This window comes from Sorghum bicolor, chromosome 2, assembly GCF_000003195.3.
Source record: "Sorghum bicolor cultivar BTx623 chromosome 2, Sorghum_bicolor_NCBIv3, whole genome shotgun sequence".
Lineage (NCBI taxonomy): Eukaryota > Viridiplantae > Streptophyta > Magnoliopsida > Poales > Poaceae > Sorghum > Sorghum bicolor.
Window position 1 is genome coordinate 62,055,835 of NC_012871.2, and position 71,283 is coordinate 62,127,117.

Below are 71,283 nucleotides of genomic sequence, written 5' to 3' on the forward strand. Positions count from 1 at the left end.
TCTCTATGAGTTACGAATTAAAAAGTATATAAAAAGGATAGTAGCAGTGTTTGAACAGTTGCAGCAACAGTTTTGAACAGTATCTAAAAAGCACCATAAATATTCGCAAAGAAGAAAATAAACAAGACCATAAATAGTAGCAGTGTCTCAGAGTCGTGGAATCTTTCAAATCTTATTATTCATATATCTAGTAAGACTGGAATTCTCCTTGATTGTAGATGGACTTGAGTAGTTCCTCGGTCTCACGGACGCCACAATGAAACCGCAGGTGGAAGCACGCCTTTGAGGAAGGAGTAGAAGAGAACCAGTGATCTCTTAGGCTGAAAACTTGGCACCAGGTGACCAGATCCCCTCACGGAGGCAAACGTGAATCCTCCCTCGTATTGTTGAATGTAGCCTCCAACCTGTGTATACAAACCATCAAAGTTTAGCACATATAAATAATCCTATCGCATCTTCTTCTTCGAAGCTGAGTTCGTCCGTGTATTACCTCATTGGCAGGAGTGTACCACGGGCGCCATGGCTTTGTGACGGCAAGATCGAGGTCCTTGATGGAGTACCTCGTTGCAGTAATTGGGCACTTGTCATCCATATCGCCACTGCCAACGAGTTATCCATGATGATTATTAACAGTAAAAAAATTACCAGTTGATTCTTAATTGAGTAAAGTCCACTACTGGTCCCTAAACTTGTGCTGTCGTGTCATCCCGGTTCCTAAACTCACAAATCGATTGTTTAGGTCCTCAAACTTGTTCATCTGTATCATCTCGCTCCCTAAACTTGTTCAATTGTGTCATCCCGGTCCCTAAACTTAGAAATCATCCGTTTAGATCCTCAAAGTTGTTTAGTTGTGTCATCTCGGTCCCTAAGCTTGGTTTTGAATCTCATCTGAGTCAAAACAAAGCGATCTAACAACTCTATATCAAAAAATAATTCATAACTTTTTCGTATGAACTCAAATGAAGACAAATTTTATACCAAAGTTATAGTCCTCAGCACAATCTACAACTTCGTAGTTGAAAAGTTTTTTATTTGAAGTCGTTTAGTGTTATAAAATTTAATTTTAAATTTTAAAATCTATAAACTTATAAAAAATATTTTGGGAACCTAAACGATTTTAATTTAAAAACTTTTCAACTGCAAAGTTGTAGATCATGTTGCTGCCTACAATTTTGATATAAAGTTTATCTTCATTTGAGTTCATATGAAAAAGTTATGAATTATTTTTCAATATAGAGTTTTTAGATTCATCCTGTTTTGACCCAGATAAGACTTAAAAATAAGTTTAGGGACCGGGATGACACAACTGAACAAGTTTGAGGATCTATATGGGAGATTTTTAAGTTTAGGGACCAGGATGACACAACCGAACAAGTTTAGATACCTAAACGGTCATTTTGCGAGTTTAAGGACCGGGATGACACATCCGAACAAGTTTAGGGACCGCTGATGGACTTTACTCTTCTTAATTTGTTCTTTCCTTTGTTGGAGTTTGTATTGTTGGCACAAGTACGGAAGATCAATGGGGATGGTAATTACCTGTACACCCAAACTCTTAATCCGGTGTCGATAAGCCATGAGAGCGTTGGCACCATTGTTAACGGGGCGTCATTCCAAGGTAATCCCCTGAACCAATGACAAAAAAAAGGATTTCAGGTCAGAATAACCAAATGGATTTGCCAAGAGCAAACAGTATGTCAGGGCATGCAGTTGCCACTACTTACGCACAGATTGACCAGTCGGTATTGAGCCGAGCATGGATTGCCTTCTGCACCTCAGGGGAATTCAAGTAGACCTCGACGTAGTTGCCTATGCACGGATCGTAGCCAGATAACTGTCATAATTATACACATCGGTATAATTCATCAATCAGAAGTGCCTGCTGGATTCTGCTCCTTTTATTAAGGAACTTTTCTTCGAACAATAAGGATCAAAGAATTTGATAGAATAATAACCCATGTGTTTAGATGCACGTACATGTATCCACCTCTCAATGCACACTAACCCACACCAACACAGATTGAGGTAGATACATGTGCATCCAAATAAGTCTTTAACAAACTTTTCTTCGAACAATAAGGATTAAATCATTTGATATGAATAATAAATACTTACATAGCTACTGGAGTAGCTCGTCCCGTTGGGCGCCTGGATGCAAATTGGAGCATAAATGTTGTACTGGTCGATGTTACCGGCGGTATTTATGAAGTTCTTCCCGAAGTTGAACGGTGACCTGGCCTCCTCGCAACAAGTGCCATCGGACGGTCCGAAGCTGCAGTGCTCGGTAATGTTGGCCCACATCTCGTCGGACATCACCCCATGGTTCCACAAGAACTCGAGAGAGCCCTTGTCGTTCTTGTAATAATCAAGATACGGGTTGCCAACCTGAAACCGACCGAGGAGAAACCAACACGACTACCTACTAGTTAGCCATATCGTGCTTATTAGCCGTGCGTAACTGCAAGTGAAGTTATTAACTGCCATGGCGCCGCTCGACTTACGAAGATCCCCTTGAGGTTCGTCGGGTTCTTTCCGGTGAGTTCGCGGACGGCCACGATGACGGCGGCCAGCTCCGGGATGTAGTGGCCGGCGTAGCTCTCACCGGCGATGTAGAAGTCCCGGCCCTTGTACTCGGGGAACCGCTCGAGCCAGTTGAGTATGAAGTTGTACGAGTCCATTGCCGTCCTCTTGTCACCACTCTTGTCGTAGTCCGACGACGTGTTGGAGTAGGAGAACCCGACTCCGGCCGGCGACTCAAGGAAGATGACGTTGGCCACTGCACGATGTCGTCCACACAGAAGAACGTCGTCAGAATTCAGAAAGATGACACCGGCCGGGTCTCTCGTCGTCGTCTCGCAGGCGCACCTCGTTTTCTTTTGCAATAACAACAAAGCCGTCACCAACTAGTACATGATGGCTACACGTACCGTTGTTCCACGAATGCCTGTTCCTGCTCAGGGTCTTGCCGTCGGGGTTGACACGGAACGGACCGAGCTCCGCCATCGCGCCGGCTCCCAGCGACGAGCACCCTGGCCCTGCGCGCGTGCAACGAACACGTACGTACTACTCATCAAATTGCATCTTGCCGGCGAACGCCAAAAGGAAAATGCATGCATGCATGCATACCTCCGTTGAGCCAGAGGACGAGGGGTTTGGAGGCGGCGTCGTAGGGGGACTCGACGAAGTAGTAGAAGAGCGCGCGGCCGTGCTCTTCGTCCACCGTCACATAGCCGGAGAACTGCTCGAAGTTGACGCGCGGCGGCTGCCCCGGCAGGGACTTGATCCTGTCGGCCTCCTTGCTGCCCTTGGGCGACTTGCAGTACGTGGGCAGGTGACCGAAGCTTCCCACGGGGTCAGCCCATGTGTCGTCGTCGGTTTCGGCAGACCCGGCTGCGGTTGCCGATTTTGCTTGGGCCTGCCGGGACTCGATGAACTGCCTCAGCAGCGCGGCTTGGTCCAGGGCGGCGTTCGCCGGCGGTAGGGCGAGTAGGATCGCCGCGAGGAGAATGCAGATCTGATTCCTCGCCATTTTAGCCTTAGTTCCTCTGCGAGCTCGTTGCTTCGATCATCAGAATGCAAAGATCATCTCGTGTTTATATATAGAGAGAGACTGAGAGAGAGTTGACTGTATTTCAGGAGTTTGGTTTCTCCGAACGAATTACGAACGCCATGAGCTAGCTGCCTAGCTGTAATAGTTTGGCAACACTTGCACGACGAAATCGCCAGTAGTTTATTTCTTACAGATTTTTCCTAGCGTCTTCGCTTCGCATCGCACCCCCGTTGTCTGGCGCTGTCGGCGTCCAACGTTGGAGTTTTGGATCTTGACGGAAGTTTGTCTGTTTCTCCCGGCGACGCCATCGATGCCGAGGTGACACCTCTCCAAGGACCCAAACGATCGGATCGATAACGTAGAGACCAAGGTGACATTTCTATCAACGCGTGTGCAGACCGAATATACTCTAAGTCGTTGCTAATATTGCTAGATGCCCTTTGGAGACGCATGCATGGTCGTCGATCTTGTACTAGCATCAGCTCGGCACTGGTATAAGCAGATGTTCTATTTTGAAAAATTTTACGAATTTTAGAGGACGTAGAAATGTTGAAAATGAACCTAGCGGCCCATTGTTAGTTAAGGAAGAAACCAATTGAACATGGTTTCCAAACCGGGCCAAATTTATAGTCGGTCTTTTTACCAATTGATGCGAGCTGCCCTTTATATTCTAAGTCGTTGCTAATGCTAGCTGCTCTTTATAGTCCCTTGGCATGTGGTGCGACCTAAGACTGTCTCCAACGACATTACCTAAATGCAAAATGCATCTTTCACAGTGCAATAGGTCTCAAAAACATTCTCCAACAAAAGACACAAACAGAGCATGCATTTTAGGGAAGGAACGAACCGCGGCGCATATTTGCGTCGTCTCTATCCAAAGACCCAAAATCTTCGTCGCTCGTAGTGGTGGGCCCGTAGCGCTGCGGCGTGGACGGCTCGACGAGGCGAGCTCGCCGTCGCTGGAGCTTGCCGGAGGGAGGGAAGTTGGCTACCTCGCAGGGAGGGGACGCCGGAGTGAGGTAACAAAGGAAGATGCACAGGGGATGGGGCTCGCTCGAGGGAGGGAAGCCTCATAGCGGAGGAGCTCGCCGTCCGTCCGGCGAGGCAGGCTTGATGATGACGATGAGGCGCAGAGGGAGGCTGGTGGCGCTGTCAGATCTACCCACGGATAGGGGCGCTCGGCACCGCGGGTCTGTAGACGGAGTCGCCGGTGACCTTGGCGCTTGGTGGCTCGACTGGGAGGGAGATGGGGAGGGAGGGAGACGGGCCTGCTCAGGGGTTCGGCGGGGAGGAAGGGAAGAGGCGGCGGTGCTTGCGAGAGGAGAAAACGAAGACGACGGTCTCTTGCGTCGGCGGTTGGAGAAGTGATATTATGGGGTCACAGGCTTTTTTGTTGTGCGCAATGCAAATTGGTAAATGGGTCATATATTTGGGTTGGATCCGTTGGAGATAGCCTAACGACCTGGTTGACCTGAGGCCCATTAGCCCTAGGAATGCTGTGATCGTCGAGCTTGTTGTGGACTAGTGGGAATGTGGGATGGTGGTGGATGCCGCTATCGTCGTTGTGAAGAATTTTTTTTTCTTTTTTCAGTTTCAAATTTTGTTTCATTTCTGTTTTTTTTTAATTTTTTTCAGTTTTATGAGGTTTTTTAAAAAAATTATTTTCATTTTCAGTTATTTTAAGTTTCATTTTAGTCAATTTTTTATTTTTAAAATTTCATATTTAAGTCACTCTTTTAGGTCCGAATGTCTCCTAAATCCAACATATTAGTTGCTTCACCTACAATTATAAATTGTTACAAAAGAGTAGCCATTTCACACATAAGTTGCCATGAAAAGATTTGCCCCCAGTTTTAGATTTCATTCATTTTTTTAGTTTTTTTTGTTTTAGTTTCCAATCATGTTTTTTTAATACTTTTTAGTTTCACCTCTCAGTTACCTTTTAGGTTCGAATGCATTCCTATGTCTATATATTAGTTGTATAATAACTTACCCTCTAAGTTGACACCATATGCAATGTTTTTTATAACAATCTGCCCTTGAGAGTGCAGCTTGTCTTATTTTGGGTTGCTACTCTTGTTTTTTAATAAATTAGGAGAATACCCCGCGCGTTGCCGCGGAAATACAGATTAGTGGATTACATGGCATGATGACGCAGACAAACAAAAATTGTATGGTTAGTGGATTTTAGTTATGTGTGATAATACATTGCTTAGTTGGACAACTACATGTTGAGAGAAATATAGTGACTTACTGATGTGGACACTACAATTGCATAGGCAGTGGATTTTTAATTGTATTTGATAGTGGGTTGCTTAGTTGGACAACTCAACTTGTATGTTGAGAAATAAGTAGTAGGGTTTAACTTTATAGGAGTACTAGGAGAATACCCCGCGCGTTGCTGCAGAAATTTCAGATAATTTAAAAAGAAATTAGACTACTTATATTATAGTTATATGAATAAAACTATCTTGAATTTAATTTTGTTGAATGGTTTGACACATCAATATGAACATAGCTAAATATATGTTAGTAGATGAAGAGATGACTATCACAATTATACGTACTATTTGACTATAGTTACAAGTTTTAGTGGATTGTTGATGTGGATAGCTTGCATGTTGAGAGAAATCTCTAGTGAAATTTACCTTATAAGAGTATAAGATGTCCCTCCAATTTGTAGTTAGTCATGTTTCCTAGCTTATATAGTGGGCTTTATAATAATTTGACCCTCTAGTTGGCACTATACCTAAAAAGATGAAAGTGGAGACGTCAACGGTCTTCAACGTGCCTCCTCTGACTCCCCATGCCTCCCCACCCAACTCCCTCAGCCAGTCAGCCTCTTGAAAAAAAAACAGAGGCTTGTGCTGCGGTCTACTCCCGACAGCTCCTCCACTGCCCCACCCGTCCCCAGCCGACTGGCGGCGAACCATCTCCTCCAATAGGGCGCTGCCCTTGGCTATGATGCTGCTAGGCTAGCGCGCAAGATGACCTTAGGCGGCAATGCCCCCTCCCCTTCCTCCCTGATGGCTGCGATGGCCATGACAACAGTGTGACCGACCCATGGCCATGGTGGCTCTTGGTGGCGGCGCTGCCAACTCATGGGCATGGCGGCCCCTGGGCGGCTGGCACGCTCGATCGACGGGCACAGTGGCCCCTGGCGTTGCATGGCTTCCTCTCCCCAAGTGACTGAATGGCGCCCAGGGTATGCCCATCCCTAGACTTCCCACATCGTCAATAATAGGTAAGAAAATTTAGGTATGGTATTTTGCAAAAAATCCAAAAACCCAAAACCTTGAGCAGCTCACCAAAATTCTAAGGCCCTGTTTAGTTTGCCCCCCAAAATTTTTTCGTCCATCCCATCGAATCTTTGGACACATGCATGAAACATTAAATGTACATAAAAAATAAACTAATTACACAGTTTGGCTGAAAATCGCGAGACGAATGTTTTAAGCCTAGTTACTCCATGATTAGCTTTAAGTGCTACAGTAACCCACATGTGCTAATGATAGATTAATTATGCTTAATAGATTTGTCTTGCAGTTTCCTGACGAGCTATGTAATTTATTTTTTTATTCGTTTCTAAAAACCCCTCCCGACATCCTTCCGACACATTCGATGTGACATCCAAAAAATTTTTATCAGCAATCTAAACGGGGCCTAACACCAAAATTTTTTAGTTTTGGTGTTTACTTCCCAAAAAATATTGCAACATTTTCTGTCATATTGAATCTTGCGGCACATGTATAGAGCATTAAATATAGATAAAAAAGTAACTAATTTCACAGTTTATATGTAATTTGCGAGACAAATCTTTTGAGCCTAATCATTTTGGTGGATTTTCGACAAGGTGCATTTAACATTTCATTTCCACTTATACCAGTGATGCAAATCAATACATCATGTGTTTCTTTAACTTCATTATTGGTGCTAATATTGTTTCAAAAACCATTCTTATGGGAGCAACAAATTAGATTAACATACTTTTATCATCCGTAGAAACGCACGGGCATTGGCTAGTATTCTAATAATTTGTACCTAGTTTGCAACTTGTCTTGATGATGTATCATTACCCTCGTTTTTTAAAATGCCCCCGTCGGCAGCAAGTCATATTTCCTGCCTTTTGTAGTTTGTTGTGTAAAATAACTTACTCCCTAATTGGCGGCTTATGAAACATGTTTTTTAATAATTTGGCCCTCTAGATTGTAACTTGTGTTGTTTTGGTTCGTTACTCTCTCTAGGGAGTTAGTACCTTTATGTAAATACTATATAACAAATTTATTATATTTTTATGGTAACAGTCGATGTCCATACCATGTAAGACTTATGTTTTTGAAGTAGCCAGTTTATATTACATGGTACCAACTTCTTTTATAAATCTCCAACATATTTTTACACATAAATTGCTATTAAAATAAAATTATTCAAAATATAAGTAAGTGGAATCTATTTTTGTTCGTCTTGTCACATAGAACATGTCGATGCAAATAAAGTTAAAAACAGATACACCGTTCAAATGTCATAGCTTTTGTGGGAAAAAATGTTAGAATTTTTGAAAAACGTGCGAGTGCTTGAGCATCAGCTGCAATCACTATTGTCCAAACGCTGGATGCGGTCCGGTGGCCGAAGCAAAATAGGGTCGCGCTCTTGATGTTTGTGCAACCCGTCGCGGCTTATCGCAATCCTTCTCCAAAAACAGTGAAGGCAGGAGAAACCATATTTTGGTGGATTCAGCTTCCTTCTAAAAACAACTTTGACTTTTTCATTTTTACTTTGGGTCTTGTTTAGTTCACCCCAAAAACCAAAATCTTTTCAAGATTCCCTGTCACATCGAATCTTGCGGCACATACATGGAGCATTAAATATAGACGAAAATAAAAACTAATTGCACAGTTTACCTGTAAATCACGAGATGAATCTTTTAAGTCTAGTTACTCCATGATCGGATAATGTTTGTCAAATAAAAACGAAGGTGCTACAGTTCCGAAAACCGAAAAGTTTTCGGAACTAAACAAGGCCTTGGTTTTGGTTTCAGAAGCTATTTTCGAATGTGCTTGTTTGGTAAGACTTTTGATTAAGCAAGTGAAAAATTCACAACAAAAGCCATGCCAGAAAAGTCCAAATCTTAAATATTTCTTGAGGTAAAATCTACTTCTCTTATTTTCCAATATGAATTATATTTTTTAAAATTTTATTGAAATGAATAAAGCATCGCAAACATCTCATTGTCGATAGACATGATGCCTACCTCCACTAATTCCTAAATTAAATTGAAAAATTATAAGTACATATGTCAAGTTGAGAAATTAAACTCCGATAGATAGATTCCACCATTACACCGTAAAGAACCTAAAAGCATCTCCAATATTTTCTAAAAGGAGTAATTGATAAAAGCAATGAATTTTCCAAGTGGCTAAAAAAAGTTATCAGCTTATTTGTTGGGTTCTCACAACCATATCATAAATTTCATTTCTAACAGATAAAAGACAATTTTGCATAAGAAATTCTAAATTATTTTCAAATCATCCGAATTATTTTTATACTTTTTTTCTCTCTTGTACGTCTGTCTTCTCCTCCTCCGTTGTTCTTCTCTACATCCTTTCACCTTTATATTGGTACAAACACTTATATTTCCACCCAATTGTACCATTCTCCCAAAACACGGAAAGATTGGGTTGAGATAAGGGCTCGTTGAAGAATGTTTTTTTAATCTTGCCAAAAGAAGACTAGAAATGGTTTTTGAAAACTCTTAGAGATACTCTAATTTTCTATTTTCTAAAGATAATAACGAAATTCTGGCTTTAGCCATCAATCCACAATTATAAATAGAAAAACCTAAAAGATAGTAGTCCTAGAAGGCTACAAGCAATGTCAAGAGCGAATCACGTAATTCACAATGGAAGTGTCATTGAGCAGTTGCACAGGATATGCCGCGTCGCGGGGGGCTGGTAGGGGCGAAGCTGTAGTATCATTAGGGTGCGCCTATGCATCTCCCAAAATTTTAAAAATCAGTTATAGTGATCAATTTTTCATCATATATGTATCTCCTTATTATAAATCTATGCATCCACAAGACAAATGTATCCTCTTTGAATTTTGTCTAGCTTGTCCACTTGGGGCTGGTAGTATCTCCCATCGGACCGAAACATTGGTTTGACAGACATCTTGCTGAACACACCGGGCTTTGTTTAGTTCGCAAAAATTTTCAAGATTTTCCGTCACATCGAATCTTTGTTCACATTCATGGAGCATTAAATAAAGATAAAAATAAAAACTAATTACACAGTTTATCTGAAATTTATGAGATAAATCTTTTGAGCCTAGTTACTCTATGATTGAACAATGTTTGTCAAATAAAAACGAAAGTGCTACAGTAGCCAAAAAAACTAAAATTTTACCAACTAAACAAGGCATAAATAATTCTGCAGAGGCTAGAAGAAGCGCGAGCGGATGCTGTCAGCCTGCCATGCTAGCCCACGCCCATCTCACCCACATCGGCTATGAGATAACACATGCAAATGACTTTTAACCAACTAAAAAAAGTACTAGTATAATGCCCGTGCTAACGCCACGGTTTTTTTTTAAGAAATGCTATATTAATTTTTTTAGAGTTTTAATTTTGGTTAATTGTTTTAAGTCTATATATATTTTATGAATCATCAGTACATAAAGACATCTTTACATTTTCTCTAACTTTTTAATCAAATATTGGATATCTTCAGGGATGTTGTCGTAGCACTCGTTTGCACGACTCGCCAAAATTTCAGCCAAGAACTCCGTCCTTAGTGATCTTGATAGCTGTGAATGACAGATAATATTTTATCAATATTTAATCGTTTATTGATGCAAATATAGTTGGAGACTGTATGTGCTTACATTATTTATCGGCGGCAATCTTACACCATCCCAAAGCTTCATGAAATTGTATACAAGAAAGCCTCCCAAGTTCCTGTACAAGATCAGTTGTTTATTTGGCGTACAAATCTGAAATATTTATTACAACTACAACAAACTTGAACCAAATGACAAGTCATTACCAGTCTTTATGGTTTGATGTAACCTTTGTTACACATGAAGGGTATTCTCGCCGCCATGAAGATATACGGTGGTTCCTCCTTGATTTTGATAGTCCCATGGCGAGCATGAACATTCTAGCAATAGCTTGGAATGTAGTTGTATATGCCATATCTTGACTAAAACCAGGCAAAGAAGTTTGTTCTTGTAGTGGATCCATAATACGAACAATTTTGTTTTGCATGTCTATTATGAATAAAATGTACAGTCCGTCCTGATAATATGGTAGTAGAATCTAAGACACATGAAGAGAATATTTGATTGGTAAGTACAAAAAAATAATTAAACAAAGTATATATAGTAAATAAAACATAACTTACATTGGTACAGTCATTTATGTGATATTGCATGTCAGGCCAACACTCAAGTACTTTTTTCAATTTTTCTTGATATACTTTATTAACAGGTCCACAGCATCGTGGATCTCGTCCAAACCTAGTTATTTCCTGTTGAATTTGTAGTAATTAGCAATCTTTGATGAATTATACTATTTTATAATTATAATTATTTATAAATTTAAACTTACAGCAAATTTAAGATCCATGAGGTGGTATTTTTGTTTCCTCAGCTTCATGCCTTGGTTCTTCACGAGCATCCGAATACTCATATTAAATGATTCATGATCCAACTCTTTTCACTCTTGTAAAATATTAATAATATTTCTATGACTCAAAGAAATTGGATGTGGTTCTGTACTTCGTACCCACTCTTTGCTGAGAACACGAAAAAGGACAAAATTATTTATCGTATCAATGACACAGGTAAAACTTCGAAAGACTTACTCTAAGGTTTTATCGTTGGCAAAAAACTGGATGATTGTGGAAATGGCCTGCAATAGTTCTTCTTTGCTTGCCCACCTCAGTGTACTTATCATCTTGGGATCTCCCGAGTATAAAATTTGTGCTTCATCGAGCTCTTCCACATCATCAAATTGTTGATTTGGGGTTTCATATTGTAGGTCATTATCTATTTTCCCTCTTTTCTCATTTATCGGGGAGTTGTATAATATTGCAGGTAGCTTGAACCTAAAGTTATCTATGTCAGCCTGAAAACATGAGTAAGTCATTGTATATTAGTCTACGATATTAATCTACTTATTACATATTATCAAATTAGTCATGTAGGAATTACCTGTGTGACATGATCAGATAAAGTTGTCCCAGTCCAATACTCCATAAAATTAAGCATCCATAATCCACAACTACATCTGTAAATGGTAAAAAAAATATGAGGTTATATATATATATATATATATATATATATATGGTGTTAATACAATGACATGTAGATGGGAAGTAATTACGAATCCTTTTGCATTCTTCGGGCAATCATATGGTTAGTTTCCCAGGACGACACTTCAATACTATGCTCCCATCTGCTTGTGTCGAGTTTTTTGTTCTCTACTACATGTTTAATTATTCTTTCCATTCCTAATAACTGTTAAAACCGAGAGACCGGGTTAATTTTGATTTGTTTAGTTCAATAATTTAAAAAAGTATGTGTACATCAAAAAGATATTATGTTGTACCGTGTTTCGAACATCTACACATTCTATCATTTGCATTCCAATAGAGTCCATCATCTCCATTCCAAAAGAGTCCAATACTTGTATCTTCCGTTTTAAAGTATTCACGACTGCGAGGTACCAGTGACACAGTGGAATATTGATGGGTAGGAACACCTGCAGACATAGAAATTTATGCTCATTATATACTCTTATTCGGACGGTATAAAATTTATCATATGACAAATGTTATGTTTAAGCTTACCATATCAGCTTTTAAATAATCCTTTACCCTTGATTCAACCGCGGCTTGTCTTTTAATCCCTAAATCTTCAGGGTCTTGCTCTCCATTAGCTTTTAGAATTTGAGACCACCATGAGTTCTCCAAATATACATTTCGACCTTCTCTATGTTTGCCATATTCTTCGTGCCGCATTAATTCGATGTACAGACTTATGACCTGGAAGGTAATAGTTTGTCATTAAACTATTGTCAAATATTCGATACTGATAATAGTTAATGTAGAAAACATGTTAGTTAGACTTACAGAACCATTGACGTGCTCGCCCTCAACAAAAAGGCAATCCATGTCTTGTCGCTCCCCATAACACTCCTCGATTTGGACGGCTACATGTTTATCACTTTTTGTTTTCATGTATCTTATTACCTCTTCGTCTTCTTTCGTACAGATAATCTATAGAGGTTTTATTTATATATTATTACATATATATAAACCTTAGGGAGATAAGAAATTAATTGCCAAAATACGTACTATTAAGTACCAAAACTGTCGAGTACTCACCATGCGGCATTATCTGAACATTATTATTTTTTTTTTGGTTTATTATATTTAGGCAACACCATCACATTAGCATTGGCGCACATCGGATGCAAGTCATTTACTTGTTGTGGAGTCTGTACGTCATCATCTTTGACGTTCTTCTTTGTTCCATATTCTACTATAATGATCTGCATGGGCAATATGCAATATTATTAGTCTAAGATTGGATATTCGGACAATTTGTATGCAATGGTTCATACTGGAAAATATGAAAGGTTATTATGAAGGATGTTGAGTTGATTGAAAGATAGTGGTGTACGTCATCCTCCTGGTTAGCACGCTTCCGCTTCTTGTCTACGTCTATTTCTTGATTCTTTACTATTTCGGCAGCATCATTGATTTGAACCTCTAGGTCAATATTGCCCCGTTCTGGTAGGTGTGCATCTGCAAATATCTCTGAGTTAAGTAGAAAAGCATAAATCTAAATGGTTGTTTGTTTATAAAAAATTGCATAAGGTTATTGTGCTAACCGGAGTCACTGGAAATTGGCAGTGGATCATTAAGGACCGGACGTGGGCCTCTACGCTCTGGAACATAGCTATCATTTCTACGTAGCCAGCCCATCTCCTCATCAGTTTCCAGTTTAGACGGTAAATCATCTTCCAAGTTAGCATGTTGACATATGGAAATGTTTTTAGGTTCACGATATATTATGCAATTGTTGGTTTAATAAAAGATTAAAGAATGGGATATTGGTCACCTGAGGGCAAGGATGCCGGTAGTAATATTTCGGCATTGTCTTCGTTATGTATTTCTTGGTCAAAGGATTCCAATTTTGCCTCACTCTCTATATTCTTCTTGCTTTCTTTATCTAGATGAACAAAGCATTAATAAATAGTAGTAATAATAATAATAATAATAAATAATAATAATAAATAATAAATAAATAAATAAATAGACATAGTTGAAATTTAATCTCTACTATAATTGAAAACTTCTTAGGCCGTTAGACCAGACAAACTCACGCCCCAAGAAACTCATCGCAGCCCACTAATTCGGCCCACTAATCTCCACCATAACCAGGTCAAAACACGCATCTGGCTCCAGGGAGTGAATTTTGCATGCATGCATGCAGGAGACAGTTTATGTCGCAAAAATATTCTACTATTGGAGTAATAAATCTTTTTTAAAAAAAGGATACACCAAAATCTCAGCAAAAAGATTTATTACTCCAGTAGTAGAATATTTTTGCGACAGAAACTGTCTCCTGCATGCATGCATGCAAAATTCACTCCCTGGAGCCAGATGCGTGTTTTGACCTGGTTATGGTGGAGATTAGTGGGCCGAATTAGTGGGCTGCGATGAGTTTGTTGGGGCGTGAGTTTGTCTGGTCTAACGGTCCAAGAAGTTTTCAATTATAGTAGAGATAATAAATAATAAATAGCTGCAGTAGCCAGTAGATGTTGTATATGGTCCCTACTGGAGTACATACAGGAGAAAACGTTTTTCCTCCAAAGGCCAGTCTGGTTACGGCACGTGACATGTATCGTGATCATAGATCGATCTTAGTATATCCATATTCAAGTACTACTATAGGTTACACGTATACGTACCAGATCGGATCCGGGCGACGCGGTGTGGAAGACGTCGTGGCAGCCGGCGACGGCCGACGACAGCGCGTCGTAGTCGAGCAGGTCGGCCTTGCACAGCGCCAGCCTCTCCACCGCGCCGGGGAGCGCCCTCAGGTGCGCGTTCTTCACCTAGACATACACGCGATGTGCTAAGCGACATCACCAACGTCACAGGTATGCTTTTAATAATTAGGTATTTTTCTAATTTTGTAATCGAATCCAAATTTGTCAAAATTCTTGTTAAAGATGAGGCCTCGTCGAGGTGGGCCCAAACATCGCAAGGTCGCAATCGTCGTGCTGAGATTACCGATGAACGAATGGAGGAGATAAATAGGAGACAACGTGAGTATCAGCGTGATCGTCGAGCGAGGATGACTGAAGAAGAAAGGAAAGAGAGCAAGAGCAAACAACGTGATTACCAACGTGAATATCGAGCACGGCAGAAGGCTGCATCACAAAATAATTGCACTTCCACCGTTTTGACTCAAACATTGAAAAAAGTTGAATGTAGCAATGTGAGTTAAGTTTTATTTACTATATACTTTGTTTAATTAACTTTTTGTACTTACCAATCACATATTCTCTTTATGTGTCTTAGATTCTACTACCCTATTATCAGGACGGACTGTATATTTTATTCATAATAGACATGTAAAATAAAATTGTTCGTATTATGGATCCACTACAAGAACAAACTTCTTTGCCTGGTTTTAGTCAAGATATGGCATATACAACTACATTCTAAGCTATTGCTAGAATGTTCATACTCGCCATGGGACTATCAAAAACAAGGAAGAACCACCGTATATCTTCATGACGGCGAGAATACCCTTTATGTGTAACAAAGGTTACATCAAACCATAAAGACTGGTAATCACTTGTCATTTGGTTTAAGTTTGTTGTAGTTGTAACAAATATTTCAGATTTGTACGGCAAATAAACAACTGATCTTATACAGGAACTTGGGAGGCTTTCTTGTATATAATTTCATGAAGCTGTGGATGGTGTAAGATTGCCGCGGATAAATAATGTAAGCACATGCAGTCTCTAACTATATTTGCGTCAATGAACGATTAAATATTGACAAAATATGATCTGTCATTCACAGCTATCAAGATCACTAAGGATGAAGTTCTTGGCTGAAATTTTCAAGATTTTCCGTCACATCGAATCTTTGTTCACATTCATGGAGCATTAAATAAAGATAAAAATAAAAACTAATTACACAGTTTATCTGGAATTTATGAGATGAATCTTTTGAGCCTAGTTACTCTATGATTGAACAATGTTTGTCAAATAAAAACGAAAGTGCTACAGTAGCAAAAAAAAAAAAACCAAAATTTTACCAACTAAACAAGGCATAAATAATTCCGCAGAGGCTAGAAGAAGCGCGAGCGGATGCTGTCAGCCTGCCATGCTAGCCCACGCCCATCTCACCCACATCGGCTATGAGATAACACATGCAAATGACTTTTAACCAACTAAAAAAAGTATAATAACGCCCATCTCACCCTTGGGCGACTTGCAGTACGTGGGCAGATTGCCAAAGCTGATGACGGGGTCGGCCTTGTAAAAGGCCCAATTCCACGCGCCTGGTTTCCCGCCCACTCTCAGCCTGGTTTCCCGCGCCTGGTTTTACGTGAAAGTTCACAGACTCCCGCGTGCGTCTCATTAACGCCCACCCGTGAGTCTACCGCCCAAGAAGAAGTCTCTATTAATTGATTTGCGTGCATAACGTTTTTTACAAATTAGAAAAAGTTATAACTACTAATCCAAGTATCTAAATTAGATTCTGATTATACCATTAAATTTCTTATAATAAATGCTTCAAAACAAGACCCCACATGAATATATTTAGATAAAATTTTATTAATAAATATTTATTCTATAAAGATAGCTTTTAGTATTGAATAGATGTGATGCTCTAGGTTAAAAAATAATGTTCTTTCTTTACAATAAATTTTTTCAGGATTATAATTTTAGTTTCATGGAATTATTATTATAATATATATATATAATAAATATATAACATAAATGAAAATAATTAAATCTGGAGCAAAGCATAAGAAAAAAATTAAAACGTGTAATAGAGAAAAAATTCAAAGAACATCATAAAATATACCTAGAACATCACATTTATACTACGTGAACATATCTAAATACACCATAGAACATCACTAAATACATTATAGAACATTGTGTGTGTGTGTCTATATATATACACACACACAGAACATCACTAAATTCATCATAAAACATCACATGTGTGCTAAGTGAACATCACTAAATACACAATAGAACATTGCTAAATATATTACAGAACATCGTATATATATATATATATATATATATATATATATATATATATATATATATATATATATATATATATATATATATCTTTTCTATATATCACCCTGGGTACCGAATAATATTTGGTACCCGAGCTCGCCCGATGCCTCGCATCCTCCCGACGCTGCCCTGTTCCCGATCCCACAAATTCTCCCGATGTCGCCACGGTCCGCACAAATTCTCCCGATGTCGCCCCATACCTGACGCCCGACCCTCGCTCGCACCTCCCCACGATCCGAGCTCACTCCAGACGGTTTTGCGGCTTCCCAACATCGCCTCCGTCCTCTCCCCGTCCGTCGTCCAGGCCTCAGGGCGCCCTCACAGGCTCCAGCAGACGGTTTTCGCTGCGTCCTCCTCGCGCGAGTCCGTCGGCGGAAGGTGCCTCCGAGCGTCGCGAGTCCGGGGCGTCCTCCGAGCGTCGGCGGAAGGTGCCTCCGAGCGTCGCGAGTCTGTCGGCGGAAGGTGCCTCCGAGCATCGCTGCGTCATCCTTTCGTCCGTCGGCGGAAGGTCGTCGCGAGTCCGGGGCGTCCTCCTCGCGCGTCCGGGGCGGGACCGTGCCTCCGAGCGTCGCGAGTCCTGGGCGGTCTCCTCGCGCGTCCGGGCGGGACCGGCGGACCGCGCCTCCGAGCGTCGCGAGTCCGCGGCGAGCGGCCGGTCTCCGCGCGCGTCCGCGGCGAGCGGCCGGTCTCCGCGTGCGTCCGGGCGGGTACGTGCCTCCGCGCGTCGCGCGTCCGGGCAGGTCCGCTGCTTCGAGCGTCGCGCGTCCGAGCGTAGCTCGTCCGAGCCGTCGGTCTCAGGTCGTCCTCTCCCCGTTCATCGTCCAGGGCGTCTTCACAGGCCGCGCCGTCCTCTCCCCCTCAGATCCCGTCGGTAGCAGGTAGGAGGCCGAGCCACCATGCCCTCTTCGACCTTTGAGCGGGATGAGGAGCGAGCAGATCGACAAGGCGCGCCCTTTCCTCCTCCCTAGCTCGATCCCATCCTACTCTGTCCAGATCCAAGTGATTTTAACATTTATTTATACCCTAGGTACGCCCCCACATCGCTTGCTCAATCAAATGTCTGCGTGCTCATGGCTATTCGTCTTGATGTCATTGCCATCTTTAGAATGTCCTGAACCTGTTTGCGTTTGCATTTGCATTGGATGCAGGTGTGTCGAAAGCAGGGGAATTCATTGCAGATGCCATATCTAGAGTAGGGAACGGGATTTGAAAAACAGAAGATGTTTTGATCTAATTGGGATCCGCTGCCTCTTGGAGTCTGAAGTGGCAGGGCACTGCGTTGGGAGTGCTGGTGTCCAAGGCAGCACTAGCATAAGCAGGAGAATGCATTAATGAAATGAGTAATCCAGGTATAATAGAGAGAAACCCGTCCTACTATTTTGATTTTGTGATGTATTAGTTCATTCTCAAGTGTAATTTTCTAGATTGTAGACCTTGGAACTACTGCTGTGTTCTTGCTTGACGAGGTGCAGCAATTTTGGTTGCACGCTAGGTGCTCGAAATTTTTATCATTCAAATTATTTATTTATGGGATTTATTTTTCGAGTTGCAGGCTTGATTTGTGTTGGTATTTGACTCTTTGTTTGATAGTTTCATCCCATTTTGTTAGATATTCCCTGGGATTGATGATCATAATGTCTAAAACTCTTTTTCAATTACACATTTCATTCTTTTAGCTACATATATATCTTATAATGCTTAGCTCTATTGTAGATTGCAAAATACATCTTGGTCGATTGCATTCGGAACATGACACCCCCCATGTTATTTAAATAAAATAATTTTGATTTCAACTATCTTGAAATCATTCTAAGCTTAGCAATGGGACATAAATAGCCTTTTTGAATAATAACAATAGTTTTTTGCTAGTCTAAACTTGTGTGTTTCAATTAATTTATTTTTTATTTTCTTTCAATTACAGGCTTTGCGCTATCTTAGGCAGGTTGCTCATGAAGATACCCATTCTGTAATAATTGGATGCACACAGTAGCATGCTGCTTTACACGATATTAGGTAAAAGCTGACCAGGTTGAGTTCTTGAATAGCACAGACATATTTCTGACTGTTCTTATCATGAATCTTCTTTACTTACAATTGTACTTCTTGGTTTACTTTTTTCAAAGGTTTAAAGAAGCCCTCAATGGGCTTGCTGAGGCTGGATGGCCTGTGATTGAAAGTGGAGTGGACGATATTTTTATCTCTGTTAACTCATTCCTGAATAAAGTGATCGATTGCATGAAACTTACAATAATGGATCGCTTTTAGTCAGTAGCAGTGTACTCTATGCAAATGCATCGATGCTACAGCAGGTTAGTTTCATCTTATCTCTGCTACCTCTTTTTTGGGAGTCATTTTTTGGTGCACAACTTATGACATTGGTTATTTAGTGAATATATATGATGTGGTGCTTCCTAGAGTTTCCTATTTTATAAAGGATGCAGTGCAAACTGAAGTTCATTAAAATGTTCATCTGGCTTTGGATGCTTCTACCTATAGAATATATATGCATTTTAATTAGGATTATCGCATATAAATGCAAACAATGCCTTCGTTTATTTCCTGAACTTGCTGTTGCTGTAGAAACATTTGTTATCTAGCTCTTTACAGGCTTATGTTATTTCTGTACCTGATTATTTGAGGAATTATTTCTGAAGTTCCTGACAGTAGTAGGCACACCAAACTAGTATGTAGTCACAATCCATCTTGATCTGATGATTTTTCTGCAGCCTATTAGTATGCTAATCTGCAAGATAGTAGGATTCTAGGTTTTTTCCTGGCCTTGCTCAGACCTCTTTTCTTTGGCTTTCCTTTTGTGCAACTCTTTGGCCTAAGTCCAAATCACTGAGCCTATCTCACTGCACGGAGCCAACCCACGGGCGTTCCCCCTGCACCGGATCCCCGCGCTCCCACCTCGGAGTTGAGCCCTCCCCCACACGGTTCCCTCGCTCCCATCTCCTCTCTTTTATCGTATCGAGTTTTTTTTGTTCTTTCTAATTTTGAGATCGTGGGGGAGGAGACACAAGGAATCATTGTTTCTTGGTTTCTAGTACATGTTAATAGCATGCCTTTAACTTTGATAGTTAATTTGTCTTTCAATTATGTTTTTTCTATATTATTTTTCCTACCTTGATTTTGTATATGAGAACAGTTAGAGGTTGAGTTGTATATGATTTACATTTCCCCTTGGGATTCACTTTTTTTGTTTTCCCTTATTGTCTATGTTCTGTTCATTTGTTGCTCAATATTGTTGATTATGCTTCCTCTGGTTAGACCTAATATTTTTATCATTGTTATTTATCATCTTTTCGTTCTCTTAGTTTTTTGTGTAGATCCCACTTGGGCACTAGCGCTACCACTTGTGGTGTAATATCTTTCACTTGTTGACCATCAATCCATCTATTAGATATAGATTTCCTTGGCTGATCTTCATAGTGCAGTGCCAATGGAAGCTACAATCTTGCCACCTTGGTAAGTTCAATTCCTCGTGTACTCTATTCCTAGTTAGACCTTATGCTAGTATTGGTCATTGCGGTTAATTCTAAAAATCTTGCACTCATGTGAACAGTTCTACTGCCACCTGTTTACTGAATTGGGCTTAGTCCATTCTATGCCAATATATACTCATGGCCTCCCTCTGTTATGTTTTCTCCATCATGTCTAATTGGATCAGGATCTTTTAGTTGTGCTTATATTCATGGCTCCATGCTATTCTGTTTCAGTTTTCTCTGCTTGCCTAATGCCTATATTTTCTTTTTTTCCACTCCACAATTGTACTTCTCATTTTTCCTTTTGCTATGCAAGATTCGAACATGGTAAACAAAGCATGTATATTGATATGATCTTGTTTTACGAGGAATCCCTGAACTTATTCAGAGGGGCTGATCAGAATTTTTTGACAGATACACTATTGTTTCATTCCCTAACATGGGGACAGTGTCTTTGGTGGATGACAGGCTCGATTCTGCTATGGTTGCAAGACACATACCTAAACATATAGTTGCAAATATTTGTGACCATGTCAGTAATATGTGTGAGGAAATCATAATAAATTGTCACTGATTTTGTACAAAGGTATTTAGTTTAAATACATAATTCTTTAATCCAAAAATTAAATTCTAGACATTAGGAGCTTATCTGTGCAGTCAAGATGTGCTCTGTTGATTTCATTTCTTGTAAGCTATTATATTGTGCTTAACTTTTTAAATTCTAGACATTAGGAGCTTATCTGTGCAGTCAAGATGTGCTCTGTTGATTTCATTTCTTGTAAGCTATTATATTGTCCTTTCAATTAACACTTGAGTCATGCAAGATTTGGTATGTTGACTATGTTGTTGCATTTTCTATTCATCCAACTCATGGCAAAGGAAGCAACATTTTCCGGATACTGTGGAGCTATCTGGATGGGGTGTACGATGTATGCTGCCCAGCTTCTCGTCTCAATGCTCTTGGTTGTGAGTTCGTATCCATCTTAATTAAGCTTAAATGAAATGTGCTCACAAATTTGGTTGGACTATCAAATGTGCAGTTTCGGCTGAAGCTTTTAAACTATTGTTATTCCTCAAAATGGCCACAAATGCATTCACGTTTGCTTTTCTTTTACTACCTTGAAATTCGTTGAACCAAATATACCGTCAAATGAGAGATTCAGATTTCTGCTATCAATTTTGTTGGAAACTTCTGGTCTTCTTGTTTGAGAGTGCTGGAAGCTTTTGCTCATTGTAGTTTGTTTTAGCCTTGTGGAATATTGGCTATTACTGTCAATTGGTGGATAAATAATCTATCTTCTATTGACCACCTGTTGTATATGATGTAAAAGTAAACTAGGTAACTAAGTCTGAATCTCCAACTATAGTTGAAATAACACTGCATTGGAATTGACCATTATGTTGATATTTCAAGTTTGTAGGACAAAAAGTATTGTGCCTTTTTATTACATTATCATGTGATCATCTCTAGCCTTCCATTTGAACTCTTGCATGCATCATTGTAAATGTGGTTGCAATACCCTTTGTCAGAGTATCACAACCTAAATATAACCCTGACATTGCTAAATATTTGCAACTTTACCTGTTTTTTATCCCTTAAATGTTTTGATCCCTGGACCCATGTTGACATGTGTATAGTTGCACTAGCCTACTGTCACAGTGCTAATGCTTTAAAATATAGTGGTCAAGAGAATCGTAGATTCTCTGAGGTAGTATAAAAAAGGTTAAGATTTAAATTATATGGAGTTTTAGAAGACAAGCATGTTCTAACAGTTTCTTCATATGCTCTCATCCTTTTTTATGTAAATTTCTTTCCCATAGTTATATATGTGGTGCTATCTCTGTTGTGGTGCTATCTTTGTTCCAAATATTTCTTTAAATTATATGGAGTTTTAAAGACAGACATGTTCTAACTCTTACTTATAGCTTGATAAAATAATATAGTTGTGGTGCTATCTTTGTTCCAAATATTTCCAATACCGTAAAAATATTATATTCTGTCTTTGGTTTGGGACAGAGAAAAATTGAGAGCCTTGAGGTTCTACGCTTACCACTATACATGAATCTTTATTTAACCTGCCTGCTGATGTGTGCTCTCACCAGTTACATATTTTTTTCTAATTTTATTAGTTAGCCTTCTTCGACCAGTAGGTGATGTTGGCCTCATCGGTACTCATCAGCAACTAGTGTGCAGCTAGCACGATTTTATGATTTATCTATCTTGATTTATGTATGCACTAGCTGACATTAAAGGAACAAATTTATTATGACTACTACAAACGTGAGCATTTGTATCGCTTTTACCATGTACAACTTCCCGTTACTTGCTCTGCCACTATACTGAATTTTGATCTGTACTACCATTTACTTTTGTAAGTTTGACCTCCTCTAATGCACACATGTTCTGCTATAGTCAACCTGGGGCAAATGCACCATTCGGAGTCGGCACCATTCCTACCAATCGCATCAACCAGTTGTACATGTACTAATAAGAACTGTACGACCACTATGCAACACAGCCTGCTTGGAGTCATGCTTTGCCCCCGTTCTTTTTTATTTTTTCAACCATCTTCCTTTCCTAGTCAATGTATCATGATCTATTAGTACATGTATTATTTCCCAATTTGACGTTATTCGTTTTTAATCACAGATATCACTGGTTCATATTGATTGCTTGTAATATATATAAAAAAACACGGGACGAAAAATAATCTGTGAAAAAACATGTCCAGTAACAATACGGAATCTCCATGCCCGCATATCTGTTCACATGAAAAACAAAAAAAAGACCAGTTGCATATCTGTTCACGTGAAAAGTAACAGAGAAAATAGGGGCGGTTTGAAAAAATGAAAAAAAAAAGAAACAGAATATCAAAACAAAGAGATGGCATGAAAAAATGACGGAAATACTGAAGAAATAGAATGAGGAAAAACCACCGATAGAAAATCTAAAAAAGCGGAATGAAAAAACCAGATATGGTCCACAATGCAAAACCGGGCCACGTGAGAAGAAAGAAAAAAACTGTCTAGGGAAATATACGGACTGTCAAAACCCGATTGGAGGGATCGGAGGTCGAGAGTGCTGTGGACATAAGGTTGGAAGCGGGAGGGGGTCGGGTACCAAATATTAATAAGTACCCAGGGTATCCATTAGCGCAGTCATATATATATATATATATATATATATATATATATATATATATATTACGGAACATCACTAAATACATCATAAAACATCACATGTGTACTAAGTTAACATCACTGAATGCACCATAGAACATCACTAAATATGTTATAGAACATTGCATATATATTATGTGAACATCACTAAATATATTATAGAACATCACATATATGTTACGCAAACATCGCAAAAAAGACCATATAACATCATCATATGTACCACGAGAACATAAAAAAACATCATGTATAACGCAAGAACATAAGAAAAAAACATATGATATCACTAGCATACTAAATGAACATAAAAAATGGAAAGAAAAGAAAAAAATAGAAGAAAGGTAAAAACATAAAAAAATAGTAAACACATATAAAACATGAAAAAGAAAATAAAAATGCATGATGCACGAAAAGGAAAAGAAATGAAAAGAAAAAGAGAAAAATAAAAAAAAGATTAAAAATTAGAAACATGAATCAAAGAAAAACATAATTAGAAAGAAAGAAAAATCTTCCTAGAGTAAATAAAAGAAAAAAAGGAATAAAAAAGAAAGAGAAAAATATAAACAAAACAATTGATTAGAATAAAATAACCCAAAAAATGGAAAACTAAAACTAAAAGATGAAAAGAAAAATAAAATACCAAAAAAGAGAAAACAAAAACAAAAAGTAACGACAAAGAAATGGAAACATCACACAACTACTATGTGATTATAAAAGAGAAATAAAAAAACAAAGAAAATAAAAGAAAAATAAAAAGGAAAAAAAGATAAGAAATAAAAAAGGATCAAAGAATAAGCAAAGTGGAAAGAATAATAAGATCAAAGAATAAAAAAGATGACAATAAAAAGAAAAAAGAAAAATAAGAAAAGAAATGAGAAGAAAAGAAGAAGAAGAAGAAAGAAAAACACTGACGTAGCAGCTTGCCGGAGTGAAGAAAAATAAAATAAGAAAAAAAGAAGCTAACTACTAGAGAATTAAGAAGAAAGAAAAGAGAAATAGTAACATTAATAAGAGAGGAAAGAGAAAACTGGACACTGCATCGTGGGTGGCTGATGGACCATCTCTATGTACTCGTATGGACGCATAGAAAGCGCAGACATAAAAAAATATTGGTGCGCTGCTCCAAGATGGGCGGGAAATATCCGGCGGGAAACCGACCGAGGCTCCCGTCCGAATGTTGGGACCGGAAGATTCACGGTTGTTCCAGGCGTCCCCTGTTCCTGCCCAGCGTCTTGCCGTCGGGGTTGACACGGAACGGGCCGAGCTCCATCTTGGCGCCGAATCCCAGCGACGACGACGAGCACCCTGGCCCTGCGTGCGCGCGTGAGCGTGGCGCGTGCAAGAAGAAACGCGACTTATTATCGCAAAATTCGCAACCAAATCAAACGAGCGTGCATGCTGCAGCAAACATCCTCTGCTCACCGTACCTCCGTTGAGCCAGAGGACGAGGGGCTTGGAGGCGGCGTCGCAGTAGGAGAGCGCGCGGCCGTGCTCCTCGTCCACCGTCACGTACCCCGCGTACTGCTCGAAGTTGACGCGCGGCGGCTCGAGCCCCCGGCAGCGCCGTCATCCTGTCGGCCTCCTTTGCTGCCCTTGGGGTCGTCGCTGCAGGAGGTGGGCAGGTTGTCAAAGCTGCTGACCGGGTCAGCGTCAGCCCATGGGTCGGTTTCGGCAGGCCCGGCTGCGGCTGGTTGCCTTGCCGGTCTTGCTTGGGCCTCGGCCTGCTGGTACTCGATGAACTGCGTCAGCAGCGCCGCTTGGTAGTAGTCCATGGCGGCGTTCGTGAACCGTACGGTGAGTCGGATCACGAGGAGAGTGCAGTAGGAGATCCGATGATTCCTCGCCATCTTTGGTTTGCCAGGAGATTGTTAGTCCTCTGCGAGCTCATTGCTCCATCGGAATGTAAAGATCATACACGGTGTTTATATATGTATATAATTATGCATGTTTTGCCGACTGTATTTTGGGAGTTTGGATTTTCCACGTGTGACGCTGTTAGGATCCTGGATAACTAGAGGGTTTTGGCGTCTAGACGTAACTGTCTGCACGATGAAATAAATCGCGTCAGTTTCTTCCGGATCTCCCAGCTAGCATCTTCGCTTAAAAGTTAAAACCCCAGCTGTCTCGTCGGCATTGGCATTTGGATTTCGACGAGTTTCTCCCGGCGACGCCGAGGTGATATAGCCAAACCATCGGATCGACGATGATGTAGAGACAGACCAAGGTTAGCGAAACCTGTATTTGCAGGCCCAATATAAAATTGCTACTACTCCTATGCTAGCGCGGGCCCTTGGAGTGTGTTCCAATGCATGGGTGTGAATGTGATGCATGATGCCCAGTTCTCGTCTGTTAATTCTCTATAGTGAGATCATCTAGCATGTACTACGTATACAAGTGACAAAAATACTCGGTTTGTCTCAAACAGACGTCCGTATCAAAATAATGCAGCGGCGGTACGGTGGTACCACGAAACGCGACTACATAACAAACCTGTCGCATCAACTATTTTGTCCGTTCTCATCTTCAAAATAACGCCCAGAATTTTGTCCGCAGTCTGCATGCCATGCCATGCCATGCCTTCCAAATCCGCAATCTGTCAAGTGCCAACACGGACAGACCGAGACAGTGCCTTCGCTTTGTTTGCTCCTGCTTGGATCTGCTGCTGACGCCTGACGTTTGTGGTGTACATGTACTACTACAGATTTGGAAGGCGCATCAAGCCACAGCTACCAAATTCTTCTGTTTTTTTGGCAACAACCCCGGTCATCTTCCGAATAGCTCATCAGATCTGATCAGGGGTAAAAGTTGATGATGACTTGATGAGCCACATCCAAATGTACATATTCCCTCGATCCCTAAAACAGAGTTATTCTTGCTTCTCAAAAAATCAACAACTTTTAACTTTAACTAAATATATTTAACAAGATATTAATATTTATAATGCATAATTAGTAGCACTAGTAAACTGTTAAATATATTTTTATAATAAACATATTTAAAGATATAAATATTGCACATATTTTTTATAAATCTAGACCAATATGATTTCCACAACTCTTTTTTATGGGACGGAGGGAGTATACAAGAAGAACTCGTATCCATTGCCAAACTGAACGGGAGCTTCCGGATCTCAGGCTATGCATTTGCAAGTTTGTGGTTCCTACGGTGGCAATGTGGAGCATGGTGTTGGGGTGTCCTGCTTTAGTTGGCAAAATTTTGGTTTTTTTGCTACTGTAGCACTTTCGTTTTTATTTGACAAACATTGTCTAATCACGGAGTAACTAGGCTCAAAAGATTCATCTCACAAATTTCAGGTAAACTGTGTAACTAGTTTTTATTTTTATCTTTATTTAATGCTCCATGCATGTGACTAAAGATTCGATGTGACGGAAATCTTGAAAAATTTTGCGAACTAAACAAGGCCTAAGAAGTGCTCTCCAGTGGCATGCAGTGTAGAACTGCAGATCTGACGGTACAGCAGCAGCGGATGTTGCGCTGTGCCAATGATTCAGCATCCAGCAGCACTACCGTACTACGCTGATATGAAAATCGTGATAGGCCATATCATGGATCTGCAGAGGAGAATCATTGGCACAGCGGCCTGTCCCTTGAGGATCTTATCCCGCAGAGCATCAACCCTGTCCGCCAAGACGATCAGCATTAACCACATTCCTCTGATCCTCTCCCTCCGCTGAAGATGAATCACAGATCACACAGCACATGCCTGCAACAACAACAACAACATCGCTCCCTCCGGATTCACCAGCCCAGCAGGCAGCCCGCCCGCGCGCAGCCATCAATCAATCAGGCACAACCGCACAACACAACCGGGGGGCCATCATCCTTTTCCTGCCGGGGTGAGCGATGCCCGAGAAACCAACCACCACCGTCTTTCCGGCGCAGCAGATTCTCGCAGGCAGCGAGACGAGAGGGTGAAAAAGGAGGATAATTATAGGAAGCCGCTGCTGGCTTTCCTCCGCTGATTTGAAGGCCACTGCAGTTTGTCTGCTGGTGGATGTGGATCAGCCATACTACCCCCTAGCGTCCGTACAGGGGGCAGTGCAATTGTTTTGCATTATTATTACAAGATGTGCAGCCGTACACACATGGTTCTATAGATAGGAGTATATAAAACGCGTGTATATATACTACTAATTGCGTAATGAACTCTAGCTAGTCCTGTCAAGGACGCAGTGACCGACGGCTAGATGATTTTATATTCAATCTGGCAGTTTCCGGTACATGGAAAGATGCCTCCTCGTGTGTAAGGCCTTGTTTAGATCAAAAACTTTTTGGATTTTGACACGGTAGCACTTTCGTTTTTATTTGACAAACATTATCCAATCACGAAGCAACTAGGCTTAAAAGATTCGTCTCGTGGTTTACAGATAAACTGTGTAATTAGTTATCTTTTTTTATCTATATTTAATGATCTACGCATGTGCCTCAAGATTCGATGTGATGGAGAATCTTGTAAAGTTTTGGGTTTTTGAATGTATCTAAACAAGGCCTAAATCTTGTTATCAGAATGCAGGCCTTTATTATCAGAATTAAAAAAAAACTACTCTAACATTAGCTGCAACTGCAAGCCATGTGGTCAGATCAGGCTAGCTAGCGTCCAGAATTAGGCGGTTCATCCGTTCAACGATGTATGTACCGTGCGCAGGCATATTCGCGGGCCTAATAAATTAAACCTCGTTTCCTAATCACTTAACCAGCACGCAAAATGTAGGAGCGGTACATGGAACCAAACCTCTGGCCACATGCACGAACAGACCACACATGCACCGTTTCTGTAGTGCGGTACGTGCATCGCCACTTGCAGTTTCGCACGGCAAAGGTGTCGTCTCACTTTTCGGGCAGCAGACAAGACACAACTGACAGTAGGAGATGGGGGAGGAGTTCCCCCTGTGCAATGAAAGCACGCAGTAATTATAAACCACATGAAGAGAAAATTCGCCAATGGGGACAGTAAGGCGCTGGACCAAGCTAGGCTGAGAAAGAGAAGCTTCTGTTCATACAAACCGTGAAGGCTGGCATGCTCTCTGAGGTTGCCTGAGAATGATGATCTGAGGAATTACAGAGCCGGCGGCATGCAGTCATTGGTTCAGTTCATCGTTGTCCCCTCCAGCCTCCACTTACCGCTCTCACCAGTCACCGTGTGAGTTGTGACGAGACACGCACAGGCCTGTGCCGTGCGGCACAACTCCCCCAACGGTGGCCTCGTGTCGACCCGGTAGTCCCCTCACCGGCCGGCCAAGCTCAACTTGCGCCCCCATTACTCTTCAGTTTCCTCGATCTCCATCTTAAAACCAACAAACAGCAGAGATGTGGTGGCTAAGAGCAACTCCAGTGGCCCTCCTAAACAGACTTTTATTTTAAATTTTATAAGCTTGAGTAAAAAAACAATTCCAGTGGGCTCGGATTTCGACGAGGACTGCCCGATGTCGTCGCTGCCGGGGCCAGCCTTGCCGTCGCACGGCTACTGCCAGTAGGCTGCGCCGGTGCCGCACATGCTCCTCGAGCTGAGCACTGGCGCGCCGAGCCCGGGCGTCCAAACCCCTGCGGTGGCGCCGAGGCCGCCGCCGCAGCCCGCCTCTGCCTCCCTGGGCCCGATTCCGCCAGCGCCGCCCGGGACTGTTGTTCCCGGTGCGGCGGCGAGGAAGCGGTTCCACACCAAATTCAGCCCGGAGCAAAAGCAGCGGATGCAAGCGCTGTCGGAGCGGCTGAGCTGGCGGTTGCAGAAGCGCGACGAGTGCTGCCAGGAGATGGGCGTCTTCAAGGTCTGGATGCACAACAACAAGCACAAGTTCATCGACGGCCACAGCGCGTGCCGCAGCGCCTCAGCCTCTGCCGCCGCTGCCACGGCCATCCACCACCATCCGTCCAACCATGGACCTGGACGGGAGCTTGGGCTCCTGCGTGTGCGCATGCGCAGGTGCCGCCTCCGCCTCCTCCCGCTCACGCGCGGTGCGGCTACTAATGGTGACGGCGGCGAGCAAGCGGGGCGTCGTTGCTGGCGGCGTGCGTGCGAGTCGGAGCTGGAGCTGGCGGCGTGAGTGCGAGTCGGAGCTGGAGCTGGCGTGCGTGCGGCATGTGAGCAGATAGGTTGTTGGGCTAGAGTTGAAGTAAATTTTGGGCCTCTATTGTATGCAGCCCAGCATGCAAATAAAAAAAATAGGAGCTCAATTTGCATTCTCGGCTGAAGTTACTCTAAGTAGTACGCATTTTTACACATTTATTTAAGCGCTTGATTAACCTGTCGTACAAGGCCCACACGCAATAACTCGTAACCATGCATCTGATCCCAACAACAAATCGTCTCCGATTGCGCGCTGCGTGTTCTTCCCCACCCCTCGTCCATGGCTACGGCCATGAATGCGACCGGTTTCTTGCACGCTAACTGTTCGTTTACGCCGGAACAGGCTAGAAACGGCTTGGAATAATTCCTGGTTTATATAAATTTGTGAATGAATTATGCGGCCAGGAATCGTTCCTGTAGAAACGAACGGGGCCTAACCGTGCACGGCCACGGATCGGTCGCGCTGCTAGCTGCGGGCAGCCTTGGATTCCGGTAACGAGACGACGGCAAACCCGCCGTGCGCGGGCGGCGCGGCCAAGCTGCTGCTTTCGATTCCGCCGGCCACCGGACCCCCCGGGTGCCGCGCCGAGGGATCACGACAAGGCCAGGCCTTTCCAGCCCACCGGAGGAAACTGTGAGGACGTACGGCGAGGCAAAAAGCGCGACGCGCGTCTTCACCTGCCCGGCCGTTTGCTAGCTTTTCGGCAGGGACCTCGGCGCTCGTCTCGACTCCGTGGACACTGGTGCGCTCGATATCATCACCTCCGTCGGCTGGCACAGGCACGCCGCGCCCTTAACCTTTGCATGCATGGCATGGACCACGCCCCGGCGCACCGCGCACGAGCCACCTCTGGTTGGTTGGATCTGGTTCCGGTTCCTCTCCTTGTGGCTTGTTCGTGAGTGCGCGCAGGCGCAGCACACAGTGACCTTTTCCCCCCTGGCCATTTGCTTCACAGCCTCGATAATTCTGTCACCAATGTAGTATAGCGTACATCCAGCCCTCCCGGCAACGGCAAATCGTTTTACATGGCCTGGGCACGCAACTAAACCATGCAATACTGTTATACGTACTAGTGTTATGGAGGTTTTTACCTGTATGTCATTATGAAAGATTGACCAAACCAGGAGGCCATTAAAAAGTTGTTTCGCACTGCTGTGCCCAACTTCATCTTCGGCTATACCCGTATGTCATTCCGTCCATTTTGAAGTCTAACAGCTGTTAAGTGGTCTGACATTTGACTTAAATACCCCTAGGCCAATTGGTCTTGACAAAATCTTCTTTTCCCCAGTGCCACTGTCTGCCAGTTTTTTTCCTTCCCTCTAGTGCTTAGTCAAATTAATTAATTATCTCAGTGATTTTTTCCCTTGTGTGACAAAACAAAAAAAGACCATATTAGACCTTGTTTATCATTTTCTTTTTGCAAAATGGACACGATACCAGCGTCATGGGAGCTATAAACTATAAACTACTCTCTCCGTCTAAAAAAATATAATTCTCATTTTTTTTCAAAATATCAAGCTCTTTAAAATTTAACTAAATTTATATAAAAATATACTAAGGCTTTGTTTAGTTCACCCAAAAAACAAAAAAAATTTCAAGATTTTCCGTCACATCGAATCTTGAGGCAAATGCATGGAATATTAAATATAGATGAAAATAAAAACTAATTACACAGTTTGCTTGTAACTCGCAAGATAAAATTTTTAAACCTAGTTACTCCATGATTGGATAATGTTTGTTAAATAAAAACGAAAGTGCTACATTGTCAAAATCCAAAAACTTTTTGGATCTAAATAAGTCCTCACGTTCATGATATAAAATAAATACTATTAGATTAGTTATAAAATATACTTTCGTAATAAATTTATTTAAAAACATAAATCAATACTATTTTATTATAAATGTTGTTAGACTTGAATAATTTTGATCGGTTCTGTCGTTGCATTCTTTGGAGTGAGTAGTTTGTAGCACAAGGATAAATGGAAAATGGCGGTATGATCCCGCTTCCTCGGAACTGATGATCGATCCGTCCGCGCTGTGCGGCTTGTCACGGGAAAGTGCTAGGCCTCCAAAAAATTTTGTAAAATTTTTCAGATTCTCCGTCACATCGAATCTCTAGACGTATGCAAGAAGTATTAAATATATATGAAAATAAAAACTAATAACATAGTTTGGTTGGAATTGACTAGACAAATCTTTTGAGCCTAGTTAGTCTATGATTAGACAATATTTGTTAAATACAAACAAAATTGGTATTATTCATATTTTATAAAATATTTTGCAACTAAACAAGGCCCTAGTTTGTTTACTGTACAAGTTGACAGCAGTAGTGTGTAGCACGTGCGGAGCCGCAGCGTCTGCAGCGCAGTGCAGCTCCCAGAGCCCCAGCACGAGGCCTCGCTTGCCGCGCCACAGAGCACTGGGGAGCGCATCCACGTCGGCGGGCCCGCGACGTCCGTGGCCAGGGAGAGCAGCACGACCATGGCAGCGTGTGGTATGGACTGGAAGGACATTTTTCTACCTAAGACCCCACCTGCCAGACCCCTTAAACGTTACAAAACAAATGGAATGGGAAAAGAATGGCACACGGGTATAGTCGAAGATGAAGTTGGGCACAGCGGTGCGAAACAATTTTTTAGTGGCATTCTGGTTTGGTCAATCTTTTATAATGTCATACGGGTAAAAGGCTCAGTGTTATGAATCTCTTTTTTTTTCCTGCCCGGTGCTCTAGTAATGCAGAGTGCGTACAACGTACTTGCTTGCTCTTAATTGCTCCCCCCTGTCATCTCCCTTTCGTGAATGAGTAGTTTCATCAGGGTTCTAAACACGAGTCTCATCCACAGTGATCTTCAATGCGCCGCGCTTGTACGTAGTAGTACGTGGAAACGAAAGTTCTGTCGATCTCGCCGAATCCGGTCCAGACAGGCTTGTTGGGCGTAAAAGCGAAACATCATCAGTGGCAGTGCAACGGAACGGTCGCCGTCGTCGCCGGGGCCCCGGGGGGCGGGGGCCTTGTGTCATGCTGTGTACTAGTACCTGAATACCTGATCGTGATCGACCAGTGCCGCTGCAACCGTGGGGCTGCTGGCATACTCATATCGTGCCGTGCCTGCCAGCCTGCCATCAGGAACGGAAAAGTTCGCAGGCTTTTTTTCAGAAAAAAGGTGAGGCCATGATGTGCTGCAGCACCCGGACCTCCATGATTACGCGAGCATCAGCTGCTGTTTCCGTTCAAAACTAAACGTGCACTGATAGTCTGGCACGCTCGGCCATTTTGTTGCCTTCTGTTCTGTCACTGACGACGACACGTTGCTAGTACAAAAAACGAACCGCATTTGCAAAGTGATCGATGGCACCAGCACGGAATCGTCCTGCCATTGATTACATGGATATGACTAACGCAGAGGGCAATGGCAGGCAGGTCAGATTATTCCTTGCTTCCAAGGAGATTAGCACGTACTTACTACTCCCGGACAACCAAATCGTGAACACAGATGGTTCATGGTTGTGCAGCTACGTACGGGAGTACGACGGACGTACCGGGTCTACGGCATCCTGGAATGAATGAACGTCCGGGCAAAGTGTTGCTGCTGTGCCAATCTTCGTCTGTGCAGACGCATGCATGCATCTTATGCCTCGAGAAAGCGCCGCCTCGTTTATGCGCAGATATTTGATTGTTTCGTCACTGCACTCGAACCAAAACCACCCACCCTATACACTGCCACGTAGACTGTAGACACCACCACGTACGAGTAAGTATAATAGAAGTATGTAAACTGACTAAATGGTGAAAAGAGAGGGTAAAAAAGAGTAGAAACGGGCTGTAAGCTTACAGTCCGCTTAGTCATAAAAACCAAAAAAGTTTATGACAGAGATAAATGTGTCATATATTAATAATGATAGACTAATCACTATATGAGTGGGCTGCAAGAAAGCTGCAACAGCAGCTGACTATATTATTAAAGCAAGGCTAATAAGACAGCCAGCTATTGGCTGTAATGTTTTTTACAGTCTTCTTGTAGCTTAATTATATAGTGGTTAGCTCATCACTATTAATATATGACCCACTCGTATCTTTCACAAATTTACTTGATTCTTATGCCTAAGCCGCCTGTAAACTTACACTCCGCTTCTACTCTCTCCTTCACCTTAATATTTAATTTGCTTGCAACCTGCTATTATAATTGCTCTTAGCGTTGCTCTAATCCAACACCATGGGCACGTACGGGGGGCCATGCGTGCGTGGACAGACCAAAAAGGGGGGCACGGCGGCACGGCCTGATTTGTGGTTTCTGCCCCCCTCGTGGCTGCGGAACCGATAGCTGTATGGCCTGGATATAGCGCGGTCGGGAGGGATTGCTTGCGCGCTCCGCGATCAGCATGTGCCTGCGTGCGTGCGTGCGGTGTGCCCTCGCGCCGCTCGCCCGGTCGACCCCCGGCCCGCTGCAGACCTCTGTTGCTGGGTCGCTCGGCTTGTGCCACCGCTTTGGACGCCCGCGCCAGTTAGCCGTTCGGCTTCCTGCTCATTATGCCAGCGCGCACCATCCTCTAATCTCTCCGTTTTCACAAGCCAATGATGAGCGTGAACTCGATTTTTGATCGCATACTCAGTTCACGCTTAATATTTTGTATAGATAAAATCTGACGTTTCGCTAGTTTTCTATTCTAACGATTGTTCACTGATAATGATGGTGCTGGCTGCCAGCCTGCCACGGTGTGCCGCCGCTGCCAATTAGCCGTTCGGCTTCTCTCATTCTGCCAGCGCGCACGTACCATCATTTCTCCTCTTCACAAGGCACTACCGCACTAGAATGAGCATGGACTCGAGTATTGATCGACAGTGAGCATTGAAAATCCTGCAGGAATGGCGCCAGAAGCAAGAACAGTGCCTTTTCTGGCTTCGCTACATACGCCCTGGTACTAGTCCTAATTTTGTACGTTTGGTATCCGTACTATGTCGACAGTACAGTCCAAACTGGCAGTGACAACGAGCGGAAGGTCATGATCGAAGCTTGTACCTACATAGCCTACCTGCATGCATCCGATCCGTCCCTCGAAGCTGGAAAAGTGAGAGCAGAGCCGGTGGGTTCTGGGGTCGCCGGGCTCACGACGCGTATAATTTGCTGCCCGGCACGGGCCCATCTACCGGCATCTCTCCGGCCGGCAGGAGCCTGGGACCCGCTGGGCCCCGCCGGTAGAAAAAAGGTGGACCGTGGCGCGTCAGCGTAACAGAACTCGTCACCGAGTATTTTCGCTGCCCGTTGGGCCCAATGCGTCCGCTGGCTGGTTCATCGTCATGGCACCGCTACGGATCCACCCGCACTTGGTTTACGGACGGGCAGAGTTCTGTGCCCAACAATCAGGTAACATGAACTTACGCACAGTTGAAACTGAAAATACTTCTGAATTCATTACTGGTAGTCTGGTAGTACGGGAATTCCGGCAATGCAATGTTCCATAAATTGTAATCCCACAGCAATATTTCCATATTAAGTATTTATAAGAATGTTCGTTTGTCTGAAAAATCATATCTGAAATTATTATTTATTGATTTGTTGTAAGAGAAAAACATTACTGAATGACTGGTAGATTCGACAGATAATCTTAAACGAGCAAAGCATATTACATTGGCAATATAGAAATTCGTACTGGTCGATTCTCCCTACAAATAATGTATCATAATTTAACTGTTGTATAAGGCATCAGGTCATCGGAGCTTACCGTTTACATGTGTACACCAAAAGTAGTCGTGACTAGTAGTGTTTGGTTCTCCGAAAATAAGAACGAGATACATAAATGAGAATGAGATTTGAACACTCCTTATCTTTATTTTAAAACCTTGCTATCTGAATATTCTTATTATGCAAAAACAACAATCACCATGCGAACACTACTTGTTACTACATAAAATCTCTCACAACGTTTAAAAATGAGGCTCCGAGGTGGTTGGACCGGTTGCCTATCTCGGTTATTCGTGACCAGACAGCCGGCCCAACAACCACCTCAGTTAAGACGGGCAACCTAACGCGTCCGCCTCAGTTTATGAAATTCAAACACTCCTTATGTTTATTCTAAAACCTAAAGTCTATATCTCTATCTACAAAATGATTATGAGAATGAGATCCAAACAACTCAATATCACAATAGATACATTACCAATATTATTTTTCTGATTTTGTGAGAATTTCTAATTATTTTTCTAAGCACGTATTGTGATAATTAATTTGGAGGTCCTATTGCAAGATAGCTTAGGTACTAATAAAGGTTGTTTTGTATTATCTTTCATAGTAATATACATAAACAATTTAAATATAAATTTAAGGTTATTTCAAAAGATATTTTTAAATAACAGAGATGAATAATTTGGATACAAATTTGAAAGATTGCTTTTTTTATTGTCTTTCATAATGAAATAAGCCGGTAATTTCTAGGTGGTTATTTTTTAATTATCCTTCATACTCTCTCTACCCCTAAATATTTGTCGTTTGCACTTTTCGACAAATAACTTTGACTAAATATATATTAAAAAAAATTTATATTTATGGTACAAAATTAGTATCACCCGAAAGATATTTTAATCTATTTTTTAAGAAAATTATTTGAAGAAATATATTACATATATTTTCTAAAAATTGAGTCAAATTTATGGCACACACACCAACAATGATAAATATTTAGGGATGGACGGAGTATGTGAGTAATTTAGCATAATGACAATGGTGGGTAATTTAAAGATAAAATAAATCCAATGGTTACTAGCAGTGTCGTGATATTGGTTAGAGTTTATCAAATTATTAAAGGCCAGTAGTTTTTCGATGTTTTGTGAGATTTTTCATGGTAGGTATAATTTTTCACGTCTCATGACTCATGAGAATTAACATAAGCTTTGTTAGAATCATTCAATTAGTAATACTAGGGTTGAGATATTTTTAGATTAAACTTGTGATATCATAAATGTTAACGCTCTTCTTTAGTTAAAGCTTAGTGCATATTCAGGAGTTTGGTCTAGTTTACTTGTTACACTAATAGATCTAGCTAGTGAACATAAAGAAATAGTAATCTTAAATTTTATTCTTTTGCGAGGGTCCTAAAATAGTTTTATATGGTATTTATATTGGGAACCCTAATCTATTTCTAATCGACCAAACCTTTTTAATAGTTTTTTGTCTCTTACCGCTTTCTCATCTAGAATCATTATTTTCTTTGTTTACTCAGTGTCCAATTTACTTTGATCTGAGAAAACACTGGAGGGGGCGGCTACGTAGTTTCTCTTAACTGAGGAGATTTACGAGTTAGAGAGGATATTTGGTAAGTTTTTATTTTTAAAGATATCTTTTTATCAAACCGTTGGAGGACATTTTTCTTGTTTTACTAACTTATAAAAAAAGTAGTTATTTTAGAAAAACTCCTGAATATGCTCTTAGGTACTCCAATAAATATAAAATCTACAGAGGAGGTTTGTCTGGAATTCTTCCTCTAAATTTTAGAACACTTTAGCTCAGTCTTGAAATTTAAATCTCTAATGTTGGGATGGGTTAAAGTTTAGAGCTAACTTTAAAACACACATTTGAAGACTCTACTAAAGTTTAGCTTCGAACTTTAAAAGATGGGATCCAAACAGGCTATATACAGTAACAAAATTGGTAAAAAAGTGGTGATTACTGTTATCCAAGATAAATGCGGTTTGTTTGGTAATAAGTGAGTCAGCAGGGTAATTGCCACTTCAAATTACCACAACTCATCGTATATATACGACGCCGCCGCCACCGCCGGCCGCGATAACTATGCAACCCGAGCCTAATTCCCACCACCAAAGGAAACTTGCGCACCGGCCATCACCAACGCCACCGCCGGCGCAGTCTCGATTCCCGCAGACGCTTCTCTCCTTACCCCCGACCCCAATCAAAGCCACCGCCGAATCGCCTTAATCTGGCTGCGGTGGCTGGAACGCGCCTTGGTGGCGTCCAGGTACACATCGGGAGCTCGCGGGGAATCTTTAATGGCGTCGGAGTCGCATCGCCAGCCATAGGAGCCTGACTGACTGAGGTGCCGACTGCCGACTGCCAACTGCCGAGGCGATCACTTGTCAACTATCTGCTCCCTTTTCTGGGTACATTGTCTTGCTTGGATGCATACGGAACCGGAGATGAACGGCCGGGCTCGGAGGCCGGCGGCGGCGCGCGGCGCGAAAGCGGCCCCGAAGAGCGACAGCAGAGTATGTGCTTCGTCAATCTCTCTCAGTTTCTTTGCATGCTGAAAGAGCAATTGGAAGTTCGTAGCTTTCGTCGAATTGCACGTCCAGGTGGTGACAATGTGCGGTAATTTCTCGGTTTCCGCCACCAATTTCTGAATTCCTCGATCGTCAGCAATTTGTTGAGGTGTCCATACTTTGTACGATGGATTAATTACTTTGTACGATGGATTAATTAATGTGGCAAGAGTAGTGAACTCATGAACAGTGTCATCTAGTGTTCTTGCGAGCAAAGAATGGTTGGTGACCTGGTGGCGTTTATGACAAGATCTCGACGCGGGTTCTTTGCCCTCTGGGCTCTGCCATAGTTGCCTTTGAGAGCTTCTCACAGTGAGATGGAGTAGTATCTCCTCAATGCCCCTGATTCCCTGAGCCCCATTTTTTTCTTTAGTTTCCCTTTAAGCTTTATCTTTGAGAGCAGAGGAATCTGCGCTTTGCTTCCGTTAGTAACCTTCTTCTTTCTCAGCTCAATGAGACACCTCTTTTCTCTTTTAATGATGGTGTTTGCGTTCAGGTGATGGAGAAGGATCCGAGGAAGGCCGCGACGCCGGTGAAGGCATCGGCCAACGCGGGCACCAGGGGCACCATGAACAGAATTCAGTCGAGGAGAGAGCGGAAGCTCGCGCTGCAGCAAGATGTATGTACTTGAATTCTATGCCTAGCTCAATTTGTCGGATTCAGTAGCTTCCTGTAGCACGTTCTGATGCTTCGCGGTGCTGAATTGCAGGTGGATAAGCTCAAGAAGAAGCTGCGCCACGAGGAGAACGTCCACCGTGCTCTGGAGCGGGCGTTCACGCGGCCGCTCGGCGCCCTGCCTCGCCTGCCGCCGTATCTGCCGTCTCAGGTTAGCACCTCAGTCGCACTCTGCTCTAGATTACTCGTTATGCTCCGAGTCGTCGTGTCTTGAATTGTGATGAAATCCTTGCTCTGAATTCTACTGTGAAGACGCTGGCTCTTCTCGCGGAGGTGGCGGTGCTGGAGGAGGAGGTCGTCCGGCTGGAGGAGCAGGTGGTGAATTTCCGGCAAGGGATCTACCACGAGGCGATCATCTTCTCCTCCGCCAAGAACGCCCAACTCCCCGGCCGCGAAGTTCCCATGCCGGCGCAGCTCATACCGTCGAACCCGGTGCTGAATTCCGCGGTCTCACCGACACCGACGACAGTAAACCAAGGTCCAGACCATCCTCCCAACGCTCGTCCATCACCGCACAACGGCGTGGCCAACGGCAAGCAAACGCCAAGAAAGCCCGTCGTCAACGCTACCTCGCCGCCGAGCAAGGATGACCGGTCCGGCGCAGGGAAAGAGAACCAGTCATGCAGCAACACGTCGAGCACGAAGACGCCGTTGCAGCAGAAGACGGCCAAGTCCAGGGCGACGCCGCCTGACAGACGCAGCAGGGCTACTCCTGCTCATCATCATCAGGTAAATTAAAAACAGCAGAGGCATTCCGTTTCTAGCACTGTGATTCAGAGTAGTCAGGCACTGTTAAATGTTAATTGATCAGTGTGTAGATGCTCTTTGCATCGTCCATGCAGACAAACACTACTGCTGCGCCTGACCGTAAAAGGCCTGCTGCTGCTGGCAGCAGCCCGGACAAAGTGACGACGTCCCACGACGACTCGAGCTCGAGCGTGCCGAACAAACTGTCGGAGGAGCTGCTCCGGTGCCTGCTGACCATCTTCTCGCGGATGGGCTCGGCCGCCGGCCGAGGACAAGGAGACGAGGATCAGCAGGCGCCGTCCCCGTCGGTGTCCGGCTCCAGCGAGAGCTCCGGCTCGGGGTCGGAGGACGCGTACCCGCAGGACCCCTACGGCATTCTGGAGCTGGGCGCCAGGGACATCGGCCCCTACAAGCGGTTCCACGTGGTGGACGCCGCGTCCTTCGACCCCAACGCGCTGGCCGGCGATGGCGATCACACGCCTCTCGTCGTCCGGAGGCTGAAGTGAGTTCGTTCTCCAATTCGTATTATCGCAGCTGCTAATTTCGGCGCAGCTCAATTATTGCAAAAAGCTAGATTTGGCTGCCTGGCGAGTGGGTGTCGGTTTGACTTGAACGCGCGTAGTATGCTGATCGGGGAATCTGACAGGGCCCTGCTGCGGAGGCTGTCGTCGGTTGACCTGGCGGTGGCGGGGCTCTCCCATCAGCAGAAGCTGGCGTTCTGGATCAACGTCTACAACTCATGCATGATGAACGTAAGCTGCAACTACAGCCTGAATCCTCTCTTGGGCATCTTTCCATTGTGGGGAAGTTACATTTCGGTGACTGACTGATTAATTTGCTCGTACCATAACACCTTATCAGAGATCGCTTTAATTGGATCTACTCATTGCGTGATGGATGGCTTTTTTTTTTTTAAAAGCAAAATTTGCAATTTGGTTTGCCATAAAGCAACTACAGCCTGGATATGTAGTACTAGTACTAGTTCTGGGATGCGTGTTCTTAAAGCCTGAAGTCTGGCATGTCTGTACACTGACTGTGGGCAGCTCGGTCGATCGTCATTAAACTTTTGGATAAAGAAATGCTTCATGCCCCCCTAATCATTAGCAACCGCCTAATCAACTCTTAAATCTCCCATGCTGCCGCTAATGTGCATGCATGACCTAGCTCAGATCTTCGCACTACGCCGACGAGTGGCATGGTCCGTGCTTGATCTGCCATTAAATTTTATACTGTACTACTGTGTCCTGCAGGCGTTCCTGGAGCAAGGGATACCTACCACCCCGCAAATGCTCGTGGCGATGATGCCCAAGGTTAGGTGCCGGCACAACTGAACCCTTCCTGATACGCACGCGCGTACGCGCAAGGGATTCACTTCACTGACGAGCTAGAGAGAGTGACTGATAAGCTTGTGTGTGTGTGTGTGTTTGCCTTGATGTTTCAGGCCACCATAAGCGTTGGTGGGCGCACGCACAGCGCCATGTCCATCGAGCATTTCATCCTCAGGCTACCCTACAGCGCCAAGCAGGTGAATCGGGAAGAGGCCAAGGACGACGACGTGACGACGGCGGCGGCGCGCGGCGCGTTCGGGCTGGAGTGGCCTGAGCCCCTCGTCACCTTCGCGCTCTCCTGCGGCAGCTGGTCCTCCCCTGCGGTAAGTTCTTCTTGTTTGCATGCATGGTCACAACAGTAAACACGCGTACGTACGTACGTCGCCTGCAACAGCATGGAACATGTGCTAAGCTAAGCTTGGTCGTCGTCATATGCATCTCCCTGCACTGCATGCAGGTGAGGGTGTACACGGCGGCGCGCGTGGAGGAGGAGCTGGAGGCGGCGAAGCGGGAGTACCTGCAGGCGGCGGTGGGCGTGTCGACGCCGGGGAAGCTGGCGGTCCCGAAGCTGCTGCACTGGTACCTGCTGGACTTCGCCAAGGACGTGGACGCGCTCATGGACTGGGTCTGCCTGCAGCTCCCGCCCGAGCTGCGGCACAAGGCGATGCGGGTCGTGGAGGACGGCCGGCGCCGCGCGGCGGGCGCCGAGCCCGCCGGCCGCATCCAGGTCCTGCCGTACGAGTTCAGGTTCAGGTACCTGTTGGCCTCGTGACGCGTACGTACGAGCAGTGCCATACTGCCGTGCCATGCCACCATGCATGGCGCACTCTGAGATTGTACTTGTACACAGGTTTTGCAATAAAGTGATCGGATAGACTGCCGAGTCGCAATGCAGTTGTAGCCGTTTGTATGTAAATGAAAGAAGAATATGAAAGTTTTCTCGCTCCATAATATAATTCGAGATCGATAGCTTGTGCTCGCTGCTCGCAAGGAACGTTTTACGTACTGTGACTCGACTGTGCTCCATCCACAGCAGGGTTGTCCGGCTTCTGGTGCCAAAAAGCGGAAAAGACACGCCAGCCACTGCACTGCACGCTGTCTCTGTCACTGATGATAAACCTGGACAGGGGCTTCTGCCCCTCCGTTCCAAAATATTTTGCAAAATCGATACTATAGCTTTTTCGTTTATATTTGACAAATATTTTCCAATCATAGACTAACTAGGTTCAAAAGATTCGTCTCGTTAATTTCGACCAAACTGTGCAATTAGTTTTTATTTTTGTCTATATTTAATACTTCATGCATATGTCTAAAGATTCGATGTGACGAGAAATCTAAAAAATTTTGCAAAATTTTTTGGGAACCAAACAAGGCCCCAGTCCTTTTCAAAAAAATGATAAACCTGGACGTGCACCTTTTGCCTTTTACCTTCCATCCCGGTATGTTTCGGCACTGATGATTGAACCCAACGGTAAAATCTACCCACGCGCCCGGCCACGCCGATACGATCGAGAAGGACCAATCCAGGCGGTAAAGTAGGCCCACCGTGCACGGTGCACCACACCACACTCGCAGTTGCAGCACCACAAAATTATAATGGCAGCTGCTGGCTGGAGTGACCATGCATGATGCATGCTTAGTGGCTGCAGAACTCGTGATCTCGCCGTTGTTAGGCCCTGTTTAGTTCCCCATCCAAAAATTTTTCATCCATCCCATCGAATCTTTAGACACATGCATGGAACATTAAATGTAGATAAAAAAAATAAACTAATTACACAGTTTAGTTGAGAATCGCGAGACGAATCTTTTAAGCCTAGTTACTTCCTGATTAGCCTTAAGTGCTACAGTAACCCACATATGCTAATGATAGATTAATTATGCTTAATAAATTTGTCTTGCAGTTTCCTGACGAGCTATGTAATTTGTTTTTTTATTAGTCTGTAAAAACCCCTCCCGACATCCTTCCGACACATTCGATGTGACACCCAAAAAATTTTCGTTACCAATCTAAACAGGCCCTTAGACGACGACAGTCGACAGAGAAGCGTGTCCGCCGCGATACGTACAGTACGTAGTCCAGGATCCAGGGGGGGGGGGGGGGCACCGTCTAATAGTTGGAAGAAATGACAGGCCTTTCTGTTGCCTTGTACGTAAAGGCTGACAGAGTGGCTGGCGGGCCAGGTGTTGTCCCCTGCCCCGGACAGATGGAATGACCCTGCGGCAGCATCCTCCGAGTCATCACTCGCCGCGCTCGAGTCAATGACCGCCAGCCGTCCAGCATGGCGTCTCTCAAGCAGTGAAGCTCGCTCGTCGTATACTACGTGCGATCTGCTTCCGGTCCGAGTCCGACGCGCGTGCGCGTCCCTTTCCTCGCGACCGCGCGATCCGGACGACGCCATGCGGCCGAGTGGTGCGCCGTAGCTGTCGAGCACGCACGCGCAGGCACAGCCTAGCGCCTGCTCATCTGTGAGACCGAGACCAGCGCTTGCTTTCGTTTTCAGACCTGCCAGGGACGCTCATCAAGTCATCAGTCGTTGCTACAGCGGTCGCCATTGTCGCGTTGGGAGATTGTACAGACTGGTTGGAGCGTCGTCTTGCGCGGTGGGTGTGCTGGTGCTGCAGTGCGTGTGGCCGCGTGGGGAGACTTTTAGGTCCCTAGCAGCACACAGCATGATTGCGCGGTGTCTCAAGCGCCCAACTAACTGCATGCTCCTCGATCCGGTCCGGCCTCCTGCTGCTGCTCGATTGCCCGGTTCCCCCCCGGACAAAAAAAAAAAAAAAAAAAACTTGGAGAAAAAACAGTTCGGGTCTCGGAGATGGACCGGATCTCGTGTCCGTGCGTATGCGTCTGTGACGAGACTGGACTGTGAGTGACCTAATAGGACGGCGCTGGCTGGCCGGCCGGCTGGCTGTCATCCCATAGTCCCCCCACATCCCAAGAGGAGCTAGCTAGCTCATTTTGCTTTTGGAAAGACAAAAGGGACCATGCATGGGGAGATTATTATGCGTGTGTTCCTGTAGTAATGGACCGGAATCCTGGAAGAAGAACTGTGGACCGGTCGAGCGATCGATCCCTCCTCTCATCTTCGAACGAAAGGAAAAAGGAGTGCATGGCAATCAAATTGGGATCGTGTCGCTTTGTACTGCCTATCATCAGCCCTAGCCGTCTACCAACCTAAGCTAGGTGTGCTTTCGATCGAGCGAAAAAGCACTTCCGTTTCTTGTGACATTTTTTCTATCTAGGTCTTGTTTAGTTTCAAAAAAATTTTGCAAAATTTTTCAGATTTCCTGTCACATCAAATCTTTAGACGTATGCATGAGTATTAAATATAGACGAAAATAAAAACTAATTGCACAATTTGGTCGGAATTGATGAGACGAATCTTTTGAGCCTAGTTAATCTATGATTGGACAATATTTGTCAAATATAAACGAAAGTGCTACAGTGTCGATTTTCCAAAAAAAATTTGAAACTAAACAAGGCCGCTTATAGTACATTGTCCATCCCAAGGTGAGGTGTGTGTGTGTTTGGTTCACAGATAAAAGGAAACTAGGTACTCCTTCCGTCCCTTTTTAATTGTCGCTTGCACTTCCAAAAAACAACTGCCGACAATTATATATTAAAAAATATTAATATTTATAATACATAATTATTATCATTAGAAAGATCTTTGAATCTAGTTTTTTAACAAATTTATTTGGAGATACAAATGTTGCATGTATTTTCTACAAATCGAGTCAAACTTGTGGCACACACCAATGACGACAATTAAAAATGGACAGAGGGAGTACTTCAAAACTACTCCCACCGTCACAATATAAATTAACTTCTATAGTTGTTCAACAGTAAAATATATAACATCAATTTCTAAAAAAATATATAACATCAAATCAGTATCACTATAGATACATTGTAAAATATATTTTTATAATACACTTAATTATTTAGTGTCATATATGACACTAAATAAGTCAAATTTAAGATAGTTTGACTTAAGATGATTCTAGGAACTGACTTAAAAGTGAAAGAGGTAGTAGTTTAAGTCAACGACCAACAAGAGAGACCTCACATTAATTCTCACAATGACAAGAAAAAAGAAGCTAAATTCAGAAAAGAAAATTTGCAGTAATCATATATATCTAGCTTCTAATTTGGTAGACTCTAATCACCAGCAATAAAAACAACAAGTTGTCAATAGGTCATCGAAAACTTTGAACATCACCCTTTCATCGCTGGCACTATACCGTGTGTCACCACCAGCTCTATAATTCACCCATGGCTTTGGCATCCATCAATCACACAATGTCGGTGGTTCGTCAGTAATTCCCTTTGTTGTGTTTAGCACATTTCTTGACAAGATTTGTCAGCGTTCTAGATTAGACCTAGACATTTTGCAGGCCAGCCCGAGTTCGTCTCGGGCAGAAAAAAGTCTGGTTATTTTAGACCAAAATGTCTCACCTATGACTACCACCATCACGGCAGGTCAGGCCTAATTTTTTAGACTAGGCTCAAGCTAGGTCCGGGCCTAGGCAGGCGGCTTATACATTTTATAGTGTAAGGCCTTGTTTAGTTCACCCCAAAAATCAAAAACTTTTTTCAAGATACCCTGTCATATCGAATCATGCGGCACATGTATGGAGCATTAAATATAAATAAAAACAAAAACTAATTCCACAGTTTACCTGTAAATCGTAAGACGAATCTTTTAAGATTAGTTACTCCATGATTGGACAAAGTTTGTCAAATAAAAATAAAAGTGTTACAATGTCAGAATCCAATTTTTTTTATCTAAACAAGGCCTAAAATAGCAAAAAACAGTCCAACAAATTTTTTTCTAGGTAGCAGGACCTGTGCCAGGCCCTGCCTAAGTGCCTAGTAAAATTCATAGGTGGACTAAAACCCATCCGGCTTGGACCAGGCCCTCTGGCCAGGCCCAATTTGTTCAGGTTTATTCTAGATAATCCTGTTGATGTTCATCTCTTTGACGGGTTATCTCGGAATGTGTTAGTGGGTGTCTTGCGTGAAGAATTAGTGTATTTGTCGAATTTAGAATCAACAGAACTGAATAACAATCCAAACTGGGTGTTCTAAAAATTCTCTTAAAACTCCATTACAACTGATTGTAAAGCATCTTTTTTATACAGGAGTCTGAGCTTGTAGTGCGTAGCAACATATGTAGCCGCCCGCCTGACGAGCTTCCACTTCCCAAGGGTGCATCGGCCGTAAGGCACAGTCCATCTCGTCAGGGGCGTCCCTAAGGCCGTGCGGGCCGTGCTATCGAACTGGGCCCCCAGAATTCATGGGCCTCAAAAATTTACTAAATGTCCTAAGTATATATAATAATTTAATGTTTATTTTAATTAGTAAATTAGTCACAGAGACTCAATAAACGTGGTCTGCTACTTTCTTCGAAAGAAAGCACATTGAGTCCATGATCCTAAGTTAGAAAAGTCTATAGCTGTTAATTCTTCTTCATATAAGTTTGTGACCCTTGGTGAGTTTATGGCTTTGTCTCTTGGTTTGTTCCTCGCCCTTAGTGTTGTTTGTCGCTCACGAGTCGAAACCTAGTAGCAATCCTAGACGGCCAGACCTAGATTAGGACGCCAGACGAAGATCATTGTCTGGTATAAATTTCATGCACGATTCCTATTTTATTTAGTTAATCTTTTATACATTGTCTTTGTAATATATTGATATTTGATATTATCTTTATTTTAATTTTAATAATAGATACTAGGCCTCCTCTTAACGTTTTGAACTGGGTCTCATATTTGCTCGGGACGCTCCTGATCTCGTCCGTCTGCGGTCCCGCACTCCGCTACCACAAGAAGCCTTGCCAGCTTCCACGGATTCACCGCCGGTGCCGACGTGCTCGCCGCCACGAATTTGACGGAATTTGTCGCCCGGAGTCACGCCGTGAGCCCGTGACCACTCTAGCGAGTTCACGTATGGGGGCGCTGAAACTGGAGTAGTCACTCGGCCAAGCCCAAATGGCCCAATGTGGAAGGTCACTCGGTCCCGCTCCCGCGTCGAGCCGAGCAGGCAGTGCAGCTACGATGACCTGGGATTGGGAACAGGTCCAATAGAGGATATGTCATCGCGTACTTGGATCGATCAGTTTATGGGCTTCTCTAATTAGTTCGGCCCATGACAGAACATTTTCCAGAGATTGAAAAGTTGGAAGAACCAACAGTCATTATGGCCTTATTATCTAGGTACAAGTGTACTGATCGGTTTCTAGAAGTGCATCTTCTCTTAAACCTTTTTAGAAGTGCATCGCCTTTGAAGTCATTTTTAGAGGTTATTGTTAGTAGATTTGTCAAAAAAAGGAGAGTGTCTCTAAAATTGTTTATATATAATAGTGATGTATAAAGTTCAACCAATAGGTTCATAGGCGAATTTATCAAGGATGATATCATTTTTTAGAGATTATATTGATTTTGCAATAACTGTAATCGGAATGTGATTATTGATATGATCTGTCTATTTCTCAAATTATATTTGATCAACTTTCCCATTATGTTGGTTTCTACTCACTTTAGTGGTATACTTACGTGAGTGTCAAAACACTTCGTTTGTTTTGCGTAACAATAGACTGCTCTAATTTTTCACAGTGTAAGGTGCTATCATCTTGGTTCTTTGTTTTTTATCATTTATCTCTAGTGCTTATTGTCCCCGCCTAGGGAAAGTGCTTGCCTAGGCAATGAGCACTGCGACCCCCAGTTTTTGGCCGGTCAGGTTACAGGGTTTTGCACCATCGATTGTCATCAAAATCTTGTTTTAATTATATTCATTTTAAAATAAGAATTATATTTTATGATGCCTTTTGATAGAATTTAATTTTTTAGGTGAAATTGGATGGTGAATGGAAATTCAGGTCTTCTTAATCATGTGTTAATTCATATGCATCATATTTTTTTGGCTATTCATTGGGCAAAATCCATTATAGACTAGAAACATGTCGTGATGGACCTATCGATGTATATAAATTTGGTAGAATCATACCTTATGTTTGTTATTCAATTTGTTTGATGCAACAACGGTTTGATATACGAAGCACTATGAATGTGCACCGTTGTTTGAACCTTACAATAATATTGTTAAGTCCTTGTGTTTTACATTCTTTGTAGCAATTAAGTATGCAACAATACATCTATTAGTGAAATATTGGAATGCCGGCAACGATAACAAATTATATTGTTTCTCTATAGATATAAGTGTCTACATTGGTAAAAAAATATATTGATTTCAAATAAATATAGTATGCATATATCAGAGAAATGTCAAAAATAAATTTGTAAATTGCTGAGGTGTAAAAGCTCTAGTTCAAAAAAAAAGGAAACAACAATTTTTAGAAGTCAATATATGCACTATATAAGAGTTAATAGAAGAATCGAAGGCCCTTCACAACATTATCATATAGAGTTGGCATGGTTTGCATGCTGATCAATTTTCTTCCCTCCCTTCAATACTGATTTATTTTAGTTCAAATAGCACACTCTTCTTTTTTAGAATCCATAGTATGAAAAATAAGGGGTACAAGCAAAGAATTTCTGCCCTTTCTAGTCTAGCATTAGAAACATATTCTCTAACATCCAAAGAAACAATAAATTAGTCAAGACCATGTAGCTAAATGACCATCATATTTTTGTATATGTTAATTGTCACGTCTACTTGTATGCTTTCACTTCTCTAGCCCCTAACAATTTTTAGATTAACTCCATACACGAGTTATTCACCTAGTGAACGACAGAGTTGATACTTTGGTAGGGCATGTTAAGGGTGTTTAGTAGAAAATCTAAAAATACAAATGAGTATACCTACTCGTCGAAGAACAAACGGGACATTGCCTACTAAATAACCTAAAAATGCCAAAACACCCTTAGAGGAGCAGAGCAGCGTCAACAAGACCAAGTACTTGGTGTGCATAGTATCCTACCTTGGAATTTTTTGGTATACCCTATCATAGTATCCTATCACCACCTCTCTACCAACAACAATCATCTCACATAGGCAAAGCATTGTACACTTGGTGTGCATGTGTGCTAACATACGGAGATGCGCAACAGGGGAACAAACCTCGTAGCGTGGAACATCGTTGCTTGCCTTCATGTGTGTGGGAGAACGCTACAACAACCAGGTACATGCACTGGCGAAGGGAGGGGTGATCAAGCAACGAATAGGTCACACGGCCACCCTTGTCCGCATCGGGAAATACCCATCGCCATGGGGGTCGCGCTTGCCATCGCAGACGCAACTGCGACAAATGAAGTGGCAACCACCATAGCTACAAGGAGGGGTGAGCGACATCTTTGGTGCTGCTACGAATGGGACGACGCGCATGTGGCAGAAGCTATCGTGGAGGGTAGCAGCTCGAGTGTGATAGCAGCAGCAGCGGCCGGGTCGCTACTCGTGGCTCGAGGTGGAATGAGTGCTAGATGTGTCGAGAACGTTGTCGAGTGAGAGGAATTAAACGCTCAAGAATTTTCTATTGACATGGCAGAATGAGGTGCAAGTGTCTATGGTGCAGGTTTTGTTAGGAGATGGGATAAGGCTGTTGAGTTGTTGATCAAATGACTAGTGTTTGGGGTTTTAGGCGTTGAACTGTTACCAAACTGTGTTGAAACCATTTTGCTGTGTTACCATTGCAAAATGGAGGCTCATATTTTAATTTTCATCACAAGTAAATAATCAGTGAACTCAATAATTTTGTTCTACTTCCTCCGTACAAACTGCAAAGTCTAAGTCCACAATTTTGACTGAACAATTAAGTTGTTGAACCTAGTAGCCTAGTATATATGTCTGGAACTCAAAAAGATAAAAAAGAAATGCAATCTTTTTCCCTCAAAGAACCGGCCTATATATATATATATATATATATATATATATATATATATATATATATATATATATATATATATATATATATATGATCAGACCACCAGTTGCAACATACATGCAAGTGACAAATAGAAGTAAATATAGGACAAGAGACCCTATTACTGTACCAGTTGCAACATACATGCAAGTGACAAACAGAAGTAAATATGGGACATGAGACCTGTTACTTGCAAATATGCAGATGCATTGCATACACATTTAGTATTGTGCAATCAGTTTAAAAGATAACACATGCCATCATTGGTTTTCATTTCTTGTTTCTCACCTTCTTTGTCATCAAATTTAACAGGCACCTGCTAAAGGATAGGTTAGAAGGTAAACTCACGTATAGTGTTGGATGATTTTATAGAAAGAAAGATTCATATGTAGTGTAGGATGATTTGATACCCCAAGTAAACTCTTAACTGGTAGTATGTCTCTTAGATCACTAACCCAAAAGCATAGGAGCAATTGATGGGAGATATCAAACCTATGTACTTTGAAGAGGCGTCAACCTTCTCGGCATAGGAAGATGAGCCTAGGTGTACCCCTCTGTTAGCATCAGGCAAGGGAAGATAATTTGGGACTGGGAATCACACGAACAACATAGCATAGGCGAAGAACAGATAGGCGAGAGACGAGTGCTTAGATGAGTTTGAGAGTTTAGGGTTACAAATGACTTGATGCCTTTCCCCACTCTTTATCTTGTTACATATAGTTGCGTGCACGCAGGCAGCTCTCACAGCCACTCGTTTCCAGCTAAGCGAACATTGGGCCTTCTTGCACGTTTGTCAGACCGTGGCCCATAATCATCATTTGTATTGGGATGGATTGATATGGCTGGATCTTGACAAACACCATGTCTCCCACTTGAAACTGTTGTTCGGATTGATGCTTATCAGCTTGTTTTTTTCATACAATCCTTGGAACGAGCCAGATGCTGGCGAATAAGATCAGTGATTGCTTGGCGATCATACAACCAAGAAGACAACTCTGACACCTCAACATCATCAAGGATAGAAATACCAAAGTGGCGTGGGGGATGACCGTACAAGGCTTCAAATGGGGATAAACCAGTAGCAAAGTGAGGAGTCGCATTGTACCAGAATTTCGCCAAAGCCAGGTAAGAAGACGAGTTAGCTGGGCAAGTGTTGATGAAGAAGCGTAGGAATGTTTCCATTATTTGATTGAGGCATTCCGTTTATCCATCAGATTGAGGACGATAACTGGAGCTCATATGTAAGGCGACATCAACCAAGCGGAACAAGTCCTTCCAAAAGTTGCTGGTGAATATGCGGTCACGGTCTGATATGATGATGGATGGCAAGCCGTGTAACTGATAGACATTGTTCATGAAAAACTTAGCCATCCCAGTTGCTGTAAACGGGTGAAGCAACGGAATGAAATGGGCATACTTGGTAAAGGAATCCACCACCACTAGTATACAGTTGGCATGTCCAGACTTCGGAAGACCTTCAAGGCTTCAACAAAATCACAAGAAATCATCTTCCAAGCAGCACTAGGAACCGGTAATGGTTATAACAAACTGGGCAAACGATTGCGGCTGGGCTTTGCTTGCTGACAAGTAATGCATGCACTGACGAAGGAGCGAACTGCAGACTTCATACCATGTCAATAGAACATATGTTTGAGATGCTGAAAAGTGTTAGGAAATCTAGAGTGACCATCGAGAGCAGAAGAATGGACTGCATGTAATATTCACTGCTAGAGGACTGCATTATCACCAATCTAGATACGGCTACCATAGCGTAACACTCCATCACGCAGAGTGAATTCTGGAACTGCATTTGGGTCGATAGAAAGTTTGGCAAGCATCTCAGTAGTAGCGGGATCAGCTGCATAACCAGCCAACACCTCTTGAATCCATTGAGGTTGAATCATGGAAATTGCTGCACAAGTGGAGTCATGAAAAGACTTGCAAGACAGAGCATCAGCTGCGCGGTTAGTGAAACCAGGCTTGTAAATGATATAGAATTGTAAACCAGATGGCTTGGAATACAGTTTCTGTTGCCATGATGTATGTAGCCGCTGATGAGTTAATTGAACTAGACTTTGTTGATCAGTGTAGATAAGAAATGCACCCAACTGGAGATAGCTACGCCACTACTAGACCGCCATAATAAGAGCTAGATATTCTTTCTCATATGTACTGAGACCCTATGAACGCGGACCATGAGCCTTACTGAGAAAAGTAATGGGATGCCCATCTTGCAATAAGACTGCCCCAATACCAGTTGCACTGGCATCCGTCTCGATACAGAAAGTTTTATTGTAGTCAGGCAATATCAACATAGGTGCTAAAATGAGAGCAGACTTTAGGGCCTAAAATGATTGCTCATGGTTGGTGGTCTAGTGGAACAGAATGTTCTTGCAGAGGAGTTCCGTAAGTGGTTAGGCCAAAAGTCCAAAATTGCGGACGAATTTGCGGTAATAACCTGTAAGGCCAAGAAAGCCACACAACTCCTTGACTGAAGCTAGTGATGGCCAGTTGGCTACGAGCCTACGACTGACACTTTCTGAGGATCTGTAGTGACACCAGAGTCAAAAATAACATAGGCCATGTAAGAGATTCTAGAATGAGCAAAAGCACACTTGGACAACTTAATTTTCCAAGCATGTGCTTGTAATTACTGAGACACCTATTGCAGGTGATAAAGATGCTCAGCATAGGAACGACTGTATATCAAGATGTTGTCAACAAACACCAAAATAAACTTCCTCAAGAACAGAGCCAGAGTGGAGATCATGGTGTCTTGGAAAGTACCAGGGGCTCCAGTCAATCTGAAGGGCATCACCCGAAATTCAAATTAGTCAAAATGTGTTTGGAAGGTAGTTTTAAATTCTTCGCTAGGCTTCAGTAAAATTTGCTGGAACGCAAAACAAATATCAAGCTTTGAGAACCACTATGCCCCACCCAACTCATCAAGTAACTCATCAATAATAGACACATGATACTTAGCTTTCCTGGTGATAGCGTTGAGTTGGCGATAATCGATAGAGAACCGCCATGACTAGTCCTTCTTCTTAACCAACATCATTGGAGAGGAGAATAGACTTGCACTATTTTGAATAATGTCTGAATATAACATATCCCAGACTTGTTTCTTCACTTCATCTTTGATTACTGGAGAAAATTTGTATGGCCTTGAATAAACAGGAGCAGCACCTGCTATCAGAGGAATAGAATGATCACAACTTCTAGAAGGTGGCAGCTGAGTATGGGGCGTCAAACAAAGAAGAGTAATGTTGAATCAACTCTTGGACTTCTAGTGGCTAGGAGGACTGATTAGGTTCTTACTCCTCAACAAGCGAACAAACATGTAACACTGCAGCCTTAGGCAATTCTGGTAGAATGCTGACCAGCTGAACTGACTAACTGAGGTGTTGAAGATGGATCCATTTTTGAGCCCAATGGATTTCCATGGGACTTTGAGATTCTAACCAGTCAAGACCAAGTATCATATCATATGACGATAGGGGAAGAATCTTCAAGTCAGAAGTGAATTGACACTGTTGAAGAGTTCAGGAAGCTGCAGGAATATATGAATTGCATAGAATGACTTGGCCATTTGCAACCTGCACCTTCAGTGGGGATGAGAGTTGCTCCACTAACCCATACTGTGCTGCTACAAAAGGACTGATGAAGGTATGGGAACTGCCTGAATCCAATACAATTTTGATATGTTGATCACACAACTGCCCCCTGAAACACATAGTACAGGGTACTAAAATCCCAGGAACAGCTACAACTAAAAGGGCCATGAAATGAAGACTTGTTCCTCAGGATGTCCAGTTGGAGAGAGATTGTCAGAATCATCATCCTCAATCTATAGCACATCCAACAATTCCTGCACCACATTAAGTTGGACTGCCGGTGGGCAGTGGTGATCCTGAGACCATTTGCCTCCGCAGCGCATGCAGAGCCCCTAAGCACACCTGGTAGAGTGTAATGCCACCAACCGCTCATCAACAGTGGTACCACGGTTGGCTTCAGCAGCGTGTTTAGGATCTAGGGCAGGAAGCGCCAAACGTGGAGGTGGAGCCGACAATGGGAAAGCATTCTTGTGATATGGCCGGTGACCAGCCTGATTATCCCTCCGGACATCCTGTTTGAGCGCGGGATCAGCCATCTCTTCCTACAATTTAGCAAGGAGGCAAGCAATATCCAAATTTGGCGGACGATGCATTGAAATAGCAACACAAATGTAATCCTTTAATCCATCAATGAAACGCATGGTATAGAAAAAAGGATCAGTAGTAGTGCCATAAGCATTGAGTTGGTCCACTAAGGGTGTGAATTTGGAGATGTATTCATGGACAAATGTTTCCTGGCGAAGCTGGAAAAGTTGCCTAAGCAGGAGTTTATGTTGCTCTTGACCAAAACGCTCTAAGATTATGTTGGCAAAAGTGGACCAGGAGCAGGACTGGAGTTGTTTTTCAATTGAAGGATACCAGTGAGCAGCATCATCCATAATATTCATACGTGCAACCCTAACCCACATATGATGCTCAGTACCATACAATTCGAAGTACTCCTTGCACTAGCTGAGCCAATACTTGGGTTGGGAGCCATCGAATTTTGGAAAATCAAATTTAGGCAACTTAAGACCCTGGAACCCATTGTGATCGACCCCAGTACTCCCACTATGCACACCATGGTCGATGGGGGATGCAAAACTGAAATAGGAGACTCAGGATGGGAAATCAGTTGCGTACCCTTGACCGGGAATGAACTAGGGTGGTGACAACCCCAAATTCACTCTCCCGGTTATGATGTTCAACGCTATGCCCATGGGGCAATGTTGCTGGAGCACCATGTGAAGGACGCTCAATAGTAGGTGCAGGCAGCGGTCAAAACTCAAACGTCGTAAGTGGAGGACGCTCGAACGTCGCCGCAGGTGAGTGAACGCTCGACGCCGCCTAATGGGTAGGGGAGCGCTCGATGGCCGCCGCAGGGGACGCAACCAGGACACCGAGCATGGGAGCCGGCTGATCTAGGATGACGCATTCCAAGTTGTGGGAGATCTTCGACACCTCCATCTTTGATTTGTCAACAGAGTGCTGGATGTCATCGACGATGTCCTCAATTGACGGCCGCCACTCATCGAATGAGGCCACGACCTTCTCCAACGCAGACATGCGAGCATCCTGTGCCTGCTCTAACTCTTGGATGTGGCGTAGAATATGAGATTCCTGCTCGTTGAAGCGAAAATCCCACTTGGCGTTGTGCTCGGTGAAGCGCTTGTTGAGTTCGTCAAGGATGATCTTCGTCTCTGGATTCATGATGCCAAGGCGGTGTTGGCGGCAGGTGAAATGGTCGTGGGCGAGTGGTAGGGGAGGATCCAGAGCGCTAGCACCCACAAATCGAATCAAGCTGGAAGGGAATTACAGTGATCCAGATCCCCAACAACAGCTCACTACCAGGAATCAGATCAAGCCAACCGGATCCGTTGCTTGATTCAATCGATGGAGTATGTGCGTCGTGACGGAATCATCCGGGGACTAGTGAATTCGATACCAATTGTTAGCACCAGGCAAAAAAGAGAATTTAGGATTAGGAATCAGACGAACAACATAGGCGAAGAATAGATAGGCGAGAGACGAGTGCTTAGACGAGTTTGAGAGTTTAGGGTTACACATTACTCGATGTCTTTCCCCTCTCTTTCTCTCGTTACATATAGTTGCGTGCACGCAGGCAGCTCTCACAACCACTCGTTTCTAGCTAAGCGAACATTGGGCGTTCTTGCATGTTTGTCAGGCCGTGGCCCATAATCATCATTTGTATTGGGATGGGCCACTGGATGGCTTGTAACACCCTCACACCTCTAATTGTCGCGACAAGTTCAAGCGCACAAGGGCTAGTCTCTTACCACCACTCCTGTCTTGATCCCTCTGCTGCAGTTAAGGATTTGGAGCAGCATGAAGTCCTTAGACCCATTCCCGAGCAAGATACATCAGCCATAGGAAGAAAATGACCCATGGCAGGCAGGCGCTGGCAACCCCCTAGGAAAACAACTAGTGGCAAGGAGAGCTAACTCTACCGCTGGTTTGGAGCAGTAGACGAACAATGGCGACCCAATGGAGGCACGTGGTAGTGGAGAAGACGGCCGTGATGTGATTAGCGGTGACCCAGAGAGGCGCGCGAGGCGGGCGTAGACCCTATCACCCTATGGAGGCATGTGGTGGCGGCAACCTAGAGGGACGGCGAGCTGCCGAACTGAGTGGTGGCGATGCAGGGAGCAGCAAGATCCCGTGGCCTAGGTAGCAGTCCCGTTCATGGAATTGGGTGAGGGAGTTAGAGATTGCAGGAGAGAAAAAAGTACTAAACTACCCTTGATCATAATTAATAACAACGGTAAATAATTTTCAAGAGAGGAACCACCTTTTTTGCCGCTAACTTTATCTTTATGAAATTCTAGTATTTTTTTTCTAAGTGGAACTTCCAAAGGAAAGAGATAATTATATTAAAACTCGGCACAAAAAATCCCAAGTTACATGTGAAAAATCTGAAATAAAAAAGGTACACTCAATAAGATCTAAAACTCTATCTCCTTGTGGTGAAACATGTCCATCCAAATTCAAGTCTTTGACTTGGCACAAATGTTTGTATATTCTTAAATTTATTTCAGGATTTAAAGACGCTATACTTTCAGTGGTAGGTGATGTCTCCGTCGACAACAAGACGTTTGTGTTGACTTTATGAATCTTGAGATCTGCCGGGTCAGTTCTTAGGAGGTGCTCATAAGGGTAGGGTTTACATACGTGTATTTATAGGGGTGAGTGAGAATGTGTGTTGTGGTTATCTGCGTTATAATGAGAAATTCTTAAAAAAACTCTATCAATAATAATATACTTCTTTACTTGGGCCTTGTTTAGTTGGTAAAATAATTTGGGTTTGGCTACCGTAGCAGTTTCATTTGTATTTGATAATTATTGTCTTATCATAGACTAACTTGGCTCAAAAGATTCATCTCGTAAATTAGTTATTTTTTATTTATATTTAATGCTCAATGCATGCACCTAAAGATTTAAAGGGACGAAGAATCTTAATTTTTTTAGAATTTTGGGTGAACTAAACAAGTTCTTAGATTATAGTAGTTTTAATTCTCTGATTTTGAAATTCCAAAATCAGAATTTTCAAACCATCCGCTTCAGCGCTCACCAGCCTGGCGTCAACTCTGAGCCGCAGCCACGGACCACGGTACATACGGTGTGAGGCGTCATGTCGAGCGAAACTGCATGCGAATTGTAAAGGCGCGCAGAAAGGGTCGATTGATACTACACTGTCATCCTCCTTCCATAATGGCGCACCCCGAAGCTGTAGCATCATCGAGCAACAACTGAAAGCTGCTGGCAACAACGACATGAACACTGCACGCTCGCATCGCTATCTCTGCCTATCTGCATGCCTATCTCTCCCAGAACTACCGCACAACAGCTAGGGGAAAAAACCAGTTGGGCCTGTTTCACCTCGCACTTGATAGAATACGTGTAGCATGGATGGTCATACGTATCTATATTACTCTCTCCATTATTTCTAGATTCATAGGTTTGTTATGTACGTACTTAGATACACACTATATCTAAACGTATATAGTAACAACAATGTATTTAGAAAAGAAATGTATTCACAGCTCTTAATTATATCTACATAACCATGTGAAATGTCTAGAGTTAACCATGTGTTGCCAGTACTGACTTTACGTGTCTATGCTCCAGAATGAGAAGAGTTTATTCCTGCTGCCAAAATCAAGAGGGAAGGGGAAAGGAAGGCTCCTGGAAGCAGTGACGGGGTCCAGTCCATTGTTGCTCTGTCCACTACTGTTCCATGTGCAATGGACGCACGCAGCGGAACCAACAAGCAAGGGCAGCCGGTCCCCTCAACAGCTTTATAATTTGGGTTCTCAACGGTCCCGTCCGGCGTCCGGGATGGGGGCCATGCCATGGGGGCACGGGCGCACGGCACGGCACGTACCAGAAGCAGAAAATTCCAGGCTGCTTCCAGTTCCAGAGAGCTTTTTTTTTTTAAGAATCCGAGAGAGCTTTTTTCTCCAAGCGGTAACGACTACGAGCCCGGTGACGCGCATGCAGTGTCCGGCTGACAAGAGCGATCGAGCTAGGTCTTGTTTAGGCCTTGTTCAGTTCGCAAAAACGGGTGAAAAACGGCACTGTAGCAGTTTCGTTTTTATTTGACAAATATTGTCTAATTATAGAGTAAGTAGGCTCAAAAGATTCATCTCGTGGTTTACAGATGAACTGTGCAAATAGTTTTTGTTTTCATGTATATTTAATGCTCCATGTGCCGCAAGATTCGATGTGACGGAGAATCTTGAAAAATTTTGCGAACTAAACAAGGCCTTAGCTCATGAAAATTTCTATGCTCAGTTATTATAATACTTTTTTATATTTAGTATTTATTATTATGTAATTATGGATTAATTATGTTTAAAAATTTGTCTTATAAATTATAGACAAATTTTGTAATTGGTAAATTTTTTATCTATATTATGCTACATGCATACGTTTAAAGATTTGATATAACGGAGAATAAATTTGAAAATTTTTAGACAGGACCCTAGTCGAGCTAAGCAGCTAGCTACCCTAGCGCCTAGAGCCTCTAGCTAGCCATGCATGACGTCGGTGCCGGCGTGCCGCCGCCGCATGCAAGGCCCGGCGAACGCGCGCATCTCGCCGAACCCGTACGTGTTGCCGTGTTGGCGTCCGGCATGGCCATGGGGGCATTGCCGCATGCATGCACGTACGCGCTCATTAAAAGAAGACCGAGAGCGAGGCAGATCGAGGGCATGCACAGGACGGGACGATGCGCCGGCCGGCCGGCACGAGCATATGCACGCACAGGACGCAAGGCCCTTGGACGAAGGGAGGGAGCAGGCACACGCAGCGTCACATGGCTGCTTCGCTTTTGGCACGGGTGATGCATGGATGGACCAGCAGCTCGTGAATGATCATCGATCGTTCGTCGATTCGGTTTCAGTTTTGCTAGACGTGATCCGTCGCTTTCGCCGCTTCCCCGCCTCACACCAAACATGGACCTCTCCCTATCTTGCTGTGTTTCCTCATCGGTCTCTGATATGATACATTCTAGTTTCGCTGGAATTTAGTTTTTATGGACATTGATATTAAAAATATTGCGAAATAAAAATAGTATTTTTCACTGAAAAGGTAGTGCTGAAGAACAAATATAATTGTTAGATAGCCTAACATAGCTACTTAACATTGTTGAACTGCATATGCGTTAACATTAGTTATGGAGGATAAGATACTATATGGGTCCAAAGGTACATATGGACTAGCTTCCAAAGCATTTCAGAGCTGTCATGTACCAAACACCTCCAGTCGCTCAGCTCATGCATGCCATGAGTCTTAGACTTTTTGCTGAGACAAGCAAAGGTGAGAGAGGAAGACCTGAAATCTTAGCTTCGTTTGCATCTAGTGAGGTCTATTGAGACCATGGTTGGCTTTGCCCTTCGGTCCGTTTGCACGAGCACAGCCATGACAGGTGAGGTCAGCACAATGAGAGGTAATATGGCATGCCCGCATGGGGAGGAATCATGCCTTCGAAGAGGGTGAAGAGCTTGACCAGGATGGATCGAGACGCACGGGAGGGGCATTAGGCGCGTGGGCATGGGGGTGCTGCCGAAGAGGGTAGGGTGCGAAGGGCGACATTGGCACCATGGAAAAAGAGATGTTAGGAGAAAAAAAAAGACCGACATAGGTAAGAAAGAGGAGAGGTAGAAAAGAAGAGAGAGAGAGTGGAGATGGGCATAATGATTATTTCATCCTTTTTCATCAATAATGTGAAATTATTTTTATCAAATGATTCGCCAAAGCTACTTCACCAATAAAACTGAGTTATATCAAATAGAAACTTGTATATACGTACACGCTACGAGGCATAGCTCTTCACTTAGAGTTGCAGGATCTGTGGTCGCAAGGCGCGTTCGATCGAATAAAGGAATGAGTATAATGAGATGGATAGCCAATGAGGTAGCTGAGGATTCTTGAATCTTAGCTAAGCTATAGTATGTATCTCGATCGGTGGGGACCCAGCTAATAGGTACTCCATTATGGTCTTATGGAGGTGTTTGAGACTGCTCTGCTCTACGTTTTTCAGCTCTGCTCCATGTTTTTTTAACCAAACACTTTCAGCTCTATGCACTCAGTTCGAGGTCCACAGTGAAGTTTGTGGAGCAATCCCAAACACCCGAGATGTTTTTGAGTGCCGAGATCGGATATAGTAGTATGGTCGTAATTTCGTTGGTAGATTGACGAGTCAGACGTACTAGTACAACTTCATTTTCATAAATCCGTCTGGTTAGTTCGTTCAGTAACCAAAATGAGACACAGAGATTGATATCACCATGCATATGCATATGGATCTATCCAGGCTGCCCAACTGCAGGACGGATCGAGCACCAAGCTTAACAAACTGACAGCCCGAAACAACGTGCGCCATCCTCGCAGAGCTATCGATCCGTATCCATCCATGGAGAACACGCCATGTGCTTGGGGCATGCACACCCACAAACACACAGCCGCATTTCGCCCCCAACCCCAATAATTTGCCTCATCACACTGTACGGAAGAAAAGACTTATCCCACGGCGGACGGGTCGCCGCCATGGTCATAGGCGAGGGCCATACGCGCGGCCATCACCCCGATCGAGCATGCTAAATCACTACGCAACGTGATGCCTCGCTAACAAAGCAACATACCATCGAATCATTGTACGTACGTACGTACGTCAAGGGAATTATGCATGCATGATTGAGTTTATTTTCTCAGTACATTTCCGTGCGTGATTTAGTTATTAGGAGACACATTTAAAATGTAACTACTTCGTAGTTTGACTGAAAAATATTAGCATTTTTAAATCACTCTATCTACTCTACTAATAATAATTTATAGAACACAATAACTTCTTTAGCGTTGCCCACCGTTACCATCCGAATAGAGGGCTCCAGACAGTATTTTTTATGAAGAAATAATGTTTTCCTCTCATAAACAAATCAGCATCAGCATCACCACTCGTCACTTGACATCATGTCACTCAAAACATATTACACTAAATTTGATCAAGTGACCGATTTTTTAGCCGCAGAAAACTAAATGGCTACTCGTATGTAAAAGTTGGAAACTCAACTCAGTCTATATATAATTGAAGATTGTAAAATAAATGTAATAGACTTTTAATTTTCTAAGAGAACTAAGGCTTGAAGAGCTTTAGCTATAGGCTGTTTGAGATGAGGTGAACCGAACAGGGCCATGTGACGGCAACATTTAGTGGTAATGTAGTATGAATGGAGGGACACTTGCCAAACGAGAAAAGCAACCATGTTTCCTTCATCTATCCTGCCAGCTGCACCCCAAGTGCTCTCTTCGCGCGTATCACCATCGATCCTATCGTCCTGCCATCAACTCGAATGTCCTTGTTGATAACAAATCTTCATGGAAGTGTGTAGTAGAGCCAGGCACTATATATATGCTCCTATCACTCACAGTTTCTTAACATGACGTGTTTCCATGCTTTACATGAGTTAGTTCAAAATTGCCGAGGGGTTGTGAAGACTGAAGAAGTACTGCATCCATGCATGCGACTAGCCAGCTTGAATTTTTCGACACGAAGAACACTGCATAATCCAGCCAGTTCAGTTTTTTTTTAATTTTGATATTCCAATTTGGCCACCATTAACCTGGGCTTCAGTGATAAGATAGAGTGAGATTCGTCAAATGCAAGCGGCTTGGGTTTGACAACATCATATATCATGGGACGAGGAATTGAGATAACTGTACTTTTTGAACATTTTTTTTATTTGGCCTACATCATCAGCACTGTCATTTATCTTCATTTGTTCCAAGTCAGACTCTTTTAACTTTGATCAATTTATAGAAAAAATACACCAATCAGCAACGAAGTGCTGCTCATGAAGAAGATAGTGTTCATGGCACCATCAGCAACGAGTTTCTCTGCGACCAAGCGTTCGTATGACTTCTACTTCAAGGACAACCTATCTGCAGCAAACATCGATGCTCTCGATGAGTTGTTCTTAGCATCTAGGAGTGATGACTGGTGGAGCAGCTCGCTGGTCTTCGGCCATGGCGCCATAGGCCCGTGCATAACTTTAGGTTGATCCCAATGGATCGTAAGGATGTCATAGCCAAAATGCAGCTCCCTAGAGGTATCAATCGGACTGGGAACGGTCTTTCTTGTGTTTTGAACACCTTCTATCTTCTTAATACAATGATACACAATGATCTTGCGTATTCAAGAAAAAAATAATAAAATATGTGCACTTCATTGGTATTGTACATTTTTAGCTAATACTACTATACATTTTTAAAACTTCTATCTTCTTAGTGCATTTTTTTGTGTACAGGCTTAGTTAAAGAAAGAATATGACTTAGAATGGAGGGAATACTGTACTTTTTAGCGAAGGCAGTTATAGACAGCAGCAGCACGGATGGAAACTGTGGAAGTCTATTGTCAGGTGACACTCATATGATCCATCGTACAACAAGCCAAAGCAAAGCAGAAGCAGGCAAATGATTGTGGGTATCTGTGTACCAAGCAAGTCCCAAACAGTCAATGAACAGCCAAACAACGACCATCCAACTTCTTTCGTTTCCCCGTCTCGTCGACGTGGTATATGTCTGTCTATATATCCCCACAAGAGGCCCCTTTGCTTCAAAGAAAAGTTACAAGACTGTGCTGCGCAGCACCAGCGCCAGCACCAACTCATCGATCGATCTCCCTCTCCAATGCCGTCTTTCATCGACGGCCCCACTTTCCGGTCGCTGCTCCGGCCGTCCACCAATGGGCGCCGGACGACGACAAAGATCTCCGACAGCGGCGGAGGCGGCGGCGGCGGAGGCAGCAGCAGCGGCGGCGGGATCTTCAAGATATTCAAGCTCATGCCCATGCTCTCGTCCGGCTGCAAGATGGTGGCGCTGCTCGGCAAGCACAACAGCCGTGCGCTGCTGGCGGACCACGCCACGACGGTGACGCTGTTCGGCCACCGCCGCGGCCGCGTGAGCCTGGCGATCCACGAGGACACCCGCGCGCCGCCGCTGTTCCTCATCGAGCTGCCCATGCTGACGAGCGCGCTGCACCGGGAGATCTCGTCGGGGACCGTCAAGCTGGCGCTCGAGAGCGACACCCGCAGCGCCCGGCGCCGGCTCGTGGAGGAGTACGTCTGGGCCGTCTACTGCAACGGACGCAAGGCCGGGTACGCCATCCGGAGGAAGGATGCCTCCGACGACGAGCGCCACGTGCTGCGCCTGCTGCGCGGCGTGTCCATGGGCGCCGGCGTGCTCCCGGCGGCCCCCGAGAAGGAAGGCGGCGTGCCCGCGGGGCCTGACGGCGAGCTCACGTACGTGCGCGCCCGCGTCGAGCGCGTCGTCGGTTCCAAGGACTCGGAGGCCTTCTACATGATCAACCCCGAGGAGGGTGGAAACGGCGGCGACAATAATAATGGTGCCGGAGGAGGCGGCGGCGCGCCGGAGCTGAGCATTTTCCTAGTAAGGATGAAATGAGTAAACCATCATGCTATTATTGCTACAGCATACATCTATATATAAGTATAATAATAGGGTACTACGTATATTATTATTTTCACTTTGTGAATCTGAACATGCATATATATACACACATTCCTGTTGCACAGATGTGTTGTATGAAACTGTCAATAGATCGAGGGTGTGTAGAGTTTGTAATCTAACTGATGTATATCTCCATGTTAGATAATCGATTTTGTGGGATCAAATCCGGGGTGCAAATAAATTGTTATTATAGCGTAGTAATAAGAACATTATAAATTTTACCATTTCCATTCTTTCTCTTTCTTTTTTTCAAAATATGAATGAATTACTCACAGGCATAGTTGTGCGTGATTTTTTTGCTCTATAATTGTGATGACAACAAAAGTGTTAGGGTGTGTCTTGTCATGGATGCCTGTTCTTTAGTCTAAAAAGTCACGACTAAAAGTATTATTTATTAATTTATTATGAGAGAAAAATACCGAACAGAACCATGTACATTACGTACTAGTATAGTACCATAATAGTTCTCTTTTAACTGATGATGCATGTGGAATCTGGTAGCTAGGCGCAGTGGTCATAAATTTGGAATACCTAATCAGCTAGCTCTTTCCTTCACCTTTTTAAGTTTGGCAGAAAGGCTAGGCAGCCTTTAATTTGGCAAACAATTTCGTACGAATAAAACTAGGGCCTTGTTTAGTTGCGAAAAGTGAAAAGTTTTCGGTACTGTAGCACTTTCGTTTGTTTGTGACAAATATTATCCAATCATGGACTAACTAGGATCAAAAGATTCGTTTCGTGATTTCCAACTAAACTGTGTAATTAGTTTTTATTTTCGTCTATATTTAATGTTTCATGTATGTGATACAAGATTCGATGTGACGGGGAATCTTGAAAACTTTTTGGTTTTCAGGGTGAACTAAACAAGGCCTAGTAGTATTTAGGGCACTCATAATGCAAGACTCTATCATAGAGTTCAAGACAATTAATTACATATTATTTATGGTATTTTACTGATGGGGGAGTATATTTATTGAAGAAAGAGGTAAAAAAATAAGACTCCAAGTCTTATTTAGACTCTAAATCCACATTGTTCGAGATAATAAATAACTTTAGACTCTATGATAGAGTCTGCATTGTGAGTGTCCTTAGTATATATATGAAAGGAAGTGATGCTTTATTGGATACACTGTTACCTTCTATCTACAAAGAAAAAAGAATGCTCAATAAGCTTCATGTGCTCTTGAGAAAAGAATATTAAGGGTCTGTTTAGTTCCCATGAAATGTAAAATGCAAAAATTTCATGATTATGTTTAGTTCTATCTAAAATGTAGAATTTATTGTCATTATTATTATGGTCTCTTGAGGCTCTTTTAGGCTTTTTTTGGCCACTTGAGAACAAAATCCAAAATAGAAAATGGCAACTATTTTACAAAAATTTGTACATAGTGTTTAGTTCTATTATGTAAAATGATAAACTAAAATCTAGAATTTTTTGGATGAAACGAGAATTAAACACCCCTGTATAGATATCTTTTACCCGTGTAACGATCTTGTCACACAATGGTTTCTCTTGGAGTATTTCGTAGGGGAAAAACAGTGCTTCCTGCTGAAACTCCCTTCCCTTCTTAGTTTTTATAGATAAGTACTAGCAAGATGTCCCGAGCTATGCCCTACCCTAAATCAATGTCTTCACTTCTTTTGTTGCTAAAATTCTCTTCCCTTTCTTAGTTTCCACGGTGAGAATTTTGCATGCCACATCATCTCTTTTATTGGTTGGTTAACAGTTAACCTTGAAATAAATTAAACATGGTCCCAAGCTTAGTACAAATGCTCATGTCCTCTTTATGGAATTGTCGACTTACCTGTTCATTAATTACCGAATACCAAAGAGATTATCATTAACTTTACAAATTACGCCTTCTCGGCGACTACGTGAACAGTTCTTGCCATTTAAACTTTTTCAATATTTATTTTTCATACTCGCATATTGATCTTTTTATCTTTATCTACTATTTTTTTATCAAAAAATAATTTGACTTGCAACTTTGAATCTCCTTTTATTCCAAGACGAAGATTATTATACAATATAAAGAAGTTGCTTTAAATAATCTCATGAATAGTTAATACTACATAAAAGCGATGAGAACTGTCGTAAGCTAAATTTCAGCGAAACGAAGGTAGGGACCGGGGACAGTCCTCGTTAGAACAGAGCTGTCGTGTGAAAAACTTCTGAACTACTGAAACGGATAGGTCTACTTTGGAGTACAATATCCCAATTAACCTCTATTATTATCGTCCTTACTTTTCCATGAACTCTTGCTCAAAATGTCCAGTCCATCGACAATCAGAGAGAGAGAGAGAGAGAGAGAGAGAGAGAGATCTGCTTAAAAACTGCAAAACAAAAATCTCCGACACTTGTGAAGACTTCACTGTGAACGATCAAACGAACTTTCGCGATCTACTGTATGTCCACTGCTAGGAATTAAGTGTGAATGCGTGATGATGTCTGACGGTCTTCTTCAGCAGGTAGCCATCATCCTTTTACAGTTATATATTTGTATTTTCTTTTGCAAGAAAATGGTGCCTATCATCCTAGAAGATGGCAGAATTCATATGAGCAGTGATGGAAGAGCTGTCGATTAGCTGCGGCATCAACACAGCATGGCGGATGCACGCCCCTTGGGCAGGATCTGGTCCTCGAAAATTAAGTTGATTCGTATTCAGTGGGGCTGCTTCGTCTTCCGATCAAGATGGGCAACCAATACATAGGGTTTAGTGTAGTGTAGTCCATATGGGCCACAATGATCTGTCCGCATTGATACAATAATTTCTATGAATTAATGCTTTGATTCTTTTTTCTTTCTGCTATAAATTTTGTTAGACCTCCACTCCCTTTTCTTTCGAAAAAGAGAAGACTTTTACTCGTATATCATTATAAAAGATGGTATTAGCCTACAGGTCACTGGAAAGTTGACACTGGCCTTAACCTATTTGTCGCATATGCTATTTTGTCTTCATTCTGTTTAGTTTTGACTGTTTTTAAGCCCTGACATGTGGGACCAAGCAGTTAAATTATCCAAAATATCCTTCTCTAATCTCTATCATATCTCTCTCTGACTCACCTTGGGCATACGGTATTACCAAACCGACCGGTTTGGCACTTCGATTCCTCGAAAAATAGGTACCAATCGACTCCTTTCAAAAATGGGTACCGAGAAAATTTAGTTTCGATATTTTTGGTTTGACGATATTTACCTAAAAATACGAACTGATCACATGGACATGCAATATCAAGTTCAATTGCTAATTGGACATGATTTCATAGAGAATAATACAAATACATACATATAAAAGTCCACAAAGTCCACAGGACTATAAAAATATAGTACCACAAATACATAATATAATAGACTAAAACAATGTTATCAATAATATAACTACACTCAAACTCAATGTATTTCGGTAAATTCAGTTCCTCAAGGTAAGTACCGAATTTACCTTGGTAAATTTGATTCCTGGAAATTAGGAACCGAATAGGGTAAAAAAAATCGGTTTCGATGTTTTCGGTTTGGTTCTCGCATGGAGCCCCACACGGACACGAGTGGGGCTATAGCCATGGCCCCGATGAGTCCCACCGTGTCCTCGAACTGCCCAACCCCACAGAGCATGTCGACCACGCAGCAGTAGTTTTCCCTATGCCCGGGCTCGACGCCGTAGCGGGGCCGCATCTCCCTAAGAAGCTGCAGCCCTTCCTCGACGTTCTCGGAGTGCACGCATGAAAACAATGCCTAGAGCACAACATCACCGCCACCACAACCACTCGCTCCGTTGCCACGCCACAACTGTCGTGGGCACTGTCAATGTGGTGGGCGCCACCGCCGCATGGGACTCCTCGCCAGAGTCGTAGGATGAGGTGGCGGATGAGGACACGTTCTTGGATGTCGGATGTAGCCGAGGTCGTAGCCATCGCTAGCGGTTGCGGGAGGCGCTCTGCGACCTCATCAGGGACGAGGACCAGCACGTATTTCCCTACATCATCTACCTGCTTGAAGTTGGTGGTGGCGTCGGGACTGCGCAGCTAGATGGCTGCCAAGTTGTACTCCTTGGAAGCCACACCCGCACCCACCGCCACGGGTCACAAATCTCCGTCGAAGGACGGCGTCGAACTTTCTCTTTTGCCTAGGGAGAACTAGCTTAGGCTCGAGGACGCCACGACCCTCTAGGTCGGTGCCTCCTCCTTCACCACCTTCTCCAGGCGAATCTCCTGCACGTCCACCGCCCTCTTGCTTGTTGCTTCCCACCCCTTGGCGGGCGCCGCCGACAGCACCACCTTCACCGCCTCGGAGATGACCTCGACGTGCTCTGTCTGCCTTACCCATCGTGAAACATCTCTCCCTCCATGGGCCACATCACACTCAGCTCGCATTTGACTTCGCCACCAAACTTGCCCCTCGGCTGACCCTACAGTTCTAGCCCTCGTCGTCGCAAATCATCCTCGCCACCCTAGACATGATAGAGGCGGAGGCGCCTATGTTCTTCGGCTCTTTCAGCGAGCCGAGGGCATTTGAGACCTTTTCCGACGTAGTTTGACACTGTTAGATACTTAAATGGAAAAATAGAAGGAGTCGTGTGGAGCAAAAGAGATAAGACCAGTGGTACCAGTGCTGTTGCTGCTCTTCTTCATCAACTTTTTTGTTTCATAGGATTAGGTAGGGTGCAAGGGTGATAGGTTGTTGAGCATCCTAGCTCCCCTCTTCTCTCTATCCTCTACTCTTTTTCCTCTTCTTCTTCTTCTTCTTTTTATTCTTCAGTTTTAACCCCACTTGGACCTCCTGAATGGTTCTTGCTACTTTTTTATGAGTTCAATAAAATACTGTAGGGGTGCTAACCCCTCTAGTTTCTTAAAAAAAGACCAGTGGTACCAGGGTAAGTTTGAACTTTTTAATGGCATATAGGTGAGGACCATCTTTTATAATGACATATGAGAAGAAGCCTCAAAAGAAGGGTCAACTTACAACGAGACGAATTATGGATAAAAAAGGGGGCTTAGAGTTTAGAAAAGGGTGTTATTCAGCAAACAAAATGAGCTGTAAGCACTCATTTGGTCCATCATGTGGCTCAAGTGCAAAGCAGAGCTCGGTAGGCACTCATTTGGCCCATCATGTGGCCCAAATACACTGTTGTTGTACGGGTGAAGCCCAAGAAGACAAAAGCAAGAGTTGATTAACTCAAAAGATATTTTTGTCTATATACTAAGTTGGGGAGAATTTTTATTTTTTAATCTTTTTTATACCATATTTTAATAATAATTACTTCTATTTTTTGGCAGATATGACTTGATCGTGCCAGGGTCGCTACCGCAACCGAATAACATTGTCATGCCATATTCATTGGCACGACAACACTAGATAATGTTTCCAACGTCGAAAATGTGATCACGCCATTTCCGCTGGCATGACAGTAATGACAATATTGTTCTCTCGCGTCACCGAAAGTGTTGTGAGAAGATAAAATCTTTAAAAAAATTATAACTCTTTCATACGACATTGAATGAAGAAGAAATTTATATGAAAATTGTAGCTCTTGATAAGACATCAACTTTCTAGTTTTGTGTTTCTTAATTTGAAGATGTTAAGATGCTCAAAAAATTATACCGTGTATTGTTGCTTATCACCTTAGAAAATAATACCTGTTTAGTTTATATGTTGTCAGATAAAGATACTTTTTACATGAAAGTTATAGTTCTCAATGAGATCTATAACTTTATAGTTTTTATTATTTACATTTAATATCATTAAGATGCATGAAAAAATAATATAAAATTTTAGCAGTACAATAATCATGTACTAGCATTTGTCGTATTAGAAAAAATAATACCATTTTGTATGGTGTCAAATGAAGGTACATTTTATATCAAAGTTATAGCCCTTATTGAGATCTACAAGTTTATAGTTTTGAGTTTTCTTATCTGAGGTCGTTAACATACCTAAAAACAAACATAAAGCTTTAATTGTATATTAATCATGTCGCAAAGCTTATCTTTTAAAAAAATCATATATTTCTTATTTGATGTCACATAAAAAATACTTTTAAAATAAAAATTATAGGTCTCACTAAGAGCTTCAACTTTGATATTAAAAGTACCTTGAAATGATAAAAGATGATATTATTTTTCTAATAGGATAAGTGTCAGTATGCGATTATTATGCTATTGAAATTTTATATTATTTTTTGAGCATCTTAACGACTTCAAATGTGAAAACTCAAAACTACAAAGTTATAGACCTCGTTGAGAGCTACAACTCTGATATAAAAATATTTTAATTTGACACTGTACAAAATTGTAAATCTCATCAAGAGTTATAATTTTATATAAATTTCATCTTTATCTAACGTCGTATCAAAGAGTTATAATTTTTCAAATGTTGGTCTTATCATGTCACTTCTAATGGCCCGACATAACAAATATTATCACGCCAACAGAAGTGGTGTGACAACGTTTCCACGCCAGAAACACCGTCTAACGTGGCGGATGTTGCATATTGGCGTGACAATGTTATTTGATCATGCCAAAAGGGTCAGATCCACCAAATTTGAAAAGCGATTATTATTGAAATATTAAATAAAAAACATTAAAATAGAAAAGTCCCCGCTGGCAGATTATTACTATTGCAAGATGTTTTACCTTTTCTGAATATATATTTTTACTATATATTTCGATATACACTATATTTAAATATATAAGCTATGTATCCAGTGGTAGGATAAATGATTAGGGAGGAGACTGAGTATATGGCGTGTTCCTTTTCATGCCATATTTTCAACAGAAAGTGCATATTACGTAGCATTGAAAACATAAAGTGACCAAATTAGTAACTAACTAAAAATAATACACCATCTATAGTGTAAAATCTTGTCAAAGGTCAGTTAAGTCCCTACAAAATATGGTGTAATCACTTCGCCTCACAGCTAACGCATTTCATCAAACACCTGAAAGGTTGAAACGGTGTGGCAGATTTAGCTGGCACCTAGCACCACCAGCAATCCAACAATGGTCATGTGCTCTTTCCGTGAAGTGCCAGCATGTTATGCTCCAGTTATCCAAAACAAGAATTAGCTGACACAATTACCTAAGCATGCAACTATCAGAAACCAGGTTGCATAGTTTCTGAACGTTGAATCTCCCTTTGTGTCAACGTCCACCATGGGGTCACCAAATCTCCATCAGTCACCATTCCGACATCGATGGCACCTAACCTCCTACTCTTGTCATCAGTGATGATTGACGGACGGTCTATCTCCTCGGTGAGCACGTGGATCTTCCCTCTCTTGCGACTGCTATAGTCGTTTCCCTTGCCTCATGCTAGCATTGATGGAGCTCCTCCTCCTTCTCATCCTAGGGATGAAAATCTTCATCCAATGAGTCCTCCCATGAATCGTCGATGGATATGGGCTGAAAGGGCAAGCGCGAGGTGCGTCGTACCTCGGCTAGATGTTGTTATCATTCGGCAATATCGGCAGATTTCATGGTTGATGCTCATCATGCTATGGGTGATAGGGACTCTGGCTGGGCTCTAGTCCATTCAGCCCTTAGTCGCTTGACTTCCCTGGTCGTGCACGCCCCCTAAATAATGATGACTTCCATAAGGTGGAGGGCAGATGCTATTAGAGTCATTGTGAGCAGGGTCACTCTTTCCATCATATCCTATTGGGACTCGCTAGCAAATGTTTCTACTACCTCACGGAAGATCACGTGAAGGCCAACTTATGGCTGTCCCAAGCTGTCTTCATCGCAAAGGTACTGATCACCAGGTTTGCTTTTGTCTACGTGCGAGGCTACTTTTCCGGGCGCCGCCATGGTGTTGCTCAGCTAGAAGGGTTGTGCCTGCCACGAACATTTTTGCCCCTGGTCTCGTTTATGTTATGATCTCTTCATGAGGTTGCAACGAGCGATACTGGTTGAGAGCAAAAGGGTCCTCTTCGTCGCCTCTTGTGGTTGCGGCACAGCTGAAGCTGAAGCCACCACTAAAGCGAAAAAGAGCAAAGTGTAGGATTGTCTTGGTGCCGCGCCTTGTTTTCTTCTGCCCTAATGTCAGAGATCAACGAGGAATCGCACTGGCTCACTCATCGCTGCCCACACACTGCTCGTGCCCAAGATT

The 71,283-nt window shown here is 42.9% G+C and overlaps 5 protein-coding genes and 1 long non-coding RNA gene across 16 annotated transcripts; 4 read left to right on the forward strand and 2 right to left on the reverse strand.

Annotated features, from left to right (window-relative positions):
- LOC8063717 (serine carboxypeptidase II-3) lies at window positions 243-3,292 on the reverse strand. Its single transcript, XM_021452844.1, has 8 exons — window positions 3,091-3,292; window positions 2,928-3,035; window positions 2,502-2,776; window positions 2,116-2,385; window positions 1,725-1,834; window positions 1,540-1,626; window positions 491-599; window positions 243-404 (listed from the first exon to the last, which is right to left on the reverse strand). The coding sequence occupies exons 1-8, from the start codon at window positions 3,122-3,124 to the stop codon at window positions 243-245; spliced, it is 1,155 nt and encodes a 384-aa protein (XP_021308519.1). The 5' UTR covers window positions 3,125-3,292.
- On the reverse strand, window positions 11,744-15,986 carry LOC8063719. Its single transcript, XM_021453553.1, has 6 exons — window positions 15,981-15,986; window positions 14,526-14,672; window positions 13,035-13,100; window positions 12,397-12,591; window positions 12,156-12,308; window positions 11,744-11,758 (listed from the first exon to the last, which is right to left on the reverse strand). Exons 1-6 carry the CDS (start codon window positions 15,984-15,986, stop codon window positions 11,744-11,746), a joined length of 582 nt encoding a protein of 193 aa, XP_021309228.1.
- LOC110432434 lies at window positions 16,995-23,050 on the forward strand. Of its 7 annotated transcripts, none has more exons than XR_002449881.1 (6): window positions 16,995-17,922; window positions 18,044-18,244; window positions 18,817-18,923; window positions 19,019-19,204; window positions 20,213-21,346; window positions 22,794-23,050. It is a non-coding gene; the product is annotated as an uncharacterized LOC110432434 (long non-coding RNA). The 7 variants fall into 7 exon arrangements; XR_002449882.1 differs by having other exon boundaries at window positions 20,213-21,158; window positions 21,260-23,048; XR_002449883.1 differs by having other exon boundaries at window positions 20,213-20,966; window positions 21,015-23,048.
- On the forward strand, window positions 29,074-29,619 carry LOC8063720 (zinc-finger homeodomain protein 10). Its single transcript, XM_002460311.1, has one exon. The coding sequence runs from the start codon at window positions 29,074-29,076 to the stop codon at window positions 29,617-29,619; it is 546 nt and encodes a 181-aa protein (XP_002460356.1).
- LOC8083240 lies at window positions 37,432-41,634 on the forward strand. Of its 5 annotated transcripts, none has more exons than XM_021452334.1 (9): window positions 37,432-37,961; window positions 38,409-38,531; window positions 38,622-38,738; window positions 38,840-39,316; window positions 39,406-39,836; window positions 39,981-40,086; window positions 40,585-40,644; window positions 40,776-40,985; window positions 41,120-41,634. In XM_021452334.1, exons 2-9 carry the CDS (start codon window positions 38,412-38,414, stop codon window positions 41,432-41,434), a joined length of 1,836 nt encoding a protein of 611 aa, XP_021308009.1. In that variant the 5' UTR covers window positions 37,432-37,961; window positions 38,409-38,411; the 3' UTR covers window positions 41,435-41,634. The 5 variants fall into 5 exon arrangements, with proteins under 5 accessions (XP_021308009.1, XP_021308007.1, XP_002460357.2 ...); XM_021452332.1 differs by having other exon boundaries at window positions 37,432-37,956; XM_002460312.2 differs by having other exon boundaries at window positions 37,432-37,956; window positions 39,430-39,836.
- LOC8083241 lies at window positions 62,066-66,081 on the forward strand. The gene is made up of 2 exons (XM_002460313.2): window positions 62,066-63,103; window positions 65,699-66,081. The coding sequence occupies exons 1-2, from the start codon at window positions 62,129-62,131 to the stop codon at window positions 65,765-65,767; spliced, it is 1,044 nt and encodes a 347-aa protein (XP_002460358.2). The 5' UTR covers window positions 62,066-62,128; the 3' UTR covers window positions 65,768-66,081.

Excerpts from the sequence above, each read along its gene's own strand:
- LOC8063717 (XM_021452844.1), bottom strand. The coding sequence starts at position 3,124 with ATGCATGCATGCATGCATTTTCCTTTTGGCGTTC. Across the intron at positions 2,777-2,927 it reads CAGGCATTCGTGGAACAACG|TGGCCAACGTCATCTTCCTT; the intron begins GTACGTGTAGCC and ends GACATCGTGCAG. Across the intron at positions 1,627-1,724 it reads ACCGACTGGTCAATCTGTGC|GGGATTACCTTGGAATGACG; the intron begins GTAAGTAGTGGC and ends TCATTGGTTCAG.
- LOC8063719 (XM_021453553.1), bottom strand. Across the intron at positions 13,101-14,525 it reads CGTCGCCCGGATCCGATCTG|ATCATTATAGTAGAATATGG; the intron begins GTACGTATACGT and ends TTGCCCATGCAG. Across the intron at positions 12,309-12,396 it reads ATTATTTAAAAGCTGATATG|GTGTTCCTACCCATCAATAT; the intron begins GTAAGCTTAAAC and ends CTATGTCTGCAG.
- LOC8063720 (XM_002460311.1), top strand. The coding sequence starts at position 29,074 with ATGCTCCTCGAGCTGAGCACTGGCGCGCCGAGCCCGGGCGTCCAAACC.
- LOC8083240 (XM_021452332.1), top strand. The coding sequence starts at position 37,861 with ATGTGCTTCGTCAATCTCTCTCAGTTTCTTTGCATGCTGAAAGAGCAA. Across the intron at positions 40,645-40,775 it reads TCGTGGCGATGATGCCCAAG|GCCACCATAAGCGTTGGTGG; the intron begins GTTAGGTGCCGG and ends TTGATGTTTCAG. Across the intron at positions 40,986-41,119 it reads GCAGCTGGTCCTCCCCTGCG|GTGAGGGTGTACACGGCGGC; the intron begins GTAAGTTCTTCT and ends CACTGCATGCAG.
- LOC8083241 (XM_002460313.2), top strand. The coding sequence starts at position 62,129 with ATGATTGTGGGTATCTGTGTACCAAGCAAGTCCCAAACAGTCAATGAA. Across the intron at positions 63,104-65,698 it reads CGGAGCTGAGCATTTTCCTA|AAAATGGTGCCTATCATCCT; the intron begins GTAAGGATGAAA and ends TTCTTTTGCAAG.